Genomic DNA, 72,089 nt, shown 5'->3' with positions numbered 1-72,089 from the left:
CCTAGAGGGGGTTTTAGTACCTCAAATACTGTATTTTTTTTTGCCATTTTTAACATACCGTATGTGGGTTGAATTAAGATTCCTCTTTTTATGTACCCACATAAATTATACAACTTTTTTTCAGAAAAAAGCATAGAAACATGGAAAATCAATTTTACAAAATCACATTTCTACTACATTACGTGCCCCTTCTGAATAATGATTGTTCAGCAACATCCCCTGATCACAGACATACCCCACATACCTATTTCTATGTCCTAGGGGGGCACCTCCATCCCTTGCAGAGTACCCTATAGGTATTTTTAATAGTTATCGCTTAATGGGGCAGGGGGGTTTATACATTTTACATTTAGAGCTTGGCCAATGGGATGTAAGGTTTTAATTAAATCATTTTTTATGATTTATGTTATTTTGTTTTTTATTTTTATTATTTTTTCCACTGTTATTGATGCAATATGGACCTTTAGAGACCTCTGGAACATGTTACTGTGCCAGTGATGTAAAATGCGCAATTTATTGGATATTTATTTATTTTATTATTTTTAGTGTTTTTTTTTCTTTTTAAACAAATGAGAACAAAAGTTTGTTGGTTTTTTTTGTGCATTATGTCTCACCGCTGACCTCAACTAGAAGGTCATGGTTGAGGATGCGATCTGGGAATTCATTATATAATGGTTTACCGTTGTCGCTGCATGAAAGTCAGGACGTACTGGTACATCCTAAGAGACTTTATTGGATGCTTTTTTTTGGGATGTACCGGTACTAGGCTAGTGAAGGGGTTAAACTGTAGTTTATTCAAACTAAGTCCTTCTCTACTGGCAGTGAAGTGCCAACAGTTTGCTGTCATGATCATTCTCCACATCTGAATCCCCAAAGCTATTCCACCGAGCCTAGCTAAGAGCTCATGTTTAAGTTAAAATACCTCTGGTGCCACAGACACCCAGATGGTTGTCATATAGCTGCTCTCAATATACAATTTCCATTGTAGAAATAGTATCACAAGTAACAGACAAGCATGAACTTCCATGCTTGATGTAGTGAGTTTGTTTACATTAAATTTAGTTTACATTTTTTTAAAAATTTGGTCTATGCAGACATGTAATTTAGAAGGCTTTATAATCACTATGTTACCTATATAGTCAGTTGGTTTAATCACTGGAGCAATATGTCCACCTACCTCATACTTGGCCATCTGTTCTTTAACTGCTCTCATGGTGGACACGGAATTGGAGAGACATGTCAAGGTCAAAATGAACCTCTCGTGGCACAAATTCTACTGGATCTTTAAAGAATCCTCATATTTCCATGTTAGCAGTTGTTCCATCAAGGATCCCTCTTGTCCATCATGTACAGCTCTGCAGGGATAGAGAATTTTACCGAACCAAGACAATCACAACTTCAGCTGGCTTCCACAAGTTCAAACTCCAGTTTCTGTGTATGTCCATGTGTGGTTACAATTTGTCTTGAAGAGTCCATGTGTCCTGTAGCTAATGTTGTGCAAACAAGTGTTTTTTTTTCAGGTTCTCGTTACTTCTGGCACCATGTTTCATGTAGAGGAATGAAGACGCTACAAGCTTTCTGCGTAAGGAACCATGTTAAAAAACCATGAACAACATCCAGATCGATGGTAAAACAGGGAATAGCATGTACAGGATTATGCGGTATAACAATAAACCACAATGTAATTATAACTATACAACAATGTGGACACTAAGACATGTTGCATATTTAAATATCAAAGAGGTGGCATCCATGAGCCTTTATCTCTGTACACCCAGATATAATGGTCTATAACCCTGAGGTCTTCCTATAGATCTGCAACAGGTCTATATGAGTTTAAAATGATTTTAACAACTACATAGTAATACTACTACAGTATTTATAAAGCATCTTTCTTAAAGCACTTTTTAGTACACACTCTTGGAATTAACAGACTCTGCAGCTGCATAATAAATGTTAGTATTACCCAATTGATGATACTCATTTATAGATTTGAACCTGCAACCATGAGGTTTGTGTAGGGCATTTACCAACTGAACTATCTCACTGGCTATTTTCCATTGTATGCACTGGGCATGATTATATCAGTCCTGAAGTCTTTACCAATAAATCCAACAGATCTCTAGAGCATTACAGATTCACTAATGAAAACTCTAACTCTAAAGCTTTAGATATCATAAATATATTTATGCTGACAGAAATCAACAAATTGTAAGGTTTTCAGCATAGAATATGTCCTCATGAAATGAAACGTCATTTTTAGTAATTGCTGCATTCATCCTGGCCAAGTAAAAATTATGGTGGCAGAGTTTTTGGAGGAACATTATCTGGGCCATAATCTGCTGTTGGGATGTCCACATTTGGGTCAGTCTTCCCAGCCACAGTGGAGATCTGGTTGGCTTTGCCAAGGTTCTTGATGATTTGAAAATTGTGTTTGGCTGTTTCTACACAGCTGTTTTCAAGTAACCAACCATCTGATTCACTTTCTGGGTCACCTAGGATCAGAACATTTTCCATTGCCGTCTGCAGGTACCGTACACCAGTTAACACTGAAAGCTGGAGACAAACATCACATAGATTTAAAGCAGGAGTTACATGTGTTCTTCTAAAGTCATCCATCAAATTTTAACAATTTCCTACACAAGCCCTGGTATACCCTCACTCTTTCGTGATACAGCAAATTTACCTAAGATGTAGGAATTACGTGTATACATTACATATATACATTTTATGAGCTTTTTGGCTAATTAACGTAAAGCAAAAATGTATTAACTATTTCCCACAAAATAGGAGAGCCATGAAAACTTGTATAATAATGAGCTTGTGTGGTGTTTGGATGCAACTAAATCATTATATAATGTAATTATCTTTTAGGTCTTGCAAGAACAACCTATTTGATTAATCTGGGCTGTGTGGATAGCAGCCTAGCGCTAAGTACCATTTGAAGTCAATACCTCAGAGGAACTTGGTCTCAATCCAGGAAAACTGAAGAAATTCAGCAACCATTGGCAAGGAGTGCACCTGACCATTTCGTGTGATGTATATATGGCAGTGTATGTTTAGAGGTCTACTAAAAAGTCTCAATACATACCTCAAAGAGCCACACAAGAAGGACAGTTAGACCAATTGACTGCATAATTTGGTCATAATATTCCAAAAGAGCCTCCCTACAGCCCCGTATCCAAATGTTTAGCTCCTCTGTCAGGTAGTCATAGTTATAGTGAGCAGAGTTGTTCATGATCTGATGCTGAATACACGGACGAGGAGAGTTGGGATTGCAACAACTGAAAGGCACCCCATCCAGCAGAAACTTCCCATCCACATTACTTTTGAAGCGGCTGTAAAAAGAAAAACAACTTTAAACATATTCTATAGTGTATACTATTTTTGCATGCCCAGAGATGAAGATGTAAAATTATTAGGTTTTTGACATGCGAAGTTTCAGGATCTCCAAAAACTTACTTAATTTGACCAAACAGTGGTTACCAAACACTGACCCTATTACACTATCCTAAGGAGACCCTAACAAAAATATGATTAGTAATGCTCAATATTCGACAACTTATTTGAATGAACCATTTCTTGGATAAAAACTTACACTTTAGGCATGGGTGCATTGTTTTCTTCCCAAACTAGCACTTAAATAATATTATGTCACATTACTTGTCACCCCTGTCCTAATTAATAAAATTACATTACAAACACACTTTCTATGTTTAGTAATAAAAATGAGGTCTGGACTGGCAATGATAGGACAGCCCTGGTACTTTGAGGCACACTACATGAGCTTTAGTTGATAAGAAGTTGATACTTTTTATGCAGCCAACCTAGAATTTTGTGTTTAAGTCAAATAAGCTTTTGGCACTTCAGTTATAACTTTCCATCTTTTGCTATGCTCGCTCACTAAAATGTATCAAAGTGGACTAAAGACATGGTAAAAAACATGCACATACTAACATTTAAACTCATCCTAACACCATACACTTAGACATCTACACACTCATACTTTAACATCATATACTTACACATACATACACATATTCTCCCTCTCCCATCATCTAGGCAGCTCACAACGTTCTTCTTCCTTGTCTTTCCCATACCTTCCCTCTTACCTCCCACGGATCCTTGTCTTTACTGCAGCTTGCACCCTCTGTGAGCAGTCACACTACTGCCACCATCCTGCTACTGTAGGCTCTAGTAATGACAACATCTGGTTCTTGCCGAAGCAGATCCTATTCCATCCAGTAGCTTATGGTGTTCCTTGGTCTTTTGTTATCTTCCAAACTAGAAGTTCTTTTGCCCACAGCCCACATGCAGCCACTCTCTGAGTTTCTTCTAAGGGCCTAGAATGACTCTCCAACTTCACTGTCCAAGAATGTTCATCTTCTCATAGGCATCAAGGTGTCCATAAGATGGTGGTTAGTTCCTTCTTTGGTAGCACATTCTGAGTAGAGTAGTGATATTCATGGACGCAAGCCTTTCAGGTTGGGGGATGACTATTCAAGAACAGGCAGTCTCAAGTAGAGGGCTGGCACCTTCTGGTCCAGAGGGCAGGTTAAGCCAAGTGACCCTGTCGGCCCCTCCCCAGTAGGTTATATGCACCGGCATGTAAAACATTTACAAATATTGTAAACACACTCATGTTTACACACACAAACTCGCTAACACATACTGTAACACACACCAATGTTAATGCACACACACACATTTACATACACATTCATGCTCACACCCTTACATTTACAGTCATGCATTCAAACACTTATACATACTCATTCATACTAACATACACACTTATACATACACTCACACTTTAAAATACATACATAATGCCCTCCCTCCCTTAGGCTCTCACTTACTCAGTCTCCGATAGAGGATCAGGGACACAAACTATCTGGTGCCCTCAATCATAGGGATGGACTTTGTGTTTCATCACCTCTACACTGTGTGTGAAGTACAAGCCCTTTCTATGTTTTTAAGCAGTTGCAAAAGAATATTGTCTAACTAATACTTGCAGCAGAGTTCTGGTCCAAGGTGTTTTGAACTTTTCATTTCAAGCAAGTGGTCATCGTACCTTCCTTTTGCATTCTTCAGCAAACAAGAAAGGGTGGCAGTTGTGTTGCCAGAACATTGTTTCTTAATCTATTTGTGGGGATCTATTTCACGGAGAACACCTTTGAATTTATTAATTACCTAATTAGGACCCAGAAGAGTATGTTTTCCAAAACCTCACCTTGCTCTGAAGACTCATTTCACACTTCTTCTGAGCTGAGTCAGCAGATGTTCTACCTAGTGTTAGATCTACAAGGTAGCAGGTTGGATGTGTTTTTGGACATTTGCAAGACACTACTTGTTCATTTCCTTCATTATCCTCCAGTAGCATATATCTGTTCCCACCCAATAAAGTTTTCCTTGAAATTGTCAGACTTTGATGTTTCATGGGAGGGGGTATTTAAAGTGTTGTTTCTGTCCTGCCTAGTAGGAGGAGGAATATATACATATATATGAATATATACAGTATATACTGTAGATATAAAACCACCAGCGCTGCATATTCCGTATATTGAATTTCCCATATATTAATAATAAAAACAAACCATTAAACAACAATAATAATAAACCAAAATATGGATGCGAAAGATGGTTTGCAGTACTGGATTTGGTTGTGGTTTTATTTCAGATGTGACAGTCCATCTTTAATAAAAAATGATATTAATTAAAAAAAACTGTTGACAGAAAAGCCAGTGCATTAATTAACTAAATTAGCATTATTTTTGACTGATATGAGTAATGTTGTAAAATATGCATTAGCAAAGTGTGCTAGCCAAAGTCTTCTGTAACAAGGACTATTTCCCATTTGACATAAAATCACTTACTCAATAATCTCCTTGGAACTCATATCCAGGTAACGAGCAGACACCCACTGGATCTCAAACCAGTCCCTGAATCCATTGTTCCCACAACACTGAAAATCAATCTGGAGTAGATCAATGGTCGATTTTAAGAAACAACGTCCTGGGATATCTGTGTCTTTGTAAAATTTTAGTGCATCCTTAAGGCCAAGATACAGGGCAGACTCTAACTCATGCCTCATGGTGTAGCACATTATGGCTCCAGCAAAAACACAGAATGTGAAGAAGAAAGTGCAGATGATGTAGGGCAACATGAAAAGTTTCCATCTGGAGAACTTGTTTGCATCTGAACAGTCATAGCAGATCTTTCCACCAAAGAAGTTGATGACACAAGCAATTATGCCCACAGCAATGAGCAAGTTGGGAACTGTGTGGATATCCCCATTTGCCATCAGTTCACTCCGTTTTTTGATTTCTATTTTAAGAAACAGACCAAGGCTGAATATAATAAGCCCAGTCACCACCGACACCCAGTTGAGAATCCAAAGGACTTGAGCCAATCGACCCCTTCTGGATTTGGTGAATTTAAGTTTAAGCACTGCCATTGTGAGACATGAAATGTGTCAGGCTGTGGAGAAGATATGGAAAAGACATGGATAGATGTTGGGGGAAAAAAGATAGAAAGAAAGATATTAATTAAGAAAACAATCCGTATCAATAGATGGTGTGACACCATGTACCAGCTGCATGACAGGTACACTTTAAATAGGAACTACTACTGCCTGCAAGAGCTGAACTCTGAATTATTAGAGCATATTATATGCCTATAAGTTAAAATATGTTTTAATAAAAGCCAGTTGTGATAGAGCCCGTTATAAATAAAATAGAGGAAATTCCCATGACTAACCCTTTCCTTTTATGGTGAATAAAATTATATATATATATATATATATATATTCTGCACATTATAAATTAAAAGGCCAGTAAAAATATCACATACAATTTCTAACCATAATAGAACACAGCACTGAGATAATTTTTAAAAGCTACTGATCAATTGAAAAATCCCCCTAATTATTGTTATGTCAACAAAATTTCTTGAACAATGTTCTTTAAGGTTTGTCATACGTCTTAAACTAGATCCTCTTTCTGAACAAGGGGTATTTAACTTATATATATATATATATATATATATATATATACAAAAGTGATATGCTTACAATATTATACATATTTAGAAAAAAAACAACAAAACCCAAGTTAATGCTCTTTATATATAAAACAAAAACTATATAGTAAAAAATGAAATAACATTGATAACATTTTTGATAATTTCATTAAAACTGCATAACTGCTAACGGGTATGCTTCTGATACAACTGTGTCCTGAAGTATCATTGATGCCGGTGACTGTGACATTAACTCTTTCTTTGATATAATAATATACAGTACAATACGACCAGAATGACTCTTCAATATCAGCTTTGTAGACATAAAAATGTGTGCACAGAAAGCATGTATTAAAATTACGAAGCAAGGCAAATATTGGATGTACTTAAAGTTAAACAAATGTGATGGGTTTATTTATCTGGTACTTATTCACTTGTTTACATTTTTTGTAGCTACACATGCTAGCATTCCGTTTTGTAATTGCTGTTATGGGTTACAAAATACAGGATTCTAAACATTAAGATGTTTTAGCATTCTTCACACTTTGGTTTATAATAAGCGTGAACCTCTTAAACTGCTTTTCTATAATATACCTTTTTTTTTAATGAGGTTACATATAGAATCTTACCTGTGATGAGCGATTGATCTGTATTTCATATAATCCACACAAAACTTTTTTAACGGTAGGAGAGATAGAAAATTGCCCTGTACAGAATCCTTGCAAAGTCTGCCGTCGTTTGGGATTGTAATCTCTTTTCTTCCAAAATGAACAAGACATGATTCAAGGGATTTGTAGAATGAGCAGAGCAGCATTCTGGCTAGTTTAATCCCTTCTGGTCTAATTATGGCTTATAGATTTATCAGTCCCCCTGATGGCAAATTGAGCCAAGCACTCTAATAAACAGAATGTTTTAGTATGCTTTAAATAGGATGCTTAGTTAAATGAACTTTTTTCAATTCATAGTTTGCTTCTCAGATGTTTTTATCTGTTTTATTAGTATATATATCATTAATTCCACCAATAAGAGCAGCCAAGACTTTAGATAATAGTAGAATTTCCTCTGCAGAAGAAAATTATCAGCACGAGACATGTATCTGGAAATGGTCTTGTGTTACGGAGTGTTATGGACAGCCCTTTCTGTAGAACTCTCTAGGGGTTGGCCCTGAAGGTCAGTCTATGATCTCCAAGTTGGGATAGAAGTAAATGGCTCTACCCCATATATACCCTCCCTTTCTTCCCTCTTGGAGGCTAACCAGATGCCTATTCATGACTAGAACTGCCTACCTAATCTGGCTTCACATCCTCCTTCACATCCTCCTGTCTCCAATAAGAGCTCTAACACATTTCCAAGTAAAGACATTTCAATGCTAATAGGGGCCAAGACAATCCTCCCCTGGTTTCCGCACGCACGCTAGTTTGCCCTAAATACCCACCCCGCGCTGATGATCTCTAGGCTGCTGTCATTGGTTTGTCCAAGTTTTTTTCTGCAGTGGGCCACTTCATCAGAAATGTATGAGAGAAAATATGTCCTTTTAGCTTTATAATGCATATTAATACAGGGATAATTTGGCGATAATTAAAAAAAGCAGTGGAAAAGGTTTTTTTTATCAACTTTTATATGTCATTCTATCAATACTGAATTACCGGTACCTCAAGTCCCGGAGAAATTTTGTCATTTTTGCATTATGTCGGTTCAGCGATTATTCTCTTTTCCTGTGAATAGTGTACCCATGTAAACTATATATTGTTTTTTCAAAGAGAGATAGAGCTTTCTTTTGATACCATAGTTAGATGATTAGCTGAAAATTTAGAATGAGAAATTTAGTAAAAACTAGTGAAAATGTAAAAAAAAAAAAAACACCTATTTTTTTTTTTGAAATTTTCCCTCTGAATCCTCAAAAAATTAGGTAAAGTGATGGAAAATCCCCTCCAAAATTATCAATTCATGTGTCCTGATTTCATAAATACCTAATTTATATAGATTTTCCATACTTTTCCAACACTTATAGGGAACATACTATAAGGTGTACATTATTTGTACATATTGTGCATATTTATGCTTATGGCTTAACGGGTTTGAGGGTTATGAACGGGGGCAGGAGGGTTATACTGGGTAGATGTTGTGTTAGGGCAATGGGATGTAAGTTTTTTTCTTCTTTATTATTATTATCTTTTTTATATATTTTTTTAAATGATTAGAGGTCCTCTTAGGGACCTCTTGAACATGTTATTAATGCCAGTCATGTCACAATGACATCACTTTGCTCACTTTATTGTTTTTTATTATTATTGTTTATTGTATTATTTTAGTGATTTAAAAAAAAATTCCCCTCCTTTTTGTTTTTTCAGCCTGGGAGGAGGGTGAGAGACATGGTTTCTCACTCTCCTCCCCGCGATCCCCCTGTACCGATCACACTGTGATCTCTATGCAAGTCCCCACAGACTTGCATAGAGATCACAGCGTCTGTGCCTCATTGAAGGACAGGATATCCACTGCAGGGGATATCCTGTTCTCCGATGACCTTCCAAGTGACGCAACCTGGAAGGGAATGCCTGATTGGGCAGTTTAAAATGTAACAGTTTTCCGGCTTTCATGTGTCAGCAGTGGCTGATCAGTTATGATCGTTATTCTCAGATTACCTCAAGACTGAATTAGCCAGGTGTGCCACACCTCACTCCTTGGAGGAATTAGTGTCACTGGTTGGTACAAGCATGGACACAAGCACAATCATTCTTTGGCTACTGTGTGGTGTGCTCAAAATACCCCTTCATCCTGGGTTATATTACCCAGAAAACCGAATGCATCTAAAGAGAATTACTCAAGATAAAAGCTGCCCTTAAAGAATGGAGGCATCATTTAGGAGAGGCCTGTCACACTTTCAACAATATTAATTACAAGAAGCTCAAGTATCTACAAAGAGCAAAGCAATTGAACCCCAGACAAGCAGAATCGTCCCTCTTCTTCTCCTGTTTTCTATTTTATACTACCTATAGTCAGTCCCACGTCACGCCTGTAGATCCGCCCCCCGAACCTTCCCTACTATAGTCTGTCCCTACTGTCCCGCCCACCCTTCCTCCCATCACGCAGTATGCAGGAGAAGGCGGTGCTGGGACAATGTGCAGGAGCGCCGTCACTCCTGCTGGTGTGTCCATCGTTGTTCCGCCATTGTCCCCGGTGAAGAACCGGACAACGGAGCCAGCGACGGACACCTTTGTGAGGAGGACTGGCGGAGTCGAGAATGTGCTGGACCTCATATTCCGCCTCCCAGCATTCTCAACGGGTTGGGGAGGTAGAGGGTCTGTCGAGGCGCTTGCAGGGGGGAATCCAAGATTTCACAAGGGATACATGGAAAACAGGGTGTATACGATAGGTACTAGGCAACTGGAGACGGACTGCAGTGGAACCCACCATCTCAATGAGAGAAAACGGTCCGAGGAGTCGAGGACCGAGTTTCTTGGTGGGACAAAAAAAAAAGGCGAAGATGGGTCGTAGAAAGCCAGACCTTATCTCCCTGTTGATAACACAGAGCAGGGGAGCTCAGTCGGTCAGCGTAGGTCTTGTATGCTTTTTTGCGCCTTGATAAGGTTACAACGTATGATTCGGAATTACCGAACGAGTTGCCCGAGTCTTTGTGGTGGCCTCGGGCACTAAGTAGGATATGGGAGAATCAGGTAGAGAAACAGGGTGATGACCATAGGAGACGTAAAACGGTGAACAACTGGTAGATCTTTACACCTGGTTATTGTATGCGTACTCCGCTGTAGATAATAACAAGGCCCAGTCATCCTGTAGGTAAGTAACAAAGCAAGTATTGTTCGAGTATCTGATTGACTCTCTCGGTTTGACCGTTGCTCTGTGGGTGGAACGAGGACGAGTAGTTAGGCTGTATATGGAGTCCTTTGCAAAAGGCGTGCCAAAAACGGGAATTGAACTGGGTGCCGCGGTCAGACGTGATCGAATTAGGCAGGCCATGTAGGCGGAAGATCTCCTTGAGGAACAAGGAGGCGGTCTCGGTAGAGGCAGGTAATCCCTTGCCTGGTAGGAAGTGGGCCATTTCAGTGAACCGATCCACCACCACCAAGATAGTAGTGTAAGCCTTGGGAAACAGGCAACTCGACAATAAAATCCATCGTCGCGCCAGTCCACGGTTGTTTGGGTACTGGCAGGGGTTGAAGTAGACCGGCTGGATGACGTTGTGACGTCTTGGAACTTGCGCAACCTAACAAGCCGATACATAAGCAAAAAGGTCCTCTCGCATAGCCGGCCACCAAAATAGACATCGGATCAGATCCTGTGTCTTCTTCATACCTCCATGTCCTGCTGTTAACGTGGTGCGATGTAGATGTAGTATCTCACCCTGACTCACTCTAACACACACTTATACGTGCACCATCATATATTTACACATACACACCTTGCTTGTTTACTTATGGTTGCTTGCATCGCATTATGTGATCCCACTGTACTCCCTCCTGTTGAAAGTGGGCCAATTCAGCTCGGTTGAAGAAGAATTTCGGACTGGCCTGGGGGCCAATTACCTCGCTGACCCCTACACGTTTGGAATAAAATTGCACTCATTTATCCAATTGCTGAGTGTCTTTGTTCAAACATCGTCCCCCTATTGTCATAGAGCTACACATTCTGCTGGGGCTCGATAAATAAAATGTAATATAATTATGACGTTACTAGAGAGGGTTGCTTAATGGGGCATTTAATATTGAGAACGCTGATACTGAATTAATATAGTGGGTACAAGTCGGAGCTTATGTCTTTATTGAAGGATCGTGTAATTCATTGGCGTCTACTTGCCAACCCTATACCCTATTACTCAAATCTAGGCAACAGCTTCACGCGCACTCGAGCTACACTTCCCAGCGTCCCTCACGGAACTCGCACATGCGCAGTATTAGTGTGAGGCATCTCCCAGGTAACCGCACGGGCCGTGAAGCTAGATGCATTCGTTGGGCTTGGTAGGGGGTGTGGCTTTGAGGAGCCGTGGCTTTATCTCCTCCCTCAAACTGTTATTCACAGTCACTTGCATCATCAACGCCTCTACTGACTGTCAGCGCTAGCCAATCGTAGTGGTCAAACTGGAAAAGTGAGCGTGGCTGTGGACCGACTGGGAGTGGAGTTGTCTAGCAGGCTAGGTTGTTGCTTGTGTTGGGAAGGTGGCCTGTGACGTAGGTGATGCTGCAGTGATGGAGAGTTGGGGGAGCTGCCGTTGACCGGGCTATTAGGGGGGAGGGGAAAGAAGCCGGTGAGTAACGGTTCACCGGCTTAGAAGCGCTTCCTGTAGGATCTGCAGACGGATTGTGGTGAGCCGAGTTTAGCGTTTGGATGAAAGGCTAGCTCCGCCCAAGCAGTGTGTATATATATATATATATATATATATATATATACACAACATGCCACCCCCGGGCTCCCGGTGTCACTGAGGTAAGAGGGGTGCGGGTTGTCCCCCCGAGGCCTGTTCTGTGTGAATGTGCCTTTAATACCCACCGTACGTGGCGCTCCTTCCCCCAGCAGTGACTGCTAACGTCTGATGATTAGGTTCTCGTTTTATTGGAACCGGCCATTAAATCAGATTTACCATAGAAACAGCTCTTTGCCGTACTGTGGCTTAAAGTTGTGTGATATGTCATTGTATGAATGGCGTCATTAATTGAAGTGATGTTAATTATTACAGCATGCATCTTATTTTGTTATGTGTGTGTGTGTGTATATATATATATATATATATACATGTGTGTAATGATAATGTATATGGTAACAATTGAGTCCCTTCCTTGCAGGGTCATACTGCACAGATCAAACAAAATAGGCTCCTTGTAGACTCCTGTGTGTACTTAATTTACGTATGTCTGTATGTGTGTGTGTGTGCATGTATGTATATATATATATATATATGTGTCTTGTATACACACACAGTAGTAGGGAGGGGCCCTGTAACCTGTTATGTCTCTGTATTTTACTGATGGTTGCCCCTCCTCCCTTTCCATCTGAACATTGCATTAACAGAACCCCCCCCCAGAGAGTAGTGGATCCTCAAAGGGAGAAACCTGCTCCTGTAATGTGTGCAGGCGCCGGCTTATCACAAGGCTTCATTCATTTGTTTAATGCATTCAGATGTTTTATTTCCACTATGTGGTGCATCACTTGTCATGCTATGATCATACAATTTCTGTATGCTGTAATATACACATTGTGTGTGATATACATAACATTCTAGTAACGCTATGCATAGCACTGCAGAGATTTGTGAGTAATGATACGGTTACTGATGATTACATATAGGAATGCCGTTGTATTTTTTGACATCGCTGCTGTGTGTTTCACCGCATTCCACATTGTGCTGAAATGCTGACAGTGAGCACTGTGCCCAGTGACTGCACCATGATGACGAGCTCTTTGTCTGTACTCTACACACTGCTGTTATGGAGATGCCTGGTCCTGATGCAGTGGAATCTTACGTTAAACCCCCACAATGAGTTTGCAGATTATTGTGTCTCACTGCCAAGGTCTTGGTCAGTATCTGAATGCAAGCCCTTTGGCTTTCAGAGCTTTCTGGCTGAATGCTGCTTAGTATTTCAGGCCCTAGCAATCTCCTCCTCATTGCAGGGTGCAATTAACCTTTTAACTCCAGGGGGGTACATTATTTGTCAGAAGGCTAAAGCACAGAGGGTTGGATGCTGACTGCTGTCTCGGAGGAACCCTCTTGGTTCCTATTGCACATTTGAGAGAAAGATCTGAGATGGAGAACAAAGATTAATAGAGACTCCTAACCATCAGGGTGTGCGCAGGAGATAAATCGCTGTCTAGGACTCTACCCGAGCTAACTAAGACATTATCTGTTAAACGTGCCGCTGTTCACTGATCGACTCTATGGCACCATCCATGTTATGGATAAACAAAAAGATCAACAGAAATACTGTAAACCCAGCTCCACACTGGTGCCCAGTACTGCACACAAAAGAAAAATCCAGCGTACAAGAAAGATATAGTGGAGCTGGAGAGGGTTCAAAGACGGGCAACCAGAGTAATAAGGGGAATGGGAGGACTACAGTACCCAGAAAGATTATCAGAATTAGGGTTATTTAGTTTGGAAAAAAGACGGCTTAGGGGGGATTTAATAACTATGTATAAATATATAAGGGGACACTCCCAGGACCTATTTATACCCAGGACTGTATCTATAACAAGGGGACATCCTCTACGGTTGGAGGAAAGAAGGTTTCTACACCAGCACAGACGGGGGTTCTTTACAGTAAGAGCGGTGAGATTATGGAACTCTCTGCCAGAGGAAGTGGTTATGGCAAACTCAATAAAAGAGTTCAAAAGGAGCCTGGACGTGTTTCTTGAAAGCAATAATATTACAAGTTATGGATATTAGATTAATAGGGACAGAACGTTGATCCAGGGATTTATTCTGATTGCCATATTTGGAGTCGGGAAGGAATTTTCCCCCTGGTATGGGGCAATTGGCATCTGCTTCATAAGGGTTTTTTTGCCTTCCTCTGGATCAACACAGTAGGGACACAATATGTATATAGGTTGAACTTGATGGACTTTGGTCTTTTTTCAACCTTATGAACTATGTTACTATGTAATGGTGTGCAGTAGCAGCAGCGAAGATTGATGTGTAATTCCCCCAAAACACACGTGGAAAAGCTAAATACGATTCAAAATATCAACGTGCAATAAATAACAGTTGAAAAACGTTGACCTGCCTAAAATTGAGATGGAAGTCTTCTTATGGTGTCGTTTGACCAATAACATGTAAGAAAGAAAACAATATCAGTGCGAAAATGTGTGTCAAATAATTCACGCGCAAACACAAAAGATTGTCCCCAGGTGGAAGACCCACAATCGCTTCAGACCTCCAAAATGAAAACCCACCACTTCTAAAAAGTACAGAGACAATCCATACATTACACAGTAACATAGTTCATAAGGTTGAAAAAAGACCAAAGTCCATCAAGTTCAACCTATATACATATTGTGTCCCTACTGTGTTGATCATTGATTGACATGTAGTATCTTACATAAGATGTGTAGAGTCCTGCGCCTGTACTTGCATAGAGGAAATCCTGCAAGTGTCCCCGGTAACCAAAAGTCAAGTCTACGGTTTGCACCAATCAGCAATCCAAGTTTGCGATGCGTTTCGCCTCCAAAGTCTTCATCAAAGCGGGACAGAGATATGTTAATGGAGAGGGGTAATTGAGCAGATCCTGGGAATAGGAATTTACTTATTGTTTTTTGTATCATCCCATCGTGTTCTGCTATAAGCATTATGTTAACTTGGATCACTTACACAGCTTAGATACTACAGTACAGTATAAGGATAAACTATCCACTGAAAACATGAAATTATAGTTGTTCATCTGTAGTATGGTTGGTCCAAACAGCTACACATAAAGTATTTCATATATATTTATTAATTCAGATTATATATTTTATATAAATAAAGACGTCCAGCTGCACACTTTCTTTTTCTTTGAAGTTGAGAGTTTTACGCGTCTTTGTAACTCCCAAATCACTGGAGATGGAGTCGCTGCTTATTGTATTACAGGTGTTGGGACGCCCTTTCAGAAAATAAAAATGGTTGTTTGGAGACATGAGCGGTTCAGTTGGGGGGGGGGGTACATTTATTCTGTTGGAAGCTAGATATAAAAAATTGACCTGGGCACAAAGTTTGAAAAGCAGCCTTATCACCATAGCAACCAATAAAATGATCCTGCTGATTGGACCGTTCCATTGGCTGCGTGACTCGGTCCTTTTCTTTGACTGTAGTGCTTTAATGATGTAGCCCCTAGCACCACGGTGAAATGTACTTCGTAGACTTTATAGAATATGATCCTGGATGAGACCCATCGGACCATCCAGTTATGTTGGAAGGCCATTCTACTTATACAACATACTCTCTGTGAAGAATACTTTGATATATAAGCTATCTGTTCAGTAAAGTAGGACATTATTATTATATGTCATGAAGGGTCAACTCCTGAGAACGTATCCTATAACCAAGGCTTGGTTGACCCTGTATAATGCATTTTTAAAGTAGCATTCAGCCATCATATGCCCACTAATGCATATAATAGTAGAGAAATCGCTTTTAATGTTTGCGATGTCCCCCCACTTGCCCCCCCCCAGCTATTTGCCATGCAGGAGATATGTTGCAATATTTGTGGTCTAACAAGCCTTTTCCTGCCACCGAGGGGCTGCTTCAAGTAGCCACTCAGTGGCATGAAACATCTGGACAGAGAGGGCTCCATAAGTTTTTCCATAAGGTAAGTAGTCTGTTTTATAGGCTTAATGAATGCATATGGAAGTACAAAGCGCATTCATATACATTCATTGTTAAGGAGTGCACTGGCGTGCCCCATGCAGCCTCACTAAACAAAAATGCATATATGGACTACATTGATATGCATTCTTCAGTTGAAATGGATAAATAAAAAGGAAAGTTGCCTTTAGGAGAAGCTGCAGTGCACCAGCCCTTATGTTTTGCCATTTGTGTACAAGTTTTGAAATCGATGGAAGAACTTTCTGCTCATGCACCTGGGGGGGTCTTGTTGAACTTTTTCCTGTTTGAGTAGTATTTTATATTATGTATTAACATCAATTCATAGATATTCATTCCCAGGGTTATGGAATTTTTATTTAGTACAAATTATGTTGCCAGGGTTTTAGTTCCTGTTGCTCCCATCCGTCTCTACCTATTGTAGTTATTTTGTGTTTGTATTTTTCTAATATTCCATTATTACAGGATCATAAGATGGCTTAAGAAAGTTTGAAAAAATGTGCACATGTTTTTGGGGGCTTAGTACCGGAAACTTCTAAATAACCCAAAGCGTGTATGTGATCTCTGACATCGCATCTCTTAGGATTTCAGTTGTGTCTCACATAGCTTGGTTGGCACCTGTTGAAACATACTAGTACAGAAAGGGAAGAAGGTCCTGTTCTTGCTAGTTTACTACCTACTAGGAGGTTGTGGGAGAGTTTAGACAGAAGGTGAGAGACTGCTTAGATGAGGATGATTTCATTGTAGAGAGTCATGTGGAGAAGTTGGTGGCCTGGAGATCTCCAAGGTGGGAGAAAAGATGGTTTCTTTCAGAATGCAGGTTTTGGGTATAAGGATGATAGATTGTATGCTTCTCTGAACTTGTGGGTTTTAGAGCGAAAGTTAGAATAAGTAGGGGAAGAGTTTAACAAATCGATGGAGGGCATTCCAGAAGACAGGTACCAGTTTATGTTGGGGTTAGGTGGTGGGGTTGGTGTTAAAGGGACATGGGTATGGGTGTAGTAATGATCAACTCACACCTGTTGGCTAAGTTGTGTTCTGATCATTCACAGAGTTTAACCAATAGCGCTGACCCAAAAGCACTTGCCAGCATGTCATTTACCAGGTCAGTGCTACATTGTTTATTTTTAAAGCCTCTGCAATGCTGGTTGCTCCAATGGCAAGGGATCGCCAACATTGCGCACTATATGGTCATCCGTTGCATTTGTGAATGAAGCAAGTACCGGTAGATACACGGATGTGATCGGGGTCATCTAAATGTCACACAACTGATCTGTCAGAGTGATCATGCTGAAACTGTTTAAACTGTTTAAATTTTAAATGAGATATGGGGCTGGCCTATCATGGTCATTTTGCTATACGTCTATTTCTTACATGACACTCAAAGGGTTAAATCATCATATAATAAAATAATTACAACTAAAACCCTTGGGAACTGGTTTTTAATGTTATCTCTTATTTATACAGCGCCAACAATTTACGCAGATTTTTGATGCCGTTTGTTGTAAGATCCAGATTTTATTTTCAAAATGAGCTACATTACTGGTAGTTCATATCATTATACCTAGGCATACACATGAACTCCGGTTTTTGTAGTTTCCGTTATATTATCCTTATGTTAGTCCTATAACCGTATTAATCCGAGAGAAGATGATAACTTCACTTAAACTTTTGGGTCTCTTCATCAGGAAGAACTATTCTCCATCTACTAATTAAATCAACGTATTCTAGGATGTCACAGATTTGCTCTCGCAAGAGGCATATTTGATATAAGTTGGCTGTGGTTAGTAAGGAGTTCGCTGAAAGGTTGTTGTGATTTGGTATTATTCATAAATTTACTGATCAGCTTCTCCTTACACCCTAGCAATACCATTTCAATTGGTGGTCTAATCAAGGGCTTTTTAACTCCCGTGTAACAGAAAGCACATTATCCTTGCTGCAGTGGCAGATGACCTTGTAAGAGAAGCATTCTCCAGAGATATGGAAGAGGTGCTGGTCTCCAGCAGAAAAGCATTTCAGCAGCTGTGATCACTCCCAGCAGGATTTGATGAGCTTTCATAATACTGCTTATTGGTCCTGGGACACGTTTTTAATGTTCCGTGCGAGTAGAAATGTTGCCTTTATAGTGCACCAATAATTATAGCTACATTACATCTCTTTATGTTTTACAGAATAAATTATTCATTGATAAGTCTAGTTCAATATTTTGGGCAGTCTGTGGAAAGGCACTGATACCGCAAGTTAATGTGGCATAACTATATGTGTAAATGGAGTTTCCAGTCTTTATATGTATTTCTGTTTTACAAGTAATATTGCCACTTTACTATTAGAACTGAACTAGTGTAGTAAGTTAGGATTTGTTGTATGTCACTCGAGGCAATGCATGGTTCATCTGAAGCACTGTAGGACTAAGAGTGATGAGACTTCTTGGTTTGTACTCTTCTTAGATGTGTGTTAATTTGTAACGTCTCCAGTTTCAAGATATGTCCAGCTAAAGAATTCTGGAATGGGCTGCGCATCTCTCTAGCAAGTTTCTCTAAATATGAGCTATAGAAATCATTAATAGTCCTAGCTTAGTCCAGAAGCTGGACTTTGACAAGTGAGGTCATTATCTTTTCTCTGTTCAGCTTCTGTTACTACATCACCATATTTGTGTCAGTGAACCTGAATCCAATGACGAAGTAAACATTTTTATTATTGATTTCAACTTATTTACCGTGTAGCCCATGTAATGATTCCTCCAGCCCTACTTCCCCCACTTAACCAATGAATGGAGTCCATTCTGCATGGACCCCGGTGTATTTTACTACATATTGGTACATACATGTCCTGTGGGCTGTATGGGTTAGCGTACTTAAGTATGCCGAAGGAAAGCGGAAAATTAGACTGAATGGACTGAAGTGTACAGTAAAAGATATAGGGCCTGCTTGAAGATATTTTGTCCCCTCATGGATCTTCCAGTTTAGATATTTGACTCGATATTCTCCTTGTTGATTAGTAGGCCGTGGCTGTTGTCCATGGTGTTTGGTGTTACACATGGGTTTGGAGGCTTTTAATTCTCAAACTCTGCTACGTTCCCCATCACTGACAGCATTTGAACCTGTCATTTAGGGATTCAGAGAGGGAGTATAATGGTCCCTTTAATCCACACCTCTTCCCTCTCATTGTTTGTCTTGCATGGGGCTGCGTTTTGGTACAATGTTTAATTTCTAGTGAGATGGATTTGGCTGTGAATGTATTGCGTTGCTGGTATTTTACTGTTTACGCCGTTAATGATAACCAAAATGCTCTTGTCTCTGTAGACGCTGGGTAAATGGGAGTCACCTCTGGTGTCCAGATGATTTGCGGTGATTTTGCCTAATAGCTCCAGCACCAGCTGCAATGAGCGGAGGAGGGGAGCAGCCGGATATCCTCAGCGTAGGAATCCTGGTAAAGGAAAGATGGAAAGTGGTAAGTCGTTTGTAAACTTCTTTTTTGGTTCTTTTTTTATTTTAATACTTTTTCTGTAGCAGGCATTGTATAAATAATTGTTTAATTGTGCACAGAAGTAGATTGAAGCTGCATGCGGATACCAGTACAGCTTGCAGCACATTTGAATATTATATCTCCTGCTTGATATTATAGCACCCCGTGGCTGTGTTTAGCTGTGCGTGAGTATTGGGCTGGAACAATAGACCTGAATCGGTCGGGATTCGGTGACACATGAAATAAAGTGTCATTAGCCATTTCAGTTCTTTTGCCATACCTTAGTCGTTTGCGAAAGGCCCATCTAGTCCACAGTTTCATTGAGTGAAGGAATTGAGCTTGCTTGTGTGGTTTCTAAGTAGAGTTTTTGTGTGGACCCAGACCCTAGAAATGGAGGGGGGGTATCTATTGATTTATCTTACAAAGGTCAAACCATTAAGAGTCTGGTTTCCAAGTATCCCTTGAGGATAACATTGGTTGAGATGTGTTTTTGGAATCTCTAGAGAATATTTAGCAGATGGGACATGTTTTTATTCTTTCTGATTATTAACCATTAGCATTATATATTGTATATATTTCTCAGTTCAAAAATGCCATATATTGGAGAACCAACAAAACTATAGCAGATGTGTGATTTTAGCCTGTACAGAATGTTAAGAGATATTTTTTTCAAATATGATCCTATTCTTTGGTTGTCTATTTTACTTTACCGAGAGGGTGGTAGATAAATAGGACAGCCTCCTAGAAGAAGTGGTTGGCCTAAAGCTATCCTGGATCTAAGACAAGATTAAGATCTGAGTGTGATCACTGTATGGTTCTTATCTGCCATCAAATTCTGTGTTTCTATGTATTTGTCTACGTCATCCCATTAATTGGTCTGACTGTGTGTGTTCCTGGCGTTTCATGTTCAAAGTAGTAAAACATTAATTTATTGTCCTGTGCTATAATTGCATGTTTCATCAAAGATCTTCCAGCACTAATCCCATGCGTTTGAACTTTAAGGATCTAAGCTTTCTGTCCAGGTGCCTATTAATATTTTTGTTGCTGGGTGCTTGTTCCTGCAGCATGCTTATTTCCATAATGGCAAATACTAGAAATTTGCATTATGCTTGCAGCGTGTCCTATATTTTTGTATGAAGTCAGATTGTATTTGCCAACCGAAAGCTATTATGTGACAACGTTTTTAAAATACAAAGTTTTTATACTGTAATGTAACACTGATGCACATACGTAGGAATTTCCCAGGGTCGGCTAGCTGGAGCTCTCCCTTTTCTGAGTGAGGGGGCTGTGAAGGGATAGGTGCCCCAGACAACCTCTAGAGCAGCGGTTCTCAACCTCTGGGTCGCGACCCCTTTGGGGGTCAAACGACCCTTTCACAGGGAGTTCGCCTAAGACCATCGGGGGGGGGGGGGGGGGGACACGACACATATTTCACAATATATAATTACATAATTTTATGATTGGGGGTTCCCACAACATGAGGAACTGTATTAAAGGGTCGCGGCATTAGGAAGGTTGGGTACCACTGATCTAGAGGGAGTGAACTGGATTGAAAGGAAGAAAAAGGGGGCAAGGAGTGGGCAGGTAATGGATGTAGACAAATCCTGCTCCCCTCTCTGTAGAAAAAAAAAAAAAAGGCTGGAGACTTGGGGGAGTGGGTCAGAATTTCACCTTGAAATTCCCGGTCAATCCCAGAGTATTCTTAGATATGCTGATGAGATCTGGGTGTTTCAATTGTTGCAAAGTGGAGGTTGATATTGTAGGTACTTACTTATGCCTGGACCGCCAACTACAGATCTCCATAGGCAGATCTTCTAAAGCAGCTGTTGATGAAGGTCTGGACTTTCTTGTTTTGGTTGTCCTCTAGGTTTCAGCTCCATAAAGTAGGACTGATTTCACGTTGGAGTTGAACAGTGGAATACTTATTGCAAAGACAGCTCTCTGGAGTTCCAGATGTTCTTGAGCTGTAGGAAGGTCCTCTTTGCCTTGGCATCTACATCAGTGCCACCCAGCTGGTCTATGATGCTGGTTCTCTGTCACGCTGTCTGGTGATACCCATGTTGTGGATGCACTTGTGAGGAAATGGCCAATGACCTGGTTGTAGAACGTACACAGGTCTGCAGATCTCTCTCCATTCTCAATTATCTTTCCCAGCGCATGGGTCCCCAAAACTTGTTCATATTGCCATTGTTGGTGGTCGTGTGATGTTTTGGTTACATTCCAAACTCGGATATCACACTGAGATTTTTATTTGTGGTCATTCATATCCTACTAAAGTCTTGATGTCCATTTCGCCATAGAGTTTAATTAGTCAGAGGGTCCCTTTGGATAGTTGAGACAGAGAAATTCCATTGTATACTACAAGGTAGTATGATAAGAGCTTAGAGGTATGGTTGTTTTCTAGTAGACTGGGCCTAGATAAGAATTGTAAGCTACAGAAAACACTCTAGAGCTGTTACAATCAGTTCGCAAAATAAATACAATACTTGTAATTGTAGTATTAATGAAAAGTAACAATGTATTATAGAGCTCCCCTTGGATTCCAGTAACACACACAAAGATTTCCATGGCAGGCTTCCATTATTCTTCACTCTTCCTAGCATCATAACAGCCATAATTTATTCTTTTAAGGACAATCAACAGATTCCTTGTTATGTCAAACTAGGTCTCAACACAGTTTTGAGTTTTCCTAATTAAAGAATTGCTTGGAATATTTTCATATGTTTCTCTATATCTAAATGTGTCCTTATTTTTGGAAATTGTAAATCATAACATATTGTCCTCCTGAAATTGTTAAGACTGCGCTAAGGACATAATACAACATCAGTGTCACTCTGGTTGTTGCTCTGTGTAATTTGCAAATAGAATTGAAAAACTGTCCAATAATTGGGAAACATACAGTCATTCTATTACATTTATTCCTAATTTGTATTGTATAGAGTATAGATAATAAAAGATACAATAATTTTGCACCCTAACTTTGTAATCAACCCCAAATTATCAAAAGTTTCAAATTTAGTGGAAATACTATTGCAGTCTTATGCACCACCATGTAGTATTTGTTCCACAACTATATTTTAAATTGGCCTGTATACTGTATGCCCTGCTCTCTATTAAAGGCTATACTCTTATGTTCAGGTCTAATTGATTTACGGTAAATTTGCAATTAAACCCCATGAATGGAAACCTGGAGTCATATATATGACACACTATTACTTTTTTTTGTGCTACCCTGCAGTATGTGGGTTACATAAACTCCCAAAAGGGAATCAATTACGTGATAAGGGAATTGATTTTTTTCCGCGAGCAAATATGTCTTACCTACTCCGGATCATCAGTTTATACGAGGTGGTCAGCCGCATGTGAAAAACCTTATGAATAAACACAACAAGCAAGCAAGCAAACAATTGAAAAGTACAAGAATACAATACAAGATAAAAGCAAAGGAGGGCTATCATGTTAAAATAGCCAACGTTGTATAAAAGCTTTCTATTTTATTTTATTTTGTATAGTTTGTATCTCATTAGGAGACCATTGTGGTCTCGCTGTGAACACTAGAATAGTATGTCTGTCTGTTAATTTGTTTCTCAATGTACAACTACATCAAATTCATGCTTTGTATTTGTTTCAAATTAAAATACTGATGATTTCCCATCTACTGGCAGCTAAGGAAAATTGGCGGTGGTGGCTTTGGAGAAATCTACGATGCGATGGATTTGATAACAAGAGAGAATGTAGCACTGAAAGTGGAATCTGCCCAGCAGCCAAAGCAGGTGCTAAAGATGGAGGTTGCTGTCCTGAAGAAGGTTCAAGGTAAATTTTGAGTCTGTTAATAAACGCTCACCTTGTGTTTCTTTAGGCAGGTTAGATTTTAGTCCTAAAAGCATTAAAATAGAAGAATTCAGAGAAACTTTCACTGGCAAAGGTGGTAGTAGAATGATGTCCAGCCAAGGACTGCAGCCATGAGTGGAGAGTATCTGGAAAGAAACTGTTCTCCCTGTTTGTGTAAATAATATATGGCCCTTAGTAGTAATGCTCTCCTTCTTATGAAGGTTTAAGTAAACTGCGCCATGTGTCTCCATTAAAGTCAGGAAGCTGGTGGATTACCACATCAGAAGTGGAGAACGTTTTAAAAGGCCTACCTAGTCACGGGAGAGAATGTGCTCGTATCCGTGGATTTGTGCTCCAAATACCCGGTGCTCCTGGTTGACTTACGTCAGTTTGGAAGTGACTGCCCCATTATGTTCCTCCAGGTCTACATAAGAACATTGGCTACATAAAATAGTAATGTTGATGTTTTCCTGTTAGATATAGAGAACACAATGTTTTTCTAGTGCTAATTTTGTACTGTTATGAATTATTCTAATTAGGTGTCTGCATTTAAGAATCTTTATGTGTGCTATTTGGGGAAAAAGGAAAGCTGTGAGTTGTTAGAGACTGCACTCTTATGCTGGTCATTACATTTTTATAGCTGTATTTTGTGGAAAAAGGCTTTCATTTAAAGTATAAACTGAGATCCTGCTTTGTAGCCCTCTCATTATATACAATTTCATTTTTGTCTGTGCTGGTGATCTATTTTAAGCTAATGACTGTTCTTCAAGGTCATATTGTCTTCTGCTGGCTTTTAAGTCCTGCTTCTTGCATATTATTGATCGGGTTATGTGTACTGGTATCCAATGTACCATGTGCGAAGATGATCTTCTGTTCGGTTTCTATTAGGTCCTGTCCCGTATTATGATTGGGAAACCAAACGGTTAAAAAAAATCTTTGGCAATCTAAATGAATTTGTGGAAAGGAAACTTGGCTGTTTGTTTCTTGGAAATTTAGACAAATAATAATTTTGTTTTCTGATCGTTATCCATCTGTAATAAGTTTATTTTAAAAGGGGGAAAAAGCAGATTCATATTAGACATTGGGTCATGTTAACCAGGTTAATTCCTGATCAATAAAGACAAATTGTAGATCTGTGAATCTCGGCACCCTTTTGGAAATTATTGAGACATTTGTTTTAGTCTTAATGGAAAACTGATGGAGTGATCCAACAACAGCGTTGGATTAGCCAAACCAGCACATTGCCTCTGTCAATACATAACTGTGTACATGTGGCAATCGGCAATCTTAACCTGTTATATGCGCTTTCATGATTATTTAGCCACAAAGTTATTTTTTCTTATAATATCCTTCCTCATTGGCAGCCCTTTGTAAGGCTGGGAGGTGGAGGGAGAAAACAGGACAGGCAATTACTTGATAATATTGATTTTATGCCATTATGTTTCCCATCGAAGAACAATGAGCAAAAATACCGTAATAATAAGTGGGGCATCACACAGCAATTTGCACCCACAGAGACAAGGATGATGAGGGCTCAGTTGAAATGAGTTTAGATCTTGCCACAAGTAGCCACCATTTGGTTGCCACACTAAAGCAAGTTACTCCATAGAATCTATGTGATGCTAATAAATGGTTTATATTTGAGGAGTCTTGAGGTCAGCTAATTAAACCTGGCCCGGGCATGCCCAAACACAATGTAAGGATGAGGCTTTTAACCCTTTTGCTGCAATACATACACCGTATATGAGCCTTTAAGGGGTTACTGTCTTCAATTTCTTTGATTTGATGAGTAGCGTGCAATGCTTTAAAACTGCCATCTATTTCATACCCCTCAGTATGTATGAGTAGTCCAAATGACGGTCCAAAGACACTGTAGGTTGCTTGTTCCTTAAATTCAACTACTAGCGCACATACGCGCATGCATACATTTGTGTTCAAAAATGCACACAGAATCGTAATGAGATTGCAGCACTGTTGACGCTCCCCTGGCAGCGCCGTTTATCTGTGCCGACACTGAAGAAAAAATATTATATATGTACATATAAAGATGCATGAACTGATTTGATCAGTTATCGGTTTTATTTTAGTTAAAATATGTAGCTGTGCAGTTTAACTATTTCGTAACCATTCACTTACAGCAAATACTGAAGGTATAAAACAATGGGGCTGTTAAATTTAGTTAGTATCACTTTATCTTCTAAAAAGTTACAGGATATGCGGCTGCCCAGCTGTACCATTTATTGCATTTTTACAAAAATAAAGGGTAAAAATAAATCAAGAAAAACACATTATAGTTTCAGGTTTCGTATAACCTCTCAACAACAACAAAATCTTCAGCAGTGGAAGTAGACACTATGACATCAGATGATTAATAATTAAAATTATTTTCTTTAGTTCTTGTGTCCCTTTCTTTCTTTTCTCTCTCCCTCCTTTTTCTTCTTCTTTCTGTCCTTCATATCCTTTTCTGCCAACGCAGACTGCAGTAACATGCATCTCGAAAATCAATGCTCCTGGATACCAGCGCACCAGAGCAGTAAAACACAAGATGTATGGGATCTTATTCACGGAACACGGATTGAATTTAAATGATTTCTGTGGCGTGTCCTCTGTGTTCCAAAACTACGTGTTTCTCTCGCGTTTTGTTTCCCTACCTTCTCTCTATCGCTCCCTGGGCTAGTTTTATTTTCTCTTTCTGCATCGCAGAAAGTCTGCTTTCATTTATTACATCTAGCACAGATAAAAATACAGCGCAGAATTACTGCAATCCAAAAAATTCGATTTTTACCGTAGCATTTTGAAGATCTTTGTGGATCTTCCCTGGTGGGTTATAAAAAAAATAAATAAAAAAAAAAAAAATAAAAAATATATATATATATATATATATATATATATATATATATATATATATATATATATATATATATATATATATTTTTATTTATTTTTTTAAAAAGGAGCTTTAATTCTTTGTATGACTAGATGTACAGTATATAGTACATCCCCTGGTTGTATTAAGAACAGCATGTCTAGTATACAAAGAGTGGATACAATGAAAGAAATACTTGATTATTTACATTTCTCTGTAAAAGTTTTTAGAAATAAATTATTTTTCTAAATCTTACATGATCGTTTGGTATGTGCAGAAGGATTTGGGTAAATTTAGGAACTATGTTTGTCAGGAGTCCGTAAAATACACAAGTTTTGGATTATAGATGTAAAAGGTAGAATTTGTGATCTTGTTCCTTCCTTCTAATCCCTACATTTAGTTTGGAAATTTAATAGCTGATTTTCAGTAATTTGGAAGTGGAAGAATGTATTTTATTTCCTAACTCAAGTCGGAGGTATGATTTACATAGACTTTTTTTATTGCTTCATACTGTTGTATATTCTTCTTCTAGGTAAAGACCATTTCTGTCGCTTTATAGGATGTGGGAGGAATGACCGCTTTAATTATGTGGTTATGCAGTTACAGGTGAGTGTTCAAATGTGTCCCTCTTTTTGGCAAGGGCACACTAGACCCATACTAACATATGCACACACAACTCACTTCCAATTGTGAAGTTGTAGCCTGTCCTTAATGCAGCTTGCAGTGCCAACTACCACGCTACTACCACAAGGTCACGCAGCACAATGTGACCCACTTTTTATGGCTTTACTTCTTCTTTGTGTTATCTGGGGATTCATAGATCGCAAGTCATTCCAACAGAAATATATTTCCTACAAATTAGGATGTAGTTTTTGCTGTGAAAAAGTAAAATATTTATGCACCTTTGGAGCAGAATGAAAGACATTTTCCTTGCATCTTATGACCAACCAGATCTTTCGATTGATCTGCTTCTTGTTGTTTGTCCAGGGCCGGAATTTGGCAGACCTGCGGCGCAGCCAATCCAGAGGCACTTTTTCTATGAGTACTACCTTACGGCTTGGCCGTCAAATCCTGGAGTCCATCGAAAGCATTCATTCTGTGGGATTCTTACACAGAGATATCAAACCAGTAAGCGGCATTTTTTTGTTTTAATAATACATGTTTTGGGTCTAAATAATGATGTGGTGTAAATGTGAATCACATTACGCTAGAGGTATATGTTTTTATAAATCATACACATTTTTCATTGCCTCTTCTTAGTCTAACTTTGCAATGGGACGTTTTCCAAGTACGTGTCGGAAGTGCTTTATGCTGGACTTTGGGTTGGCACGGCAGTTTACAAACTCATGCGGGGATGTCCGGCCGGTAAGTAATTGAACTGTAAAAATGAACACATGAAATAATGTAAAATCAAGGGGATCAAGCTTCCATTGAACCACAAAGTAAACTGAGTGGGAGAATTGTATGACTACTGGTAGAGAAGGGATGCAAAGTCATACTTCTGGATATGTTTCATCACAGCTACCAAAACTTAGGGTATATCATTGTCATTGTGTCTTTTTATATATATATAATTAGGGCTGAAACAACTAATCGATAAAATCGATAATAATCGATAATGAAAATTGTTGTCAACTATTTTCATTATCGATTAATCGAATCGATTTTTATCGATTATAAAAATTATAATCCGACCTCAAACAGAGATCGGATTATAACACTAGAATCCAGATCCACCGCAACGCTGCAGGGGACCTGGATTCCCCTCACTGTCGGCCGGTCTCTCACTTCCGTCTCTCTCTCCCTCCCATACACCCCTCTGACTCCCCCCCCCCCCCCATACATCACTCTGCCTCTCTACCCGGCTCCGTTACTGACTTCATAGAAGCCTCAGCGTAAGTGAAGGGCAGTAACGGAGGCTGTCTGTGCGCATCGTTTAGACCCCCACCGGCTGACAGAGGATCATCCTCTCTGTCAGCCGGTGGGGGTCTGCATCGCACAGACAGCCTCCGTTACTCACCTTCACTTACGCTGAGGCTTCTATGAAGCTGCAGTGAAAGTTCCTGTCGGTAACGGAGCCGGGTAGAGAGGCAGAGCGGTGTATGGGAGGGGGGAGGAGTCAGAGGGGTGTATGGCAGCCACCCTCCCACACACCACTCTGGCTCCTCCCCCTCCCATACGGCATATGGGGGAGGGGCAAAGTGGATTATGGGAGGGGGAGGAGGCAGAGTGGAGTATGGGAGGGGGGAGGAGGCAGAGTGATGTATGGTAGGGGGGAGGAGGCAAAGTGATGTATGGGAGGGGGAGGAGGCAGAGTGGTGTATGGGAGGGGGAGGACCCAGAGTGGAGTATGGGAGGGGGCAAAGTGGTATATGGGAGGGGGAGGAGGAAAAGTGATGTATGGGAGGGGGAGGAGCCAGAGTGATGTATGGGAAGGGGAGGAGCCAGAGTGGAGTATGGGAGGGGGAGGAGCCAGAGTGGTGTATGGGTGTGTTATAGTGGTGTATGGGGGGGTATTATGAATTATAAGGCATATCGATATTAGGCATATCAGGGGGGCATAAAACATATCTGGGGGTAAAAGGTATATCAGGGGGCTCAGTTGCATATCACTGGCATATAAGAGGTATAAGGCATATATGGGGACAGACTGGCAAGCTGGGGGTCAGATGTGCATAACCGGGGGCAGTTTGGTAAATAAAAAAAATGTAAACAAGGCTTTTTTCTCATAGTTTTTATTAAATATGAAAAATAGTTAACATATGAATTAATATTTACTAATAACTTTGTATTAAAACCTAGTTTGAGAAACACTGTGTTTGGGTTCTTGTAGCTTTTATTATGTCAGTAAAATAAGAAGGTGAATAGAGAGAGGCCATTGCAATAAAGAGATGAAAGTGTAAATTTGTGCGTTTTTTATTACATTATTTTAAATTGAAATTTTATTTATTTTATCCGATTAATCGAAAAAATAATCGGCCAACTAATCGATTATTAAAATAATCGTTAGTTGCAGCCCTAATATATATATATATATATATATATATATATATATATATATATTAATATGTGTAATAAGGTGTGATGCTCAAGAAAGAACAAGATCTTATACGGCTGTCCTTCATAATAACAAGTCCCGATTCACACACAGCTCCTGGGTATGTTAGCTTGGGGTCTCTTTAATACCGCTATGAAAACAGAGCACACAAGAAATTGTATAATTCACTCTTATACCATCGGGAGAAAAAAGTATTTTTGTAGTAGACTAAGCAATCTAAGATGATAATTGTATCTAAAGCTGATTATTCATTTAATGCAGTTAGTATTGTCCTGAAATATTTCAGAGCTGAGGTTTATGTCTCTAGGCAACCTTAGCCTTATAGCCACGATAATCATATTTCAAACAAGAACTGGGAATTTGATTTGTTACAGAACAGATTTGCATCAGATGCTGGCAGAACCTTAACGAGATTTGCATTCAAGCACCTGGCTCCGGCAGCCAAGACACTAATGACCTCATAATGAGTTTGCTGAGAATTTCTCAGAACGGTGGGGAAATGGAAGGTCTTCATCTGTAATTCCTCCAACCTAAAGGATTTTTCTTTGTTTGCTAATAAGATTCTATGTAATGTCCTTACTGTTGCCCAGTAATTAAGGGGCTGGATTCTCGGAGCCACCTGAAAACTATAAGTTACAGATTCCACAATCAAAGTCATTGACAAAGTTCATTGCCTTGTAAATGGCCCGTATACTTACATATTCCACACCTGTTGAAAATACAGAGCTCTGGAACATCATACAATGATGTTTAGGACAAAGGCGGCCATGGATGTGAGTGGTGGGCAGTTCTATAGGTCTGACAAAATGCCAAAACATAGATTGGTAGGATTGGCATGAAGAATATCTTAAACAGTGAGGTCATCAATCCGTCGGGGTGTGTATGGACGGTAGGTGAAAGGTTATTACCGTATTTGCTTGATTATAAGACGACCCTGATTATAAGACGATCCCCCAAAATCTGAATATTAATTAATGAAAAAAGGAAAAAGCCTGAATAAAAGACGACCCTATAGGAAAAAAGTTTTACCAGTAAATGTTAATTCATGTAAACTATGTGAACAATTGTTTGTTAATAAAAGCTATGATTGAGAAAAATATGTTGTTTTTGATTTTATTTCCTTTTTTTCAACCTCCCCCCCCAGTTATGCACATCTTCCCCCAGGCTTGCCACTCTGCCCCAGAAATACCTTATACCCTCTAAATGTCACTGTGCCCCATGATACGCCTTTTAACCCTCTATATGCCACTGTGCCCCATGATATGCCCTATGTGCCACTCTGCCCCCAGAATTGCCTTATACCCCTATATGCCACTCTGGCATTTAGGGGGGTTAAAAGCCATATTATGGGGCAGAGTGGCCTATAGGGAGGTAAAAGGCATTTCAGGAGGCAGATTGGCGCATAGAGGGTTAAAAGGCATTTCTAGATGCAGAGTGGCATTAAGGGGGTTAAAAGGCATTTCACAGAGCACTCTGCCTCCAGAAATGCCTTATGCCCCCCATTTCACCCTCCCCCTCCCTCCAAACTTACCGGTGCTTCTGAGTCCCCGGTGCTTAGTCCGGGCAGCATGTAGAGCTCTACACGCTTGAGCGGAAGTTGTCTACGTGAATCGCGTAGAGCTCTACGTGCTGCCCGGACTAAGCACCGGTAAGTTGGGGGGGGATAACACAGGAGGATCCAGGTACTCTGCATCTGAGTCCCTGGTGCTTAGTCCGGGCAGCGTGTAGAGCTCTACGCGATTCGCTCCTCCCCCCTCCCATACTCCACTCTGCCTCCTCCCCCCTCCCATACTCCACTCTGCCTCCTCCCCCCTCCCATAATCCACTTTGCCTCCTCCCATACACCACTCTGGCTCCTCCCCCCCTCCCATACTCCACTCTGCCTCCTCCCCCTCCCATACTCCACTCTGCCTCCTCTCCCCTCCCATACTCCACTCTGCCTCCTGTCAGCAACGGAGGTTCACAAGACACCAGTGAGCCGGGTAGAGAGGCAGAGTGGCGTATGGGAGGGGGAGGAGGCAGAGTGGTGTGTGGGAGGGTGGCTCCCATACACCCCTCTGACTCCTCCCCCCTCCCATACACCGCTCTGCCTCTCTACCCGGCTCTGTTACTGACAGGCACTTTCACTGCAGCTTCATAGAAGCCTCAGCGTAAGTGAAGGTAAGTAACGGAGGCTGTCTGTGCGATTCAGACCCCCACCCAGAGGGGTGTATGGGAGGGGGGAGAGAGACGGAAGTGAGAGACCGGCCGGCAGTGAGGGGAATCCAGGTCCCCTGCAGCGTTGCGGGGGATCTGGATTCTAGTATTATAATCTGATCTCTGTTTGAGGTCGGATTATATAAGGAGAGGAGTTTTTCAGAGCATTTGCTCTGAAAAAAACCTCTTTTTAGAATCGATAAAAATCGATTCGATTAATCGATAATGAAAATCGTTGACAACGATTTTCATTATCGATTATTATCGATTTTATCGATTAGTTGTTTCAGCCCTACTTTGCTATAATAGCAGAAATAATTTAACTTGACAGCAGAAAGCATAGTGTGTCTGGGGATTGTACAGATGAACGGCAATTATTTGTATCTAAGATGTTACCAGAAACTGCTGCCGCCCCTTGCATTCAATGCAGATGTTTTCTCCTGTCTGCTGATATCAGCTGCTTTTTAGCTGAGTTATCTATAAGTGAAGAGCCATAGTCTCCGTGTTAATTAGCTCTTCAAACTAATTATGTTTTCAGTTGTGTTATGTGGATTTTAGATGGAAAATAAAATACAACATTTCAGTTATGCTTTATCTACTTTGGACTGCAGGTGGTCTTTTATGTTTGGGTTAATTTTAAACATTGGACAAGCAATTTGCAGTCCGGACCCCCAGACAGTTTTGTAGTTCTAGTTCCCCCTTGAAAGATATGTAAAAACAAATATGTTATGTTCATTATGGAGATGGGTATGGGCAGTACATGTGTATTCACTAACATGATGATGTTAGGGGTGCATCTTTTTGGGGATTGCAAACAAAGGGCATGCTCATTAGTACCATAGCTGAGATATAGCTGAGAAGCCCACAGGTATTTCCATAGGCTGTATTCTTTATCCTAATTATTTTCTAATTATGATGTTATTTTCAGAGTAATTTTTGTACGTGGCTTATTGCTCCCAACACAATCTCTTCCTCTACTGGTGTCATGAGATGCATTTTGCAAAAGCCTTATAATAAGTTTACTATTATAACTGATCAGTTCCTAACAAGAAAATATAATAAATGTGTTCTTTTTTTATTTACTGTACTTATTTTGTGGATTAGAAGTGTTGATGCAACTACGTCCTGACCAGGTGTGAACTTCACGTATATGAATACTTGGAAAAACATAGTATTCCGAGATATAATCTTTAATTATGGGTAAACAGCCTTTTGATCCAAGGAGAAATCTGACTGCCATTTTGGGGTCAAGAAGGATTTTTTTCCCTGCAAAATTGCCTTCTTTTGGATCAACAACAACAAATTAACATATATAGGAAAGGCTGAACTTGATGGACGCATGTCTTTTTTCAGCCTATATAACTATGTCACTATGGACTATTCGCATCTATATGGTCTTCTTCTGCCAATGCTTATTATGTATTTCCTTCTATTAATGTCTAAATCCAGCTTTCACATAGCCATTTTAAATGTGTATAACACTTCTTAGATTTCAAATTGGAGAAATGGTATATCTTTCAAAAAAGTAGCTTCTTCCATGGTCAAGATCATCAGCAAAGCAGAATGAACCCAATAGAGTATGTTCTACGTCACTACTGTCCTAGTCTGTAGCTAATTCATGGCCAAATGGGACTGCGGGACTGCACCGGGAGACCTACTATTGTGCCAGTTCTTTTGTGTTCCATGTGTTATTTTATTTCTATAAGAAAATATTTCCTTTGTATGTCTTGGAATCACTGCATTGATTATATTTATTTTACCTTCTAGCCACGGTCTGTTGCTGGATTTCGTGGAACAGTGCGATACGCCTCAGTCAATGCCCACAGGAACAGGGTGAGAGAGCCAGCAGCTGGGGCATGTAATTCTAGGTTTTAAAATCTGACAGGCTCCTCATTTAATTTGTTTCAATAAATGAGTATCTCTCATTTATTTTTCAAACTGAAAATGTATTAAGATAAAGTTGACCACTCAACCACTCGTGCTTCTACCCTAAGTGCATACTTATTTACTGTATATACTGTATAAGCTTCCACCACAGGGCTGGAATAAACTAACAGAGAGTCACTATAATAGATATCAGGTTAACATGGCTACCCTCAGTAAATGACCCATCATTCTTTCCCCAAAACTAAAGCATTATTCTAGTTCAGGTATCTGTTTTGGAAAGCGGTAAAATATTATACATTTAGGTAACTTAAGGTTGGATTTGTGCTTTACTTCTTTGCCATGAAATTGTGTTATCTGAATCAAGTTATTTACACGAAGTACTTGCACCGGATAAGATTCAGGCACTGACATTATTTGATTTCTTTGTTTTTTTGTTCTGTATGTGCTCAGGAAATGGGTAGACATGATGATCTATGGTCCCTTTTTTACATGCTGGTGGAGTTTGTGATTGGTCAGCTTCCTTGGAGAAAGATAAAGGATAAGGTAATTTATTGTTGTGTGTTCCTTAACATTGTCTGTTTTATCTATTGTTTCAGTGTTGGACTAGAAAATATTCAATGCCCATAATCACAAAAAAAACGAAAAATAAAGTGGTGTGACATTGATACATCTGAGCGTCAAAGATCAGTGGGGATCTAAATAGCCTCTTGGACCACAACACCACTTCTTAAAGACCTACAGAACCACAGTCACAAATTAACCCATATTCACTAAACTTTACTTGGCTATGGGCAAGTTTCAAAAGTGTAGTTGGTTCGTTACCTTGTAATATACAATGTGTTCTTTAAATATGATACACTTTTTAAAAACATTTTTATAGGAACAAGTAGGTTCGATAAAGGAACGGTATGAACATCGCCTTATGCTGAAACATCTTCCACCAGAATTCTCCGTGTTTCTTGAGCATATTATTGCCTTGGATTATTTTACAAAGCCGGATTACCAGGTATGTGAAATTTCATTGGTTTTCCCTATAGTTGCATTGTTATAAAGTGGGGTATGTACAGGCTATGGTGTGTGTATATATATAAACTTTTATTGGATAATAGAGAAGCTAGATGGTGGTTCAGAAGTGTAATAATTATATTTAACATAGATATTAATCTCTACATAGTCTTGGTAAACACATAAAGCATAAAGTGCTAGCCAAAGCATTTATTGTTGCACCATAAGTAACAATGGCCTGACAAGGTTCTGTTTGTACTATGCTAACAATGGACCCTACTCACCAACATGACACAGCTTGCTTAGGTTAGAACCTTACTTTAAAATTAACAGTGCATAGCATTTCAAATAGATTAGAAGCTTGTAAGAGCATGGCTCTATTCTCCTTCTGTACACGTGTTATTGTATGTTGCTGTTGTTTAATGTTATTATACCGTAGGATTGTCCACAAAGATTTGTAGATGTGTTCATCTGGCACACATCTCTGATTTGCTTACTCTTGTAGCTGCATTGAGTATGACTCTGAAATATGATGTCATATCCTTATTCTCCATGCAGCCATTAATGGAAGCCAGGTATGGAGATATGTGCCAGAGAAGCACCACAAACACCTTATTGGGTGTTATATGTTCAGCAGCTTTTTTTGTTTTGTACATGTGCCACTTCAAAAAGTTATTGCTTGTTTTTTGAGAGCCTTCCTCTAAATCCTTCGCTTTCTGTTTGTGTACAGCTCCTACTTTCTGTCTTTGACGACAGCATGAAGACATATGGGATTCTTGACAGTGACCCCTACGACTGGGAGAAGACTGGGATGGACGGCTCTTTGACAACGACAACAACGTCGACTACCCCTCAGCTTCACACTCGTCTGACCCCTGCCGCCATTGGGTATGCACAGAAAACCCTAGTAAAGTGTTAGCTTTATAAGCCAAGGCTTTTCCTTTTAACTTTCTTTCCTTGTGGCAAGTCATAGGGTTTTAGGATTAGTTATTGTGTAATCAGACAGCTAGCGTAAAGCCTTACTAAGCTACATGTTGTGATTTAGGCCCCAGAATGGCAATATTAATGGTAGAATCTATCACATTTGGGAGCTTTTTTATTAAATCGACCTCTTATTAGTTTGTGTTGCTGTTATCCGGTTAACCTATTATGTTCATCTCCCTTATTATGACCCTGAGGCAGAAAGAATATATTCTATGTGAATTCCAATGTAGTGTATAGAATGTAACACTGTTTACATTTAAAGTCAGAAGGTCTTAAAATTGTCACCTTTTCTTACAGAATTGCAAATGCCACGCCAATCCCTGGAGACCTCATGCGTGAAAACACAGATGAAGTATTCCTAGATGAGCAGCTCAGTGATGGGGACAATGGAATCCCAATAATGGTCTCCCCTGAAAAAATCCCAGGGTCTCCAAGTCACCAGCATACTCAGGAGAAGGATGTCTGGGAGGAGATGGACGCCAACAGGAATAGGATCAGAATGGGAATACGCAAGGTACCAGAAAGTCGATATGTAGAGATTCTAGCAGATAACCATGTTACATCTGCTGTATTGTTTACAATCAAGGGGCAAGGCAGGGTTTAGGGTATTTCTTTTTTTCTGCATCACCAGTTGACTGTTGACAAGCCTTAGACTTGTAATATTACCACAAACGTAAAGCTTTTACATGCAGTGTTTAAGTTAATACCTATTATTGGGGCAAACTTACAAAGAAATGTAAAGTTACATATGCTTTTCAGGATTTCAGCGGTCTCTTTGTGAGATAAGGAAGAGACCACCCGGTTCCCAATAGTTTTACATAGCTTTACATATCTTACTGTGTTTTTTTTTTTTTTGTTTGTTTGTTTTTTAAATAATCCAATCCTTTCTTTTAGGCTGCTACGGAGGAAGAACATAGCAATGGTGTTGCAAATGGTGTACAAAATGCCCCAAGCCTGGGTTCTCCTATACGGGTTCGCTCAGAGATAACCCAGCTGGATCGAGATGCCCCTCTTCTGCGGAAGTTACGCACCATTAGGAGTTTTGAGTTGGAGAAGCTTCTGAACTCTAAGCCAGACGCGGACAAGTTTTTAGAGAATTGGTATGAAAATATACTATGAAATATTGAAAATAAATGATAAGAAATGTGTTTCTTAAATGGTTCTTAAATTGGTCATTATTAACAAGAGACCATACACTCTATGTGAAGAAATGCTACAATGTAAAGTATAACAAATCTCATATAAAACCAGAACGTCCTTTTTACACCTATAATACAAGCTGAAATAGAAAAAAACTTTCAATCATTTATAAGAAATAAAGCTACATGATTCGTGGAATACTTTTCCTCCATTTTAGGAAATGTTGAAATATCTCAACAGTATGTGTTTTTCATAAGATATATAAATTGCAGACAGGATATATATAAATTGCAGACAGGATATTTGTACAATAAAGAACTTAACAATTCATGTGACAGAGAGCACCATATAGTATCCAGTTATGTGTTCCACGACACTGGATAGGATAGGATTAATGATAATCTGTTGACAATGGCTCACTAGACCCACAGTCACACTATTGATATGGGGTGGACATTGCTCCTTTAGTATATCAAACCCTGGAATCCTTCACCTTCTACTTTGTAGACATAACGCTCATTGACTATAAATATAAAATATTTTTCATATTAAAATGCTATAGTCCTATAAAGTGTCCTATATCTCTTCTGCCTCATATAGCATGGAGAAAACACAGAAGAACTCACAAGGAAGGAAGGAGGACTTGCAAAAGGCAGCTCTCACTACTGCTGCTGCTGACCATGTGTGGCATTATGATGAGGCATACATCCCAGAAGGTTCCAAACCTGGATCAGTCAGCTCTCCAGAGAATGTGGATGGTGTGGTTAGCAATGGGTTTGTAGCTGTGAATCTTAGCTCCTGCCGGCAGGAGGTGGATTCCAAAGAGTGGGTCATAGTGGATAAAGACCGTGACTTGAAAGATTTTGGGTCAAATGGGAATCAGGGCCAAAAGCTGACTGGAAGTCCTTCAGAAGAAGAACCAGAGGTGCTTCAGGTGATGGATGATTCCCCTCAAGAAGGTCAGGAAAAAATAGGCACATGGGCGGTGAACAACATTAGCAACAAACCTGACACCGGGATTGGACTTAATATAGTGGTTTCTCCAGGTCCATATACTTATAATAAATTGGATCCCATGTCAGGAGCTGCCGGTCAGTTGCTTGCAGTCACACCAACAAGTGCAATGGAAGCCCAAGCGGAAGGAGCACTCACTCTGGTAAGGCAGACAATGATATTTACTTAACTGTGTTCATGTATTTGCAGCTACACAAAAGTATGGGAGGATAGAGGCTACAATTGATGTATGACATTGCAGTAATGTTCTCTGCAATGCTAGCCAATGTGTGAGATTTGGAGTTGGGCCCCAGAAATTAAAACATGCATACCATTAACATAATGGTAGGAAAGCTTAGTTATCTATGTGTAAAATGTTTAAACCAACTGTGTTTTGTAATTATTCCTTTGTCTCCCTGTCGAGAAAAAATCTTCTGTTTTACCCTTTATGCTTGGTCATATATATATTTACCATGCCTTGCAAATCATCACCCCACTTTTGCACATTATATTGTGTTACAATCTAGAATTAGGATTTTTTTCTCATTGATCTACATAAAGATCACGTGTGTGTGTATATGTATATATATATGTTACACTTTAAGTACAAAAGTATTGGGACACCTGACCATTACACCAACAGCGACTTCAATGACATTGCATTCTAAATACATAGACATTAATATGTAGTTGGTCAGGTACTCATGTTGGGTGAGAAGTCCTGCCTCACAATCTCTGTTCTACTTCATCCCAAAGGTGTCCCATGGGGTTGAGGTTAGGGGCTATACCGGCCAGTTCAGTTCTTCCATACCAAACTTATACAAACATGTCTTTATTGACCTTGCTTTGTGTACTGGGTGATTGTCGTGCTTGAATAGAAAAGGGTCTACTCCAAACTATTCCAAAGTTGGAAGCATAGCATTGTCCAAAACGTTTTGGTATGTCCCCTTCAGCACACCAAGAAATAGACTTGAACACCTTTGGGATGAAAGGGAACGGAGATTGTGAGCCAGGCCTCATCTAACATTAGTGCCTGACCTCCGAAATGCTCTCCTGGATGAATGGGCAAAACTTCCCACAGAAAGAACCAATAGTGTGTGTGTGTGTGTGTGTGTGTATATATATATATATATATATATATATATATATATATATATATATATATATATATATATATATATATATATATATATATATATATATATATGCTTGTCTTTTTTTTTATTTTTATTTTTATATCAGTTTATTAGCATCAGTCACAAACCAGAAATAGATAGTGTAACATAGTGATGCAAGATCAACAGTAGAACAACTTCTGTAACGCAAACAGAAACACAGATACAGTATTTACATGTAGGCGGAGTAGGCAGTATACCAATGGCGAAACTGAGACATATAAAACAACCAGCAATAGACCTCAGAAATGTCTACGCGACCGGATAACGCTGTGACCTAGATGCAGTTTTACAATTTGTGTCTTGTTCCCCGGTAAACCGTTCAAGGCGTGGAAGGAGCACCAGTACATGGCCACGCAGTAACAACGTAGGAGACGCAGCAAAGGTGACATAGTATGAGTGATGCTGAGTGGAGTATAGCATATGGAACCCTAGAAGAGGGAACACATAGAGCGCTCCGCGACATAAGGCGATTGCATGCGAAGAGGAGGAGACAAGCCAAGAGGCCATCAGCCGCAAACTACAGGCAGCGGACATGAAACAAGACATAAGGGCAATAGAGACTTCGGGGGGGGGAGGGGGGAGAGAGACTAGAGAGCAAAAGAGGGGAAGAAAAGAAGAATCGGAAAGAAGGAAAGAGAAAGAGAGAAAGAAGAAAGAGAAAAAAAAAAAGGGAAAGAGTACGAGCGAACCGGGCAAGTACCCACCCGGCCGAGGCTAGAGACGAAGCAAGGTCGCAGACGCTCTAGTATCTGTAAAAGCCGCCAACCAAGGATCCCAGATACTCTCAAACTTCGGAAGCTCATCTCTGAGTTTGGCGGTGATGTGCTCCATCGTGAGGAGGTGCCAGATTCGAGCGAGGATTTCACTCTGAGTTGGAGGGGGGCCTTTCCAATGTCGAGCCAGGGCCTGTTTAACGGCAGAGCATATGCGGTGTATGAGGCGCTGGGCAGCGGGCGACAGGGGCAAGTCGGGGGCATCCATGACCAGCAAAGCGATAGCCGGCGAAGGAGCAATCGTCACGCCCAGGGCTGAGGACAGCATATCAAAGCAGGCAGACCAAATTGGGCGCACCACGTCGCAAGTCCACCAGGCGTGAAGGTAAGTACCTCTCTCACCGCAGCCCCTAAAGCAGCTGGCATCACTGTTCCGGAACATACGCGAAATCCGAACTGGCGACATGTACCAGTGTGCAAGAACTTTGAATGCCCTTTCCTTGGTAACTGTATTAACCGTGAGTTTGTGCACATTTGCCGTGGCCACATCCCAGACGTCGTCCGGAAAGGTCTGCTGGAGCTCCTCATGCCATTTTGCGCGGTATGAAGGAGGGTGAGGGAAGGTAATGTCCAGAAAGTGAGAGTAGTGAGTGGAAATGGAACCCTTACACCTCTTGCCAGTAAGGAAGCGCCTCTCGAATAAAGTCAGCGGAGACAGGGTGCCTCCCCTGAGGAGGGAATCGACAAAGTGGCGGATCTGCAGGTAGCGAAAGAGTTCGCCCGGAGGCATGCGACTTGAATCCCTGAGTTCCTGGAACCGCATCATCGCCCCCGCTCTTACCACCGATCCCAATGTACATAAACCGGCGTCTCTCCACCAACGAAAAAGGGATGCATGGTGGCCCTCCGAAAAGAGGGGGTGGTGCAACAGAGGAGTGAGGTGGGAGACAGAGCCACGGAGACGGAGCTTGATGTTCCATACGCGCCACAAGGCAAGGGCCGCCGTAATGGTAGGTAAAACGTCGGTCCGCAGAGGCAAGGGAGGATCCAACCAGAGCACCTGCTGAATCTGTTGGTTGCATATGTAGGTGCGCTCAATGTCTATCCAGGGTAGAGTGTGGGCCGGGAAGGACCAAGCTTCCAGCTGGGAGATGCGAGCCGCCACGCAGTACAGGTACAGATGAGGGACGGCCAAACCCCCCGCCGACTTCTGCTTGTACATCGTAGCCCTATTAATCCTGGCGCGCCGAGGGCTCCAAATGAAATGAAAGATACGGGTTTGGAAAGTGGTGATGTCGGCTTTGCAGATAGGTATCGGGAGCGCTCGGAATAGGTAGAGAACGCGGGGCAGGATGTTCATTTTCACCGCGTATATGCGGCCCAGCCAAGAGATGGGGAAGTGGGACCATTGGTCGAGCTCCCGCCGAAGAGCTAAAAGGAGAGGGGGGAAGTTAGCCCGGTACAGTGAGGCAAAGTCCCTGGTAATGTGGATGCCCAAATATTTGAGTCGGGAAGGTTGCCAGGTGAACTTAAAGCTGGCGGCCACTGAGCACGTGGTGGAGTCAGCGAGGTTGAGATCCAGGGCTTCGCATTTGGCTTCATTGATTTTGTATCCCGAGAGCCTGGAGAACAAACCGAGAGTATTGTAGAGGTTTGGAAGCGAAACGAGGGGGTTGGTGATGGTGAGTAAAATGTCGTCCGCAAACAGGCTCAGTTTGTACTGAGTGTCATGGATCCGTATGCCCGCAATGTCCGGATGGTTTCTAATAGCCACGGCTAGAGGCTCAATGCAGAGCGCAAACAGGAGTGGAGAAAGCGGGCACCCCTGTCTCGTGCCGTTGCGGATGGCAAGTGTCCACGACTCACAGCCCATCAGGGCAACGGTGGCTGAAGGATGGCAGTACAGGGCTCGGGCCCCACGAAGGAAGCTGTCTCCCAGGCCGAATCTCTCCAAGACGGCCCACATATAGGTCCAGTCGACTCTGTCGAAGGCCTTTTCTGCGTCAAGCGCCAACAACATAGAGCCCTGACGAGTCATCCTAGCTGCAGCAATCAGATCAACGGTACGTCGGATATTATCCGGGGCTTCCCTGCCAGGAATGAAGCCCACCTGGTCAGGATGGATCAACGACGGGAGGACCGCCCCCAGCCTGGTTGCCAGAAGTTTTGCGTACAATTTAATATCCGCGTTTATGAGGGAAATTGGGCGGTAGCTGCCACAGCTGGATGGGTCTTTACCGTCTTTATGGATCACGATGATCCTGGCCTGCAGCATCTCCTCCGTGGGTGGGACTCCAGACAGGAACTTGTTGAAGAGGGCAAGCAGGCGCGGGATGAGCAGAGACTGACATTTTTTGTAGTAGAAGCCCGGGAGGCCATCTGGGCCCGGCGCCTTAGAGGGCTTAAGAGAAGTTAAGGCAGACCGGAGTTCCTCCTCCGTGAAGGGACCGCTCAGCGTGTCGGCCTGGCTCCGGGAAAGGGTCGGTAGGGGGAGGGAGTCCAGGAATCGGAGTAGGGGACCTTTATCATGCACATTGGCTGGGGCCTTGTTGCCATCATATAGATTTTGGTAGTACTCAGCGAATTGATTGTCAATATCCTTAGGGTGGACCCAGGTGTTCTGGTGAGAGTCCACAATTTTGGGGATGTTCTGCAACTTCCTCTGCGTCCTCAGTCTCCGGGCCAGCATGGCATCTGGCTTGTTGGCCTTTTCAAAAAACTTCTGGTTGGTGGTATTGAGGGAGTGCAGAACCTGTCTGCTATGAAGGAGATTGATTTCCCCCCGCAGCTGGATGATATCGTAAAGAATGTTAGTGTCCAGGGTGCGTTTATGACGGGATTCCAAATCTTGCAGCTTATAAGTAAGGGAGTCCAGAGTTTCCCGGTAGAGACGCTTGCGGCGAGCTGCTATGCGAAGAAAAGAGCCTCTAATGAACGCCTTGTGGGTCTGCCAAACAAGCCGCGGGTCTGTATCAGGGGTTTCATTGTGGTAAAAAAAGTCCTCTAGATCTTTATTCAGTTCCTCTAGCACAAGAGGATCCGTTAGTAGAAATTCGTCCAGTCTCCATAAACCCCGCGACTTTAGTGCGTCGGACAGGTGAAGAGTGCATTCCACTGCACCATGGTCAGACCACGTGATAGGGTGAATAACGGAGGACACCACGGAGTGAGCCGAAAGTTGTCCCAGGAAGATATAGTCTATCCTAGAGTAGGACTGGTGGGGGTGTGAATAGAATGTAAAATCCAGGGTTTTCGGATGGAGAAGCCTCCAGGCATCCACCAAGGCAGCCGTCTTCGCGAACTCTTTGAGATATTTGGAATTAGGAGGGGTATGTAGCAAGGGCGAGGGACCCCGTCTGTCCAGGAATGCATCCCACAACGTGTTGAAGTCACCTCCCACTATGACACAGTGATTGCGGTGCGCCAGCATGATGTCCGCGAGATGTGCGTAAAAAGAGGCGGCCACAGTGGAGGGAGCGTAGACGTTAAGGATAGCCGTCGGCTGGGAGCACAGGAGGCCAGTCACCAGGAGGTATCTGCCCCACTTGTCGGCAGTCACTGTCTGAAGCTGGAAACCCAATGAGGAGCGTAAAAATATGCTGACCCCGTTCTTCTTCAAAGTTGGGTGAGGGGCGTGAAAGTGGGCACTGTAATGTTTGCTCCAATACGTCGGAAGATACGAGGCACGGAGATGCGTTTCCTGGAGCAAGACAATGTCACCCCGGTGTCTCTGGTAGTAGGTCATAGCAAGGCGCCTCTTCCGGGGGGAATTCAGCCCCTTGACGTTATGTGAGATTATCTTGACGTCATTCGCCATTCAGATGAGTAGGTAAGTAGCTGTGAGGTGATGCAGCGGCCACGAGACGGAAGGTATCCCGGAGCACCCGAGGAGAGGGAAGAAGAGAGAAAGAAAAGAAGAAGAAGAAAAAAAAAAAGAAAAGGAGGAGTGGAGAGGGGACAAAAAACGCGATGCACATACGTAATACAACAAACAGGGTAGAGGCTGCCAAAGAACCCTACAGGACGGAATGAAGTGTAGGTAGGGCAGCCTGGAGTAAGGCAATCTGACCGGCGAGTCATCCAACTGACTCGGCGCCAGAGACATAGTCTCAGGTGTCAGATCATGTGACCAACAATGGTCTCGAGGGGGATCTGGCGTGGCAAATCACCAAGGTGGGACCTCCAGCCCTAATGAAGGAGGCGATACCTCTGATCAACAAGGGGAGTAGTGGCGGCACGGCGAAATTATGGCAAAATGGCCAGTATAAATGTGTGTAAAACAAATAAGCATAATAACGTTAGGATTGGGCCTAAGAAAGTGTCAAGGCCGGGCCGGCGCCAGCCGATTGTGTAGAAAGAAACCATAATTAAAAACTAAAACAAAGGCTTAAAACATGTGTGTGAAACATAAAATAAGAGTCAATACGGCAAACTTAGCTGACTCCCGTAGCACGGGAGACCCCAGACAAAACGTCCGCGAGGTAAGTCCGAGGGATCGGAGCGGACGAGGCCCGGCACAAGAAGATCCGACAGCGCGAAAGCGTCGGAGCGTGCAACCGGGGCGTAAGGGCGTCCGGGGAGCCGAGGCATCCGAGAGCACCGAGGGACGTCCGGCGACGAGGAGCCGGGGCTGGAGGACATCGCCGAGGACCGGGCACCCGGGAAGTCGATGAGGGCACGTCCGTGCGTCGGGATGGCTGGGACGCAACGGAGGCTTCGGAGACCGGACGCGGAGGAGTCGTGCAGGCAGCAGGAAAACTCGCAGCCGAAATCAATCAGCTGCGCGGGCGTCATCAGGAGCCTGGAAGTTGCGTCTAAGCGGTGCCGGAGGAATGTTAAACCACTCACCCGCCCGGTGGGGACCCGGATCTTGTCGGTTCCTCTTTCGGCTCGCTGCGATAGCAGGTAGGCCTAAGTCAAGGAGAAGAGGCTCGGCATCGGCGAGCGACTTGATCGTGCGCGACACATCACCCCGGGCGACCTGGAGGGCAAACGGGAACCTCCAACGGTAGGGTACGCCGTGAGAGCGGAGGTGGTCCGTGAGAGGTTTAAGGGCCTTCCTACGGAGCAGGGTTCTGGGAGCTATGTCTGAATAGACCTGGATCTCACAATCATCAATCCGTAGAGTGGTGGTCCTCGCAGCTTTGATCAGGTCTTCTTTATGGGAAAAGTTCCTGAGTTTGACAACGATGTCCCGCGGTCGTTCACCCGGTTTAGGTTTAGGGCGATGGGCCCGGTCCACAGGGACATCGCCAGCGGGAACGTGAGGGAGCAGTTGAGAGATAACCTGGTCCAGAATGACCGGTATATCCTGCAGGGTCTCCGGAATTCCCCGCAAGCGAAAATTGGCTCTCCCCGATCTGTTCTCGAGGTCCTCTTGCGCATCTTGCAGGGAGATAACCTCTTGTTGCAGAGCGGCCATGTCGGCTTCCATCTGATGTTGGTCCCTCTGCATGGTAGTTTGCGTGCGTTCAAGGGCGTCTGTCCTGGATCCAATTTCGGCAACATCTCTCGTCAACTCCCGGAGTTCGTTGTGGATGTGATCCATTAGGTCTTGTTTAACGGAAAGGACGAGGTCCTTCAGTTCGTCGACGTTGCGTTTCGTGCATGGTGTCACAGCCACCACAGCAGTAGGGCCTTCAGGCTCCATGAGGGAAAGAGCGGGAAGATCAGGAGCGGGGGGTTTTCGTTGGAAAATTGCAGGTACCGTCTTCCGTTTTGCGGGTTTTCGTGTACTACCGGGCATGCCGAGGTTCTGAGCCGCCTGGAGGAGCAGTTTGGGTAGAGGTAATCGCTGATTTTAGGGCGAAATACAGGGCATCACGGAGGAGTGAAGTGACTACGCGTCCATCTTGAAGACCGGCCAGCCACGCCCCCCCGACATCAACCTTCTTTTAACATGCATGACATGGCTTGGCAAAGTAGTATAAAAGTTATTAGACAGACAGACAAATTTGGGAACCAGATTGATACTTTCTTTTTGAACCACAAAGAGGTACTCCTATAAATATCAATATAAAACGGCACAAAAGTTAGTTGTCACATCTAATAAACATTTAGGCCTGATGTATGTCTATATATTGCCTTATTTTGCAAATTCTATAACAGTAGACAGGCATGACTTGTGTCTGGCTCAAGGTGATGAGCCCTGCAGTCCCTTAATATGCATTAAGTCCAAGTCAGGAGTTTCCAATCGTTCAGGGTGGATACTTGAGACTGATGGGGAGCTATAGTCCTGCAACAGACCGCGGACTAAAGAGCATTTGTTTTTGGTGGATGAGTTCAAAATGCTGCTGGTTGTGTGGGCTCAGGGAGGGTGTGTGTGTGTACACAAACTAGACAGTCAAACCGCAGCCTTGGAGACCCACAACAAATGACTGTTACCAATAGGGAAAACAAGTTAACATCATCAATGTCAGCAACAAGGCAACAAGAAATGAGTTTAAGGATTCAGCTTCCTTAGGTTACCGCACAAGAACAATAGAAAGAGGCATGAAATGCTTTCAAGTGCAAATGAACAAAGTAAATATTACTTGATATAGTGTGAAGTGACCAAACCTGTTACCTATTTAAAGTCAAGCTACTGTTATTTTTATTAATAGTATTACATCCAAAATCTGTCTTATTATTGTATTGTTTTCTGCTTTATTACTATTATCTTTTACTTATCTAGCCCCAACAGTTTAAGCAGCACTTTACACAATTGATATATTGAAGGGGAATGACAACTGACAGACTAAGACAACCCGATAGAGAGGTAGAGAGTGTGCTGCTTGCAAGCGTTTAGTTCTAATTTTTAAATAACACAATATTTTCAGAAAGATTCTCGCAATGTTATCTTAGCCCAATCTACTAGACAACCCCTGTGGTAAACAATGGAATGGCTGAGTCTTAATCACCCAGACACCCCAACTAATAACAGTGTATAGAGTAAAGCAGGATTGAGCAGGATTTCTTTGGTATTGTCATAAGAAATCAGGTCAATGTGAGGTTTTAGTAGGAAAAGTCACTCAAAATACCACTCTGCCTATAATGGCAGCCTCCATATAAGTTGGAATAAATTAAATAAAATAAATTTTCCCCAAAGAAAACGAAATATAGTACTGTATTTACAGGTCAAAGAAAAAGAGGGAGAAAAGGACTCTTTTTTTATGAAAAGGAAAGCTTAATTTGCAGGTAAGATATGGAATTGGTCTGGATGGAGTCAGTTTATACTTTTTAACAATCATGTTTTAACAATTTAACTCTAGCATTAGGTGATGTTGGTTCTCGGAAAAAGTTAAGAGTATTACTTACTCATCAGTAGAGGTAAGAACCTACGCAGAGTAAACTATAGCTTTTAATTATGTTGTAGAGGAACCTGGCTTGGCTCGATGAGAAAAGCCAGCGGTCTGGCTCAGCTAAGTGCAAACACTGGCCGCTTCACTAGCCTCTAGTTTAGACACTAGACAGCATTAAAAATATAACAGCCAGATAGCAACAACATTTTTATGTAACAGTAGTTTCCATTTATCCATGATTACTTATTTGACCTAATTCATGTCTTGCAAATTGAAAATTAGACATATCCCCGGAATCCGGCTGATGCGTATGAAACGTACAGCGCAATTTTTACAGTCCTGCAGGACTTCTTGACCACATAATCATTTATGATTTACACATATTCAACTCTGAACATCCATCTGTTCCACAATAGAAAAAAGAGACAGTTTCTTGCTTTTGACAGTCTTACAGCTGGCAGTACAATGGCACATGCCCTCGGTAATTCTGCTATTTGTGTTTCAGCTTCAACTAAAAAGGGCACTTGTTGCCACCCGAACGCTGAATAATAGTGAAAGAGATGCTTTTACAGAGAACACTAGTCATTTTGAATCACACTTTTTTGAAGACAGATATTTTATTGTAGCCCACTCTATTTTAAAGCATATCTGTCACTGTTGGCATCAAACCTATGAGACGCATCGGGAAGTTCTCCTTGTTCGTGGCATGCATTAAGTCTTGCATTACTCCCCATGGACCTCTTCTATTCTAAGAAGTTGCACACATGCGTGAGATTTCATGTGGGGACGCCAAGCACAGGCAGCTAACACTGATAGCATCTCGGTCTAGAGGTTCACACAGCAGTCTCTCCCGGAGCCTGAATAAAGGTTTTTTTTCTCTTATAAGGTAGCGTTCCTATTCCTGTTCCATATACAAGGCTTGGTCCTAACCTCTTGCAAAAAAAAACTTAATTTAGAGGGGAAATGTCACATGGGTAGATTTTAGCATAACTAATTTGCCTTACGACTATCAAACAATATAATTGATTTAGTTTAAACGTAGGGGACTATTTTACTTTATAGAGGCTGGGATTGGCGACAGTAAAACTAGCATTTAAATTGATTTTACTAAGCAGTCTCCTTTTCTCCTCTTCATCCATACAAAGGCTGCCTTAACCAATAAAATGGCAACTAAGTGTAACAGTAACTTAAAATTAGAGAAATATCAATATTGAGGATTTAAAAAACGCTTAGATCCTGTGAACAGGAAAGTAAATGGTCTCTACATATATCTCCACATAATATGTATAATAATTGCTTTCTTGATCTGTAAAAACTATGATGGCTATATTTAATATATTAAAATTCAAAATGTAATATTTGTATTAAAATGACAGATTTACTTTGGTTTGTTACTGTTCTTCTAGCGCTTAGATGACAGGAACACTAAACTAAAGGGTTAATAAGGGCAGCCCAGTACAGCAGACTGCGATTCACTATAGATTCACTATGTTCTGTCCTCACTTGTATATCCTATATCACAAATGACACTACACAGAACTTCCGTAGCATATGACGGTTCAGTTAAAGCCGCAGTCCATGTTTTGTATAAAAACTTGTAACATTTCCTAAACAAAAACAAATAGGATTGAACATTACAGAGCCAATTGACTCAAAAATAAGTATGTTTCGAAACTGATTATAGTCATTTCCTTTCCTTTTCTATTTGAATTCCCTTTTTTGTGCATCAGGGGCAGGCTTTGTGCATAGGGTCCTCAAATGCTATTAAAACAGAACTGCATAGAAAATCTCACATTCACGTAGCTTCGAGTTGAGAGTATACAACAATTGCTGACGCAGGGTTTCTTTGGGGCGGGGGTGTATTTCTTTGGTGTAGGGGGTTTATTTCTAAAGTGGCAGTTTGCAACGTTGCTACTCATTATGAGTAAATCACTTTAAAGACTGAATATGAATATATATTTATTTTTTTTCATTGGAGAAAAATTCTACATTTGTCAACATCTGCATTAAATAATCTACAATCATTGTTTTTAAAAAAATCATAAAAATGGACTTTTATTTTGGAGCTGCCCAAGATTAATCCTATATGGGCATTTGCTTTTCTAGCTAATAACTTTGATGTAACTACACAGAGACTTGTTAACTTTCTAGCATCCTGTAATTCGCACAGATATATAATGCACAGGTTATGGTACTTGTTAATATATATCTGTGCATTCATTCTATACAAGAACAATAAATCAGTCTTTAATTTGACTAATAAACTAACGATCAAAGCCATGCAATTTATAACGGGACCATTAATCTAGCTTTTAAGTAACTTGTACTGCTACCACCCAGTCGCTATAAAAAAATATTCACAAACACTGCAGCAAATGTTTTTTAAGGAAACACAAAGATTTGGACCATTGAGCTCAAAGGCTAAACAAAAGCCTTTTCCAGTAAACAATAATTATTTCACGTATAAGCATGAAGCAGCAGATGATTTCTCTCAATCTGGACCAGGGTTAGACTGTCCCAACAACCTCACCGTCTACTGCCAATGAGCTACCCAGGAAATTGCATCTCAGTGAACTGACACCTTAGCGTCCATCACTAAAACAGCGCTGTCTGACGTTTTCATTGGGTGAGACATGGAGGATCTGGATTCATGGCTGAGCCGCGTAACAGCAATATCATGAAAATCAAAGAAAATCTAATATGGTATGGAGAACATGGGCAGGTATTTGTGGTTACATCCATCTAGCTTCAAGAATACAGAACACTTGACCCAGAGACTCTTTGGTGTGGGGAGCTGCGAGCCGATCTCCGCCATGTAGACCTGTAGGGGGTTAATTCATAAAGTTTGCAACTATGACTGAAAGAGTTGGATTTTCAACTCACTGATGTTGCTACTCATTACGAGGATCCAACCACACCAAGTTGTTCCTGCAAGTAGGTATGACTTGGTCCTGTACAAATTTAGTTAGAGTTTCATGAAATTTCACTGATTAGTTTTGCATCATACAAGGTTTTGACCTTGTATGATGCAAAACTAATCAGTGAAATTAAACTAAGCTTTTCTTGCAGATGCTCATGGGAAATAGATAATTGTCCAAAAATTCCCAATTTAGTTAATAATCCCCATAAAGTGACAGAGACTAGCAATCTACTGCCATTTGCAGCAAAGATCATGCCAATGAAGAAAAGTTACCTGTAAAGCTCTATACTGCATTATAGGTTCTGTGCTCTGCAGTTATTACTATGGAAGTAAAGGCTATTGGTGGCGGTTTCTTAAGTAATAGAATAAAACTTCTAAATGAGGTTGATGGACTTCCCGTGACTACCACCTATTTTGTCCGCTCAAAGAATCAGTTAGAACCGGTGGATCAGCACAGAGGGATCTGTCAAAACGAGAGCGACAGACCCACCTGAGATCACCGGAGGCCACTGTGGAAACATGCTCTTCTAGGGCAATTTAATAAACCCACAGATTACTTAGCTAATTGATCAGTTTGGCCGAAATAGCAGATCTTCCTTGATTGCCGATCCGCACGTCATATTATTGAGAACATGACGTATAGAATATGGATAGGTTTCACACTCATATCATTGTCCCAAATACAAAATTCCTAATGTAATTTAATATTTGCATCGCTGGCCAACAATCCGTTCCTACAAAGACTCCTGTTATATGCCGACGCTTATACTATAACCCATTGTTGGTCGAATAAGGGAAAAAAATTAAAAACAGTGCGTCTTTTGTCTTCTAATAGACCGATCCCTTTGGTTCTTCTCCAGTATGCCACGACCCCCAATGCCTTTAATAAAAATGACTCTCTTTAAGATTTGAATGCAAAATGTAACCACCTACTCAGTGCTGCTTAAACAGAGCTAACGCTTAACATGCAGACAGAACAATGTGAACTCTGATTCCATATAATATCCCCAAAAATCACAGCTAAGAAAAATCATAATAATCCTGATTTCATATATGCTGAGATACGCTACATAGCTATATATTACATAATACGTAATGCTGAGATATGCTATTTAGCTATATATTACATCATATGTATCGCTGAGATGAGTATATATCACACCTTATGCATGTACACGCTATATCGCATATGCTCTTTCATGCGTACATACTGTGCATAGCGGTGCCGGGTACCTACCTCTTGCTGAGCGGTCGGACCCGCAGAGCTACCCTGACGTTTGCCATGGCCACAGATGGCGAGCCTCATATCCTGCCCACAATGGAGTAACCGGACAGTCACCTACTACATGAACGCTAAGGGTGCGTCCCTAACTAACCCGTCAGGGTCCCCAAAGTGCCCCCCCAGCCACAGGCTGGACTCGGAGTCGGCGTTCTAACTCCGGACGGCACTGAAACAGCTGCTGTCAATCACACATACCCAGGGGCAGTAACTACTGCCATTACTCTACAATGGCTGGTGAGAGGCGTCGACTTCAGAGCCTGTAACCTCTTACCCTCTGAAGACTGTTTTGGTTCATCCCAAGAAGTAGCCGCCCATCAGAGAGATGCCATTGTACGAGGGAAGTCGGGGGCGTGTCTGGAAGGAGAGCGTTGTGTGAGTTAGCGCTGGCAGCAGCTCACAGACTTCTATACGCTTGGTTTACAAACACAGCAAGCGGAAGCCGGACGGTCTCAAAATACGAGCCTTTACCCAATTAGTGTGTGCTTTTCTTCTCTTTTCACTGTCCCCTTCATGTATCCTAATGTACCAATGATGTGAAATAAACACATAAGGGAAATGTGAATCTGCTTTTGAACTTCTAAGGGCGCACATATGTACGTCTCCATGGTTACTGCCAATGAGAACTGGTAAAACAACAGAAACTCTCAGATATAGGAGTGTGTGCCCCCGCAGCCCCCCACACAGGGCTATGTGAACACAATGCATTAACTTCTAGTTATTGAGGGCACTGATGAAGGGGGGGGAGGTGGGAGCAGCCACTAAAAAAGTGTCCTTCTTTACAAGAGACAGTCCCTCTTTCCTCCCCTGAGGAGACTCTTAGAATGTTTCCATGTATTCCAGTGTTTTACAGGCCTAAAAGTTACAATAATCGGGTGTATTTACCTTTGGGGCCGACCTAAGGCTGTAGTCCACCTCCATGGTCTGTGTCTCTGCTACAATAAAAGGCTGTACGCCTTTAAAACGGAGCACCGGGATAAGACGCGGAGCGCCTTTTAGTGAGGCTTATGGAGGTTGTGCTGAGCGGCACAGCATTCATAGCATAAATAGGCCGGATGGGGAGATCAAAGATGTCCCTTGTAACTGGCCCATTGTATAGCGGGACACTTGTGGCAGGACCTGCTGCCCTGGGCTCGGATACATCTCTGACAGTAATGTGTATGCAAACAGCAGAATATGTGTTTATAAATTAAAAAGTGTAAGTAAAACAGATTCTTCTTGGGCTTAATACCTCGCTCTGTTACATAAATAACAGAAATCTCTACATCTAGAGCCCAAAATGTCATATAAAAAGTCTTGTTTACTCATCCCTTAACCACACCCCCTAAACCACACCCCCAAAACAGACACCTCTCTGGGCATTTGAAATGTTGTCAAGGAAATACAGCTGTATGCGGTGTAGTCCCTGGAGGGACCATGACGTCCCCACAGTCCCACATCTGGATTTTGATTTCAGGGCTGGGGCAGCTGTATTTCTTTAACATAAAGTTGCTGGGGCTTTGGAGGAATATATATGGGGCCTTTATCATCCTAAATTGGCCCTGGCTGGATTTGCATAAAACAGGATATGATAAGATACTGTCCAGATAACTCTATTTCATTGTATGAAGCCATAATTACAGCATGTTTTACAGAGTAATACATGACACATTTGGGAATGTGTATAAAGAGCATTTGTTGTGCAAAGTGGTTGCTATAGTGATTGCTTCACATTTTAGAACCTTGCCCTATATTTGACATGCATTCCCACTCATCCCTGAATCAATGCTAATGATCTGATTGCATTTTGATTGCAGAGGCATGAATATACTATCTGGCTCATTGCTGGCCCTTAAGGTCCTGTCTGAGTAAGCCGTCTACAGCTTGCCCAAAAAAGTACAGTTTAAAAAATACAACATTATATAGTTACCTAATTACACAGTTGTCTGGTTTACACTGCCACCTTGTGGCAAGTATTAAATACTTAAATGGAATCATAGTCTCAGGCACACCGTACTGTTAGATAATTATGAAATTCCTTGGCCAAATACAGGGATGAAGAAGAGGCCTTATTCATATACATCAATCAACATAATTGTGACGGATCGTCCTGTGCCCCAGACTGGACACATCCGCTCGTCAGGTCCTTCCCTCTCCCAGTAAGCGGACACGCTGTGGCTGTCCGAAGAAAGCAGTCACAGACAGAGCCGGCCTTAGGCGTTGTGGCGCCCTGTGCGGACTACTCCTCTGGCGCCCCCCCTCACTACCCCCCCCTCTCTGCCCCTTCAAACTACCCGCCCTCTCTGCCCCTTCAAACTACCCCCCCATGCCCCTTCAAACTATCCCTTCAAACTACACCCCCCCTCTGCCCCTTCAAACTACACCCCCCCTCTGCCCCTTCAAACTACACCCCCCCTCTGCCCCTTCAAACTACACCCCCCCTCTGCCCCTTCAAACTACACCCCCCCCTCTGCCCCTTCAAACTACACCCCCCCTCTGCCCCTTCAAACTACACCCCCCCTCTGCCCCTTCAAACTACACCCCCCCTCTGCCCCTTCAAACTACACCCCCCCTCTGCCCCTTCAAACTACACCCCCCCTGCCCCTTCAAACTACACCCCCCCCCTCTGCCCCTTCAAACTACACCCCACCCTCTGCCCCTTCAAACTACACCCCCCCCACTTACCTTGTTGCCGGCATTTCATGTTGAGAGCTGGAATAGTCCGGCGCTCAACATGAGATGCCGGCACAGTGACGGAGTCACGGAGAGTAAGGGGTGCCGAGCGGTTGCCGAGAACTTCACGAGCAACCGCTCGGCGCCCCTGACCAGGACTTAGATTTAAGCATCGTTTTTTTTTTAAACTTTATTTAACATGAATGATGTTAAATAAAGTTTAAAGAAAAAACACAAAAAAAAAAACCGATGCTTTAATCTAAGTCCCGGTCAGGCGCCCCTGCAACCATGGCGCCCTGTGCGGTCGCACAGGTCGCACACCCCTAAGGCCGGCCCTGGTCACAGACCAGCACTTCCCTCAATCATGAGACAGGACTTCATGCTTTGAGGTTAAAACAGAACTCTCTTTATTACAAACACACAGAATTTATATACAATCTCCATTCACTGTGCACCGAACCCAACCTGTGTTATCCCCCCTGTAGTGCGGGTGCCGTCTGGGCAGACAGGGCTGTGCTGGCTGATTAAGAGCCCCAGCCAGATTATAGGATCGTCTCTTTCAAGGCTGGAGCTGCAGCCACATTCAAACAAGGTACAAATAAATAGAATAATAATAACAGTGAAGATCAGACATGGTTCTTCACATTACTCCCCTCTTGTGCAAACGTCCGGCAGACACAGCCAGATCCCTAACGGATCGGCTTGGGGATGACCGGGCCTCTACTGTCTCTAGTCCTGCGGCGTAGGGAGAGCGGGCGTACGGCCTCTGGCGCATCCTGGCAGCCCCATGTCAGTCACCCAGGCTCCTGGGCCTGGCCCGTAGTCAAAGGGTAAGAGGCCAGCCCAGAAGCCTCTCCAGTGGGCAGCCCTCTTTGGTCTCCTCTGCAGGCGTGGGAGACCTTTCTCCAGGGCTTCCTTTCCCCTCTGGGTCCTCAACCCAGACTCGGCTCCCTCCCAACCTGATGGAACCCTCCCATGGTTACCCTGACTACGGGCTTGTCCCGAGTCAGCTCCACATTTCCCCACCCAAACTCCCCACTCCAAAGCAGCAGCAGTTTCACTTACCCCTACCTGGCTCTCCGAGCTGGGGCTCGTTTTGCCCACTGGACCATGCCGCTGGGGAGGAGTGCCGGTTGCCCTTCCTCCCATAATTGGTGACGGCCGCTGGGGAGGGTCGCCGCCTGCGCCCCCTCCCGGATGCTCGTGCTGGGGAGAGCCAGATAATGGTGGTTCCCTGCTAGCAGCTGGGAACCCTTCGCTGTGGGGCGGGCAGAGGCCAGCAGCACTCTGCCCTGTTGCCGGCGTTTCAGCCAGAGCGAGGATTGCTGGTGCAGGACAGAGGTCAGCGACTCTATCTCCGGGTGCCAGCACTTCTGGTTGGTCCTCGTTAGCCGGCGGGAACACTGTGCTGGGGGATGAGCAGAGGCCAGCAGCACTCTGCCCCGTGACCGGCTCTTCTGCCGTTCTGGCATTTTGCGTCGCACTGCCCTGGTGGGTCCCTGCTAGCAGGCAGGGACCTTTCACTACGGGGCGGGCAGACGCCAGCAGCACTCTGCGCCACTGCCGGCGCTTCAGCCGGAGTAGGAGGGGCGCATGGTGCTGGGCAGAGAACAGCGTCCCTCTGCCCCGTTGTCGGCGCTTCTGCCGCCTCTAGTGGAAACCCATAGACCGCTGCCTCAAATTCCGGCGACTGCATGCGGTCCATAATCGCCCTGAAGACTTCCTCCCAAAATTGATTGCCCACTTTCACCTCTTCGGGCTCTGACTGCAATACCAGGGGCAGAGTGGCTGAACCTTCAAGATATACAATTACAGTGAGCGGCCTCCGGAGCTCGCTCTGTGACATCTGTCGGCTCACACTGCAGGGCGTAGCGCCCCTCGAACAGCGCCAAGTATTCTGCCTCGAGGCACCATTCTCTGTCTACTAGTCCCTCAAGGTCTTGGCTGAGTTCACTTGTTGCAGTGGGCGGCAGGGCTCTCCGGCGCTTGTCACTAATGTCCCACCATCGGTCCATGTTGCCATTGCCAAAGACATCCCTTTCCTCGAATGCCTCCCACAACAGGCCAGGGCCTCGGGCTTCCCAGTATATGGCTCGGTACTCCTCTTCGAGCCCAATCTCCTGTCGGACCAGCCTCTCTAGCTCTGCAACCTCACTTGGAGACGCAGGTCCCCCGAACAAGTAGAGCCTCCCATTCACCTGGTCCCTGATTCGTTGTTCTAGGGTGGGCAGATGTGTACCTTGGTGGGCGCTCCACTTTTCTAGGGCCGCTCGCCATCTCACGAGCCGGGCTCGGGTCCGTCTCTCAAACTCCCATACTGGAGTCTCCGATTTGAGGGTCTCGACTCCCCTCCAAGTCACCCCGCATCCCGGTGACTGTTCAATCCACTCCATCTGTGGATCCGTTTGGCTCTTCCTCGCCAGGGTATAACTTTGTTCTGCGGCTAGTTGCTTTGGTCCGCTCTGGTCTGGAAGGAGTAGATCCCACCACTGCCACCAATGTCACAGAGCTGGCTAGTCCGACCGACTACCTCCGCTGTCTTGTGCTCCCTTAGCCTGGGACAACACACTTTCCCCGGTTCCCCAGTCACTAGCCGAGACTCAGTGTAGGGTAAAACCAAACGAAGACTCATTTATTTTGGACACACAGGGCTGGATATATCCAGCAAAACACATATTAACATAAAACAAGATATAGGGACACAAACCGCCCCCTTAATCTGCCTCCCAGAGACAACAGGGGCAGTAACGAGATTAACAATACAATAGGGGGGAGACTGATTTATACAACATTAAACTGAAAGAATGGCAGTCACCCCCTGGTGGCAGATCCTGGCTGTCTGCTAGAGATAATCCCCTCAGCCAGTGATGAGATGATACTGCTGGGGGTAGCCACATAAACCTTTACAAACCCAGGGCCCATAGTCAATAGGGAGGAGGATGGCAGTCAGGCTTCTCCAGTGGTCCCAGTGATGGAGGCTTCCGTCACAATAACTATAAAAATCAAATCACTAGCATATGACTAAATTGAGTGTTCTTTTAGAAGCTTAGATCCAAACCTCAATTTTCAATTAGCTCAGCAGAACTGATGTACTGTATAATAGAGAACCAATGTCCCAGGAGTTTTGTTGTTATGGCTGTCTACATTGGATTTAAAATTGAGGTCGCTAAGGGTATTGCAGATTTTCACCTTTGATTTGAGGTTATTTACATCCATAAACCATGTAGAAATTTAAGCCCTTTTTCAGTGGTGTGACTAAAAACCATAGAGCTCTGGTGTGAAAATTGCCCCAGAGCCCCCCAACTTTACTAAGCAACATGTCCCACAGTTCTACCTTTGCCCTAAACAGCTTGTGAGCGCTAGCTTTGCCCCAACAGCTTGTGAACACCACCTTTGCCCCAACAGATTATCAGTGTCACCCTAACCCCGAAACAGCCTGTTTGTGCCATATTTTCCCCCAACTTGTCAGTGCCCCCAAACATCTTAACTGTGCCATCTTTGCCCCAAACAGCTAATCTGTGCCATCATTGCTGTCGAACAGCTTGTCTGTGGCATCATTGCCCCCAAACAATTTATGTGCCTTCTTTGCCCCCCATTCCAACATACACTCTGGCACACACCTGTAAACTCACACAAATTACACACACTTGCTCATACTCACTAACACACACGTACACATTCATTCTAACACAAACTACATCTAACCTCACTTACACATCTATGCTTGCACTCAAAATTACACATTCGCTCACACACACAATTATACATCTATACTCACACAATTATACACCCATGTTCACACACATAATTACACATCCATGCTCACATACATACAATCTCACCTCACCTCTAACGGCTCCAGCAGATTTCTCTCCAGCTGGGTCACTTGACATAACGTGAGCCCTATACGTTCCTGTATTCCTGTGCCGGTTCAAAATAGTTTGGAAAGGGCCCTTGCGACCTGGACTGCTAAACAATTTTGAATCGGTATGTGGAGACAGGAACAAGGGGTCACAGGGGTCGGCCCGGGCCACCTGGAGGCACGGGCCCTGTCGCAGTTGCGACCGCTGCAATCTCTATAGTTATGCCACTGCCCACTTTATAGATAGCGCTTCCATTTTTCGAGGCCAAAAGTATTTGGGCAAATGTAAAATGCAAAATGGGTTGCTATCATGTTAAGATTTTTGGCCACCAGAGTTAGATTTTTTATGTGGTATATCACACATAACACAATGTTTCCAGCTCGAAATGATACGTTCTGTGCTTATTAAATAGGCTTTTGACTCTTACAATGGTCAGGGTGTGCTGGCTATGCCAATAACTGACTGGATCATCCAGTTTTGCTGGTAAGAATAGTAGTAACAATTATTCTGGGGTAACCTACTCTTGACCATTTCAGTCCTAAGTAAAATTAAAACTAGTTTCTCCATCTAGTCCGCCCAAACCTGATCTTAAACAGACTTAACGTTTAACTCTTTTAGCGGAATAGTCTAGAGTTAATGACACTTTGGTACAGTTGTTATGTACCCTCTCCCCTGTAGCTAACACAACTCTGACATCATGCACTTACACATACTCTTAAACACCGTACACAAACACACACTCTAACACATTCTCATGTCAACACCATGTGCTTAAACTCACAGTAACACCATGAACTCACACACGTTAACACCATATACTAACCAGGGGAGGGATGGAACCTTCTGGTCCAGGAGGCAGGTAAAGCTGTGTGGCCCCCGGCAGCTTGCTCTCCCACCACACCCTGGGCAACTAATACATGGACTAGAACACACACTAACAATAACAAACACTCACAAAAACATCCCCTTTCTACCGTCACATATCACTCCCATCACACCTATCACACTCAACACCTCACTCATCAAACCTACTATACATCAAACTTTCACACACCTACTATACATCACTCTCATCATGACTATCACATGTAAGACCTCAGTCCTTCACACCTCCTCTACTTCATTCCCCTCACACATAACAGCCAAGCGCTCATACCTACCACACATCACAACTCTCATCACACCTATCAATTGCTCCCATCACACCTATCATACCTAACTCCCAGGCATGGACTGGCACACTGGCTAAATGTCTGGGGTGCTGCTGGGAGAGCTGGACTGGAAATTAAAACCAGCCCTGGAAAAAATTGAATACCAGCTCCATATTACATGGTGCCATTTGTAGGCATATGGCACATTTGTTGGGTCCTAGTCCCAATATTAGTTTTTCGGAATAGGGACAAATCATGGATTTTAGAAGTATATTTGAAAAACATTAGTCATAAAAAAAGATACACATGAAAACACATTGTTCCTAATATGACTGTGGTCAATGTGATCATGCAATGGCTTAAGATCAACTGAGAGAGCACCAGTATGGTTTGAATATTGCAAAAAAAATTACATTTAAATATGAAATTAACCATGTACAAATGTATTTAAATGAATTACTGAAAACAAAGTTATTTAAAACACAGAAATTACTCACAATAGGTAATACACATTGCAAATAAATGTATCCATGTATGTGTAAGTGTGTGTTGTAAAAGTTTGTATATGTGTCCATGTATGTGTCTGTATATGTGTCCAAGATGTTAGAGTGGGGTTGTATATGCATGTGTAAGTGTTTAATATTAGAGTGGTATGTATACGTAAGTGAATGTTGTTAAGAGTGGCTGTGTGTATGTATATACAATACTGTGCAAATGTCTTAGGCAGGTGTAAAAAAAAAAAAAAAGAATGCTTTTAAAATAGATATGTTAATAGTTTCTTTTTTAACATTTAACAAAATGCAAAGATAGTGAACAGAAGAAAAATCTAAATTGAATCAAAACAGGCATATATTTAGGTGTATGATTAAAACATTCTACCAAATATCTGCTAATGGTAATCAATTTAATACATACTTTGGTTGAAATACAAACATTAACTAAAACAGAAACAGCTGTGTAGGGGGAATAAAATTGGGTGGCGCACTGCCAAACCCATTAACAAGGTGAGGTTGCTAAAGGCAGTTCAGTGTCAAAAGTCATACACCATGGTAAGACTGAGCACAACAACAAGGTGCATCAGCAAGGTCTCTCCCAGACAAACATTTCATGCTAGACATTGCCCAAAGACACAGGCAATTGTGAGGGCCATAGTGGCACAGTGGTCAACCTAGGAAACTTTGTTCAGCAAATGAAAGACACATCATACTTACTTCCTTCTGCAATTGGAAGATTTCCACCAGCACCATCTGCTCAGCATTGGCAGAAAACAGTGGGACCTTGGTACCTACTGTCTAAAAGTCTGATCAGAAACGCTCTCCAATGTTAGACTTGTGGCCAAAAAGCCATACCTCTGACGTGGAAACAAGGTAAGGAGACTCAGCTATTAAAGACCAGCCCCGGAGCAAAGAAATAGGTGTAGGGGCACCATGACCGGGGAAGGAACAAGGAGCACCCCATGACCTAACAAGGGGTTAAAATGTTTGTTAGATACATATATCCTCTGTGACCACTTGGCCCCTGTGTGAACTTTTGCCCCCACACTCTGAATGTTCAGGAACAGGAAGAAGGGGAGGGCACTGGGTGTCATCAACTAAATAAATTTGGGAACCTGCTCACAGATGAGCTTGTAGGTTTTTTTAAGTAGGCGAAATTCATGTTGGTTCACGTAATAATTTCTACTGTGATCATGGAAGATTTGTTGCAGGAGCTTCGTTCCAGGCTTACATCTGAAGGGACTGGCTTACTGCGTGATCGAGTGGCCAAGCTGTTGTCTGAGTCCCAACAACCTGATGTGCCGGTGTCACCCGAACCGGCTAGGGGCCTACGCTCCACGAGGACCCGGCTGACTCGCCCCCTGTCGCGCCTTAGTCCCGAGGCGTCTGGGCGCTCAAGACCCGCTTCGGTTGAGGCCAGGCGTTCTGGCCGTTCGTCCGCTAAACGGAGCAGAGCATCGGCGAGGACCGGACGTTCCAGGGAGCTGCGATTACCAAGACGGTCAAGCCCTGACGTTCCACCTACCTGCGGTTCTCCTGGCAGCGCTTCCGAAGACGAGATGGCGGGAGTTTCGGATGTTCCGGTGCGGCAGGATCCGGCTGCGTCGTCTGGCTTAGCTGATGGGGTACGTCCTGACGGTGCTTCTCGTCCCTCACGCTCCGGGGCTCTCGCCCGGAGGCAGCAGGTGCCTGAAGGAGGTTCCAGCGGTGGCCGGGATTCGCGTCGTCGCGGCAGAGTGTGCGGTTCTCGCGAGAGCAGAGCTGTTGATGGACGTCTGGATGACCTCGCCAGCACAGTTGAGGATCCCGGTACGCCTGAGCTGTTCACGCCGGTGCCTGTTACTTTGCCAACACGGGAGGCTATGCCCTCTACATCTTCCCCTGCTGCTGGCCAGGCGAGGGGTGAGCATACTGCTGATCATTCTTTTCCTATTTTGTCTTCCCATGTTGCTAATATCCCCAGTAGTTTTTTAGGGTATGCTGGGTCACAGGGTCAAGTGGGGTCACAGGATCTTAGGGGTTCAGTGGTTGCTAGTGCAGGTTTGCCTAGGGCTTTAAGTGGTTTTTCTGCGCCTCAAATGTCCTCGGCGGCTGTGGATACCGCAGCTGGACATGTCTTACCTATGCAGCAGGGTGCTATCACTTCTGGGCAGCAATTGTTCGCTCAGGGTGCTAATTTGAATCCACACAGTGCCGTTCTACCTGCTTTGTCTCAATTTGTTGATGGTTTTAGAGATTTGTTAGTACGTTGTGGTTTGCAGGGTTCTGGAACCCCGGCGCAGGCTTGGGGGTCTTATGGCGTTGCGGGAGTTCAGGCGGTGTCAGTGCCCCCTGTGGCGACAGTGGCGGGGGTAGGATCCCCGGTAGCTAATCCGTTGCAAGGTCCTACGGGACCTGTGGCGCCTGCAGTGCCTGCTCCTTCAGAATCAAGCGGTTCGGGTCCTGTTGTGGGGGACAAACAGGGTGATCAGGCTGCCGTTCGTTTGGCTGATGCAGCCAGGGGTGAAGTTTATGTGTGTTTTGAGGCGCCATTGGGTGCCCATCTGAAAGACGAGGTCCGGGAAAAGATTTGGAAAGGGGAATACGTCGAGATTTTTTCTTTGCTTCCTTTGGGTAAATTTAATTTGGACAGGGTGAAGAAAGGTGAAGAGGTTAAGAAAGAAGAGGAGGAAAAAAGGCGTTACCGTTTAATTCCTAGAACCTTTTCAAATTGGCTTCAGGCTTTTGCCATTTTAGCCAGTGTAATCGGGCAGAAGAATCCTGAGCACTGTAGCGGTTTATTTGGTTACATGGATAGTATTGGGGAAGCTTACCGGGTTTATGGGGGTCAGTCGTGGCTCCGCTACGATGAGCAATTTAGACAAAGGATGGCTTTTCAGAAGGGTTTGCGATGGGATCATAAGGATATTTCTTTGTGGCTCAGGGTTATGACACCTGGCCGCAGTCAATCCCAGCCCTTTCCAGCATCGGCCGGTGACAATTCCAGTTCTGGCTCATCGGCCGGCATGCAAAAGGGCTATTGCTGGAAATATAATGATGGGTTGTGTAAATGGGGATCCTTGTGCAGATTCAAGCACAAGTGCTCGGGGTGCAATGGGTCCCACCCCTTCTCCAAGTGCTTTAAGAAGCAAAAGAAGGTTAAAGGGGCGGCTGGAGCAAAAGGGGGTGACTCCGGTACTGGTAGAGAGGATGGTACCGTGGCTGAATAAATATCCTGATCAAGAGGCGGCTGCTTTGTTACTTTGTGGGTTTAGGGACGGTTTTCGGATTCCTTTTAAGGAATGCGAAGTCACTACTGTTGTTCGGAATTTACGCTCTGCCTTGTCTTTTCCTAATGTTGTGTCTGATAAATTGAGTAAGGAAGTGGCGTTGGGGAGGATGGAAGGCCCTTTCCTGTCTTGTCCTTTGCCTAATTTACGTTTATCTCCTTTGGGGGTTGTTCCCAAGAAGGAGCCGGGTAAATTCCGGCTCATCCACCATCTGTCCTACCCAAAAGGGCAATCGGTCAATGATGAGATTGACCCGGATTTGAGTACGGTGTCGTATACTTCCTTTGACCGTGCTGTGGAGTGGGTGCGTTCTTTTGGCCAAGGAGCATTGATGGCCAAGACTGACGTGGAGGCGGCTTTCCGGTTGTTACCGGTACATCCGGAGTGTTTCCATTTGCTGGGCTGCTCCATTTCTTGTAAATATATCGAGATTTTTTATGTATTGGCCCTCCTTCTGCGTCTCATTGTAGTGTTTTATTAGCTGCGGTGATTCAGGTTTCTCAGGATTTCGGAATACCTTTGGCACCGGACAAGACGGTGTCCCCTTGTACATGTTTGAGTTTTCTGGGTATCGAGTTGGATTCGGAAGAGATGGTTTGTCGGTTGCCGTTGGATAAGGTGTATGATATGCGTTTCATGGTTGCCAGTTTTTTGCAGGTTTCTAAGGTTACCTTGAAGCAATTACAGTCCTTGATTGGCAAACTTAACTTCGCGTGCCGTATCATGCCCATGGGGAGGGTTTTCTTACGGCGGCTGTCCTTGGCTACAGCCGGGGTTAAGGCCCCCATCATTTTATTAGGCTGACCGTGGCTTTGAAGGATCTGAAAGTTTGGGATACTCTCCTTCGCGAGTATAATGGTTGTTCATTGTGGCTTGCGCCTCCGGTTTCCAGTTCGGAATTGGAACTGTGGACTGATGCTTCGGGTTCCTTGGGTTTTGGCGCTTATTATAAGGGTTCCTGGTGTGCTCGGCATTGGCCTACGGGTTGGGAATCTAGAGGTTTGACTAGGAACCTGACGTTTTTAGAACTCTTTCCAATCTTGGTGTCATTGGAGCTGTGGGGGGAACAATTGGCCAACAAACATGTTAGGTTTTGGTGCGATAATTTATCCGTTGTTCATGCTGTGAATAATATCTCCTCTTCTTCTTTGTCGGTTTTGAAGCTACTGCGTTGGTTAGTTTTACGTTGCCTTCAGCTGAATATATGTTTTCGGGCTATTCACGTGCCGGGGGTTGATAACGGTGTGGCTGATTCCTTGTCTCGTTCACAGTGGGACAGGTTTTTCCAGCTGGCGCCTCAGGCTGCCCGCGAAGGCTGTCGGTTTCCAGATTGGATGTGGACGCTGGCAGAGTGATGGCAGAACAGCTTCGATCGCGGTCGCTGGTTCTTTCCACGCGGGCCTTTTATGACAGAACGTGGCAGGAGTGGGAGTGCTTTGAGCGGATCGCAAAGGAAGCTGACGGGGAGGTGGACAGGGCTGAGGTATTATCGTGGTTTATTGGGTACTTGTTTAGCAAGAAAGTATCCGTGTCAGGTTTGGATCGCCGTATGGCGGCCCTGGCTTTTGTGTTCAAAGAAAAAGGTGTTCCTGATGTGACTAAAGTTTTTTCTGTGCGACAGGCGGTTAAAGGGTTTAAAAAGGGCCCCAAGGTGGAGGATTCCAGGCGTCCCGTGTCGTATGGGATGTTGGTGGGTCTCGTGGGCAAGCTGCAAGGTGTTTGTTCATCATCGTTTGAGGTTTTGCTCTTTCGTTGTGCATTTTCATTGGCCTTTTTCGGTGCATTTCGGATTGGGGAATTGGTGAGCCCCTCAAATTCCGTTCAGGGTGGGATTCAGGCTGCGGATGTGGTTTGCCGTGGCAATACGGTTAGTATTCTGATTAGGCGTTCCAAGACTGATCAGGGTGGTAAGGGGCTGTATGTGGAGCTCATGGAGTGTCCGGATAGCCCGATTTGTCCGGTTGCCTGTTTACGTGCCTATGGGCCTGATGGCCCGTCTTCTTTTTTGGTACATGCGGACGATTCCGCGCTGTCCTGTTTCCAATTTAATTCAGTTTTTAAGCGTGTTTTGCGTGCATTGGGTCTGGCTGAGGCAGATTTTGGCACGCACTCCTTTCGCATAGGTGCGGCCACCGAGGCTTCGAGGTGGGGGTTGAGTAGGGACTTAATTAAGAGAATAGGCCGGTGGGAATCCACTAGGTTTAGGTCCTACATTCGCCCTCATTTGCTTTTATAATTGTTTATGTTGGATTTGCGGCGGTTTGTTTGTGTTGTGCTATGTTGTTTGTTTTCTCTTTTACAGACTCCGTCCGCCGGGAAGTGTGGATTTTGGGGCACTCATATGTATATTGGGCGGCCAGACGGGCGTCAGTTCGGCCTTCTGGGTGGAAGCTGGGTTTCGATAGAGATACGGTTGCTATCAGATGGCTCGGATTCAGAGGTATGCGCTGGGATAGGGTTTCTCGGGAATTGTCTCGGCACGTACAAGTGCATGGTGTACCCCATATCGTGGTTTTGCATGTTGGAGGAAATGATCTGTGTTATGTACCGCTGCTTGAATTGGTGTGTAATATTAACGCCGATCTTCGGCAATTTTGGGCCGCCTACCCGCATACGATTTTTGTGTGGTCTCACGTTGTCACGAGGAAGGTTTGGAGGGGTGCCAATTCCCGGGAGGGAATCGAGAGGGCCAGGCGGCAAGTTAATAAGACTATCTCGCGTTTTGTTGTTTTTCAAGGGGGTCTCGTGGTGAGACATGTTGATTTGGAGGGCGATTTGTCGGGTCTCTATCGTGGTGATGGTGTCCATTTATCAGATGTGGGTTTAGATTTATGGAATCTGGCTGTTCAGTCAGGGATAGAGCGGGCCTTGGAGGTTTTGGGGGGCCAGTAACGGTGCAAGGGGTCGCAGGTTACAGGCTGTGGCGGTTGGTGTTTATATTTTGGTCATTGTTAATATGTGGTTGGCTGGTTCGGTGCTTGAGACAACTATCTAAGGTATGGTTGTACTCGTGGTGCACATGCCTCGTGGTGCACATGCCTCAGGGCGGAAATGCAGAACACTCCCTGGGCGCCTTGCTCAGGTGATACGTTGGGTGACGTGTGGTTGCTGGGCTTTGGACGCCGGCAGCCTCTACAGGTGACGTGGTTTGTTACGCCCTTACCAGCCCTATAGATATACGGTGTTATATGGTTGGTGTCAGGACCCTACCGGTCGTCGGCGGGGGCTCTCGCCCGGCGGCGACACCGCCGGGCGCCCGCGTCCTCGGCCATGTGTCCGTCGGGTCTCAACCCGTCGGCGACGGAGGTCCTCACCCGGCGGAGTCCCCGCCGGGCAGCTTCATCCTCGGCTGCACGGAACGGCATCTCCGTGCCGCGGACCGCGTCCCTGGTCTCCGTTGCGGCGGCAGCCGCACGCCAGGACTACGAGTATGGCGGGGGGGCGGGTCCTGCGGTCCCAGACCGCTGCTGGCAGCCAGGGGGGGTGTGTCCTGCGGTCCCAGACCGCTACTGACAGCCAGGGGAGGCGTGTCCTGCGGTCTAACCGCAGAGGGGAGGGATTAGGGGCTAATTGACAGCCACAGAGAGAGGAGGGGTTAGAGGAGGAGCAACAATTAGGCGGGCTATTTAAACCTGCAACCCTGTACCTTCAGTACTTGGTTGTTCAAGTTCCCTACCGGATTCCTATACCCTGTTGCTGTTTTTGGATTATTACGGACTTTTGACCTCGGCTGGATTTCTGGACTTTGTTTTTGGATTACCCTTGTTGTACTGCGAACCTTCTGATTTGATTACACGGACTTTTGACCCTTGGCTATATTCTGGACTTTGTGTGTTGGATTACCCTTTACTTCACTCCCTTGCACCCGGTGTCTCTCTGCGCTGCGCTCCGATCCCAACTCAGCCCTGACATAACAACCAAGTCATATGGAGCCTGCAGGAGTCACCGATGCCTTCATGGCACTCACGCAGCAGATTGCAACTTTGGCTCACACCATGCAAGGGCTGCAGGAGAATCAACAGGCCTTGCAAGCCCAGGTGCAAGCCCTACAAGCGGCTCCCATGGCCGCGGCTCCACCTGCACCTCCTGTCCCTCCTCCTATTGCTGACGCCATAGCCGCACAGGCACCTGACCCTCACGTACCGCTCCCTGACCGGTTCTCCGGGGACCGCTCCAAGTACAAAGCGTTTATTACCTCTTGTGAACTGCTGTTTGCCCTTAAACCCAGGGCCTATGCCACGGATTTCGTGAAAGTGAGAACCGTCATTGCTTTGCTTACCGGAGCCCCTTTGTCTTGGGCTCACCACCTTCTGCAGGTGGAACATCCGTCCTTGAATAACTGGGAGGACTTCCGACGCTCCTTGGATGCCTTATATGATGACCCTCACAGAACCGCCACAGCGGAGACCGCTCTGAGAGTCCTCAAGCAAGGAAGGAGGCATGTGGAGGAATACGTAGCGGAATTCCGTGGGTTGGCTGTAGAGACTCAATGGAATGAACCAGCCCTTGTGCATCAGTTCCGCCTGGGACTTTCTGACCAATTGAAAGACGGGTTAGCCAGAGTAGGCATACCAGAGACCCTGGAGGAGCTGACTCGACTGGTGACACAGATGGACAGGCGCTTTCGGGAACGGCGTTCGGAACGGTCCGCCGCTGTCGGTCCTCCCCGTCCTATACCGTTTTACCATGCTACTCCTGCCTCCGCTCCAGCAACAACAGAGGAACCTATGATGATAGGCATGGCTCGTGGGCCGTTACCTGAAGCAGAAAAAGAAAGACGGAGAAAAGCTAACCTCTGCCTCTACTGCGGTGGTCCGGGCCACATTTCCTACCAGTGCCCTGCCCTGGCCTCCAGAGGTAAGCGTTCTCCACCTGCGTATCCTGTTTTGTTTGGGGGCCTGTCTAGCCACTTATCCATCCCTGTCTCATTACAGTGGGACGGAAAAAGTATCCAGCAGAAGGCCATCATTGACTCCGGAGCCAGCGAATGCTTCATGGACCTTGCGCTGGCACGTGCTTCAGGTCTCCCAACCCAATCCAAGGCACAACCACTCACGATCCATCTCGTGGATGGCACCCCAATGAAGTCAGGCCCAGTAACCAACGAAACCATACCGGTCTCCCTCACCGTTGGGACCGGACACCAAGAGACTCTATGTTTCAACCTGGCACCGTCTCCTTTGTTTCCCATAATCCTGGGGTTACCGTGGCTTCGCCGTCACAACCCCTGTATTGACTGGACTGCTGGTGCGTTGACTTTCTCCTCTTCACACTGTAACCGGCACTGTCTTCTCGATGCACGTTCACCTACACCCCACTTTGTTTCCTCCACGGTGTCCGCCCCGTCACCCAAGATACCCATACCCTACCAGGACTACGCTAAGGTCTTTGACAAAAAGGAAGCGGAACAATTACCACCACATAGGACATATGACTGTCCGATTGATTTGATACCGGGTGCCGCTATTCCCTTCGGGAGGATATTCCCCCTGTCTGAACCGGAACTCAAGGTCTTGAAGGACTATATTGAAAGCAGTGTACGCAAGGGCTTCATTAGGCCTTCAACGTCACCTGCGGGTGCTGGTATCTTTTTTGTGGGTAAGAAAGACGGTGGAGTAAGACCATGTGTGGATTACCGTGCACTGAATAAAATCACCATTAAAAACAAATACCCGCTTCCTCTCATACCTGAGCTGATGGATAGGCTACGTGGGGCGTGTATCTACAGCAAGATCGACCTGTTAGGGGCTTATAATTTGGTGCGTATAAGGAGGGGGGATGAATGGAAAACGGCCTTTCGTTCCCGCTATGGTCATTACGAATACAGGGTCATGCCATTCGGCCTTTGTAACGCGCCCGCCACGTTCCAGCATTTCCTCCACGACATCTTTCGGGATTTATTGGACACCTGCGTCATAATATACCTAGACGACATCCTTGTGTACTCCTCGTCAGTGATGGAACACCGGAAACACGTGCGACAGGTCTTGAACCGTCTACAGGAGAACCAACTGTACGCAAAGTTAGAAAAATGCACCTTTGACACAACAAGAATTGAATACCTCAGCTTCATCATAACCCCTGGTCACATTGAAATGGACCCCAAAAAGGTTGAAGCCATATTGCAGTGGCCCACGCCAACATCGGTCAAAGCCGTACAGAGGTTTGTGGGTTTCGCCAACTATTACAGGCGGTTCATCAACAGTTTCTCCCGGATCATCCGTCCTATCACACAGTTGACCACCAAACAAAACCGTTTTCAGTGGACACCACAAGCACAACATGCCTTTGAACTCTTGAAACAAAAGTTCACGACTGCACCCATACTCGTTTTGCCTGACCCAGAAAAACCGTATTTCTTGGAGGTAGACGCCTCTGAAACCGCAGTAGGCGCGGTGTTGTCACAAAGACACGGAGAGAAAGACTCCTTGCATCCTGTCTCCTTTTATTCCAAGCGCCTCAACCCTGCCGAACGCAATTATAGCGTAGGTGATCGCGAGCTACTGGCCATCAAGATGGCTTTGGAGGAATGGCGCCACCTGTTGGAAGGCGCTCAACATCCTGTCACAGTGTTTACGGATCACAGGAACCTCGAATACCTCCAGACGGCACGCAGACTCTGTCCTAGACAGGCTCGTTGGGCTCTGTTTTTCACTAGATTTCCCCTACACATAACATACAGACCAGGCGCCCGCAATGGAAAAGCGGACGCTTTATCCCGGTTACACGACGAACAAGAAAAGACCACAGAGGCCGAGAACACCATCCTCCCTGCTGGCGTCTTTCTTGCTTTCCGGACGTCTCTACTCCAGAAGCTCCGAACCCACAGTACCACTCAACCATCCCCTGTGTGTGACGTCCCTCTCCACTCTGAAGATGGTCTCCTATACAGAGGCAGCCAGCTTTACGTGCCAGATCAAGTCAAACCCGACATCCTCAACGCCGTACATGATCATCCTCTAGCCGGACATGGTGGTGTTCGGAAAACCTATGAATTGGCTAAGAGGTCCTTTTGGTGGCCTGCGATGAAACGGGACATCGTGACATACATCAAATCGTGCGATACATGTGCCCGAACTAAACAACACCCAGTCAAGGCTACTGGTCTCTTGCAACCACTACCCATACCTAAACGACCATGGGAAGAAGTGGCGGTGGATTTCATAGTGGACCTACCGGTATCCCAACAACATAATACCATTATGGTAGTGGTCGATAGGCTTACAAAAATGGCACACTTCATTCCTGTGCACCGATTGCCAACTGCCGCACAAACCGCTGACCTGTTTATCCGTCACGTTTTTCGTCTCCACGGCATCCCTAAGACGGTGCTATCCGACAGAGGGGTGCAGTTCACATCTCGGTTTTGGGCTGCATTCTGTAAAGGGTTACGTCTCAAGAGACTTCTTTCATCTGCATATCACCCCCAGACCAATGGGCAAACTGAAAGAATAAACCAGATCCTAGAACAGTACCTTCGTTGCTATGTGTCACACCTCCAAGACGACTGGTGCCCTCTGTTACCAGTGGCTGAATTCGTATACAACAACCAGGTACAGAGTTCGATTCGGATGACGCCCTTTCGGGCTAATTACGGGTACGACCCGCAGTTCCATGTGGACATACCTCCTACGGCCACGGTTCCCCCAGCTGTTGACCGACTCCAACTCCTACAACAGGGGTTTCAGACCCTACAGACCCACTTGCACAAGGCACAACTTGATCAGAAAAGGCATGCTGATAAAAGAAGACAAGCAGCACCCCTTTATCAAGTCGGAGACAAGGTGTGGCTATCCTCTGCCCACATCAAATTACCGGGACCATCAAAGAAACTGAGTCCCAAATACCTAGGACCTTTCACCATTACCGCCCTCTATGGTCCCTCGGCCGTTCGCCTTGATCTCCCTACCACATGGCGCGTACACCCCACGTTACATGTATCCCTCCTCAAGAAATGGTTCCCCGATACGCACCAAAGAAAACCACAAGCTCCTCCACCTCCCCCGGTCTCGGTGTCAGGTGCGGACGAGTACGAAGTGGACGGTATCTTGGATTCCCGTCATCGGTATGGACGTATAGAATACCTGGTTCATTGGAAAGGCTACGGCCAAGAAGAACGTACGTGGGAACCTGCCTCCAACTTCCATGCTCCCGTGAAGATCCGTGCTTTCCATCTGGCACATCCTTCCAAACCTGCACTCACTCGCCCCCTGAGGTGGCGTCTCCGGGGGGGATCCTGTCCGGCTGGATTTCTGGACTTTGTTTTTGGATTACCCTTGTTGTACTGCGAACCTTCTGATTTGATTACACGGACTTTTGACCCTTGGCTATATTCTGGACTTTGTGTGTTGGATTACCCTTTACTTCACTCCCTTGCACCCGGTGTCTCTCTGCGCTGCGCTCCGATCCCAACTCAGCCCTGACAGTTGGCTTGTAGCCAAAAATTTGTGGTTGATTATATATTATGATTTATAACGTTTAAGAAATATGATAATGATAATGATAATGTCACGGTTGGGGATAAGACTGGAATTTTGACCGTGGCCAAATTTATCCAAAATCAAACAATAAAGCAATTTTAATTACATACGTTGTCTATGTGTCTTATTTGGGGAATGGGGCCGAAGTTGACGATACTAAGGTCATGAAAACACAGGAACTAGGGTGTAGAAAAATGACAGCAGGTGCTCTGCATTGATGAGTCAAAATTTGAAATATTTGGCTGCAGCAGAAGGCAACTAGCAGAATGTTGCATGGTGGGGGTTCCTTTCAAGCTTGGGGCTATATTTCTGCAAATGGAGTTTGGCCAGGAATACTTTTCTCCTTAATCCTGAGAAGTACAAGCAGATACTTACTCATCATGCACCATCAAAGAGGCATCAACTTTATTCTGCAGCATGACAACGACCCCAAACATATAGTTAAATTCATTAAGAACTATCATGGATGACTTTAATCTTTTGATATGAACTGGAAAACCAAAGTAGCTGGTTGTGCCAGGAGTACAAATTTTCGTACAAGGCCGGATGGGCCCTCTCTAAACAATTTTGAACCGGCACAGGGAGACAGGAACACAACAGGGTCACATTAAGTTACAATGTGCGAGCAGCAGAACCAAAGCTGCAGGAGAGGTAAGGAGTGCCTCCTTACGTACTAATGGATGGGTGGCAAGATGTATGTATGTTTTTATGTATGTGAGCATCATTGTCTCCGTATAAGTGTGTGTGATCATGGATGTCTGTGTATAAGTAAATGTTAGCATGAAGGTCTATGTATAAGTGTGCTGTCTTAATGCATGGGCACACTGTGTACACATATGTATAAATGGGTATGAGTAACTGTATTTGTGTTGGCATGTGCAAATATGTGTGTGTGTTTATGTATGTGTGCCAGAGTGTATGTTGCAAGGGGAAAAGAAGTCACTCAAATATCACATGACTGACCTACAATGGTGATGTCCAGGTCTGCAATTTAAGGGGGAATTCCTGCTGCTTTGTTTTCCCAATGTGTCATCTGCATTGTCAATAGGGTAACAGGGTGT

General features: G+C 43.7%; 2 protein-coding genes across 2 annotated transcripts; one reads left to right on the top strand and one right to left on the bottom strand.

The window, feature by feature from the left end:
* Positions 1 to 2,295: 2,295 nt before the first annotated feature.
* LOC149273532 (photoreceptor outer segment membrane glycoprotein 2-like) lies at positions 2,296 to 6,457 on the bottom strand. The gene is made up of 3 exons (XM_089506186.1): positions 5,877 to 6,457; positions 3,092 to 3,338; positions 2,296 to 2,556 (listed from the first exon to the last, which is right to left on the bottom strand). The coding sequence occupies exons 1-3, from the start codon at positions 6,455 to 6,457 to the stop codon at positions 2,296 to 2,298; spliced, it is 1,089 nt and encodes a 362-aa protein (XP_089362312.1).
* Positions 6,458 to 19,705: 13,248 nt separating this feature from the next.
* Positions 19,706 to 39,287, top strand: LOC149273531 (tau-tubulin kinase 2-like). The gene is made up of 13 exons (XM_089506185.1): positions 19,706 to 19,774; positions 23,455 to 23,602; positions 27,019 to 27,092; positions 27,474 to 27,614; positions 27,747 to 27,851; positions 33,508 to 33,573; positions 34,078 to 34,170; positions 34,508 to 34,633; positions 35,363 to 35,520; positions 35,914 to 36,130; positions 36,511 to 36,716; positions 37,357 to 37,912; positions 39,252 to 39,287. The coding sequence occupies exons 1-13, from the start codon at positions 19,706 to 19,708 to the stop codon at positions 39,285 to 39,287; spliced, it is 1,995 nt and encodes a 664-aa protein (XP_089362311.1).
* Positions 39,288 to 72,089: the final 32,802 nt, after the last annotated feature.

Source organism: Sceloporus occidentalis, unplaced genomic scaffold, assembly GCF_023333645.1.
Source record: "Sceloporus occidentalis isolate IW3139 unplaced genomic scaffold, rSceOcc1.0.p SCAF_369, whole genome shotgun sequence".
In the NCBI taxonomy this organism is placed as follows: domain Eukaryota; kingdom Metazoa; phylum Chordata; class Lepidosauria; order Squamata; family Phrynosomatidae; genus Sceloporus; species Sceloporus occidentalis.
This window is presented reverse-complemented; position numbering and strand designations above follow the sequence as displayed.

What these genes read in the sequence shown, in the direction of transcription:
- LOC149273532 (XM_089506186.1), bottom strand. Translation starts at nt 6,457, where the DNA reads ATGGCAGTGCTTAAACTTAAATTCACCAAATCCAGAAGGGGTCGATTG. An exon ending in AGTTCCAAGGAGATTATTGA is followed by an intron (nt 3,339 to 5,876) that starts GTAAGTGATTTT and finishes TTCTTTTTACAG; the next exon opens with CCGCTTCAAAAGTAATGTGG. An exon ending in TTCTTGTGTGGCTCTTTGAG is followed by an intron (nt 2,557 to 3,091) that starts GTATGTATTGAG and finishes GTTTGTCTCCAG; the next exon opens with CTTTCAGTGTTAACTGGTGT.
- LOC149273531 (XM_089506185.1), top strand. Translation starts at nt 19,706, where the DNA reads ATGAGCGGAGGAGGGGAGCAGCCGGATATCCTCAGCGTAGGAATCCTG. An exon ending in TACACAGAGATATCAAACCA is followed by an intron (nt 27,615 to 27,746) that starts GTAAGCGGCATT and finishes GCCTCTTCTTAG; the next exon opens with TCTAACTTTGCAATGGGACG. An exon ending in TCAGAATGGGAATACGCAAG is followed by an intron (nt 36,131 to 36,510) that starts GTACCAGAAAGT and finishes CCTTTCTTTTAG; the next exon opens with GCTGCTACGGAGGAAGAACA.